The following is a 72089-nucleotide window of genomic DNA, read 5'->3' on the forward strand; positions in this document are numbered from 1 at the left end:
CAAGCCTCAAGTGTCGCGGCTCCAACCCAAACTCTAGCCATTGAGTTTTGATGTGCCTCCATGGAGGTGAATCGGCAGGGACACGCATCATTCCATCATTTGAGTGATGGTTTGCGTGCCACGCGAGAAGCTCCACAGTAGACCTGCTTTTAAACATGTGTTGGATGCAAGGAATTAATGAAAAATGTCTTAATACCTTGCGGAGTAGGTGTGCCCCGCCCACACCTGTCTTGTATCGTGCCTCCCCACACACGGGACATGAGGTAGCATGTGCATGCTCATTGCGGTATAGCATGCAATCGTTGACGCACGCATGGATGCGCTCATACTCAATTCCAAGTGCAGTGACATACAATCTAGCTCGTCGACGATCTGGAGGCATGTGGTGATCAGCTGGCAACGTTTTGCCCATCAAACTACAACAAACATGCGTATTAGTATAATTCCTAGAAGACGACACCATAAAGAGAGAGGGAAAGAGTATATGAAAGCCACATTCCATACTTACAGAAGTAGTGCATCGACACTTGCATTACTCCAACCGAATTTTTCTTGCAAGTTGAGTACTTCCAACGATGCTCGGAGCACCGAGTACCGTGCACCGTTGTAAAGAGGTGTTCGGGCACTCGTCATCAATCTATCCTCCGTTTCGGCAGGCCGTTCAGTGCAGGGCTGACAATCCTCTTCGCACACGTCACGCTCATGAGCTAGTAACTCATCACACATGTCGAATATGTACTCATCCTCTACCTCAAAGTGTGACGAAGACGCCGTAGGAGATGCCGACGCAGAGCCAACGGCAGGATCATCATGCGGTGCACCCAAATGGCCCAATCCCTCTTGCCTCTACCGTTCGGCCTTGCACACCGGTACACCACCACCGAACACAGACCAATGGGGCACATCCTCAAGTGACAGGTGAGCCGCGCCATCATCTCTCCTAGTGCTTTTCCAAGGATGCCAAAGCCCTTCGTTCTCCACGTGCTCCAAAGAAATCCGTCTCAAGTGAGGATTTTCCCTTTTGCACTTGGCGCAAGGACATTAAGGTAGTTTTTCCTTGAGCCAACGATCTCGCTCTGGGCCTCCAGGAGGACCATGATCATCCCAGTCGATGTCCTGCACACGCGAAAGGTTGTTTATTTAGTCATGTTTCCTAAAAAATAAATAATTAGAAAAACACTTAATTTCATTAGAAAAATTACATATAGTTAAAGTGAAAGGGAATAAATGACAATGAGTGTTTAAATTATTTTTTAACTAAAAGAGATTTTAAAAATTCAATTAATAAACATTTAAAAGTACTACAAAATAAAGTATCCATAAAAAATAAAAAATCTTCATAAAAAAACTCAAAAGGCTAAAAAATGAAATAATGTATAGCTAAGGGTAGGGGGGGGGGGGGGGGGGGGGGGGGGGGGGGGGGGGGGGGGGGGGGGGGGTTTGTACCCCCCCCTATACAACTTCGGATTCGCATGTATCCGTTTGAAATGATTGGCCGCGGTAATATGGGCGGTAATAGCCGCGATAATAACTGACGCCTAAAAAAAAGAAAGAAGTCAAGGTATGCCGCGTTTTTGCAGCATATCCCGCGTTCTTGCTCTCGCCATCGCTCACAAGCTTCCCCCTCCCCCCCCACCCCTCATCTCTCTCTCTTCAACAAGCCTCCCCCCCCCCCCCCCCCCCCCCCCCCCCCCCCCCCCCCCCCCCCCCCCCCCCCCCCCCCCCCCCCCCCCCCCCCCCCCCCCCCCCCCCCCCCCTCCACACACACACACACACCTCTCCCTTCCCTTCTCTCCTTCTCCAAGCTTCTCAAGTTTTGTCGAAGAGGGTTTCGTCCAAGTTTTGGCAAGGAGGTATTCCGCCATCTTCTTTGGACGCTCAACCTATTCGAAGCTCAACCGCGCTACAAAGAAGAGGTAAACACAAAAGCACATCCTCCCTCTTCCCCTTTTGTTTTCTACTACACACACACACACACACACACACACACACACACACACACACACACACACACACACAAATATATCCCTAAAAATAGAGAACCCAGTATAACATACCTCGTTCATTAAGAAATGGTTGTTTCGCACGGCTTGTTTGAAATGGTTGTTTTGCTAAGCATGTTTGAAAATGGTTGCTTTGCTCCGCGCGTTTGGAAATGATTGATATGTCACGCACATTTTGGAAATGATTGTTTGGATAGTGTTAGATGAAATAGAGAGAGAGAAAGAGATAAATGGAGAGAGAGAGAGAGAGAGAGAGAGAGAGAGAGAGAGAGAGAGAGAGAGATTTAAAGAGAGGGAGAGAAATGTTAAATAGAGAGAGAGAAATAGATAAAGAGGGAGAGAAATGTTAGATAGAGAGAGAGAAATAGATAAAGAGAGTGAGAGAGAAAGAAGGATAGAGGTAGATAAACAGAGAGAGAATTAATGTGTGTGTGTGTGTGTGTGTGAGAGAGAGAGAGAGAGAGAGAGAGAGAGAGAGAGAGAGGGAAAGAGATAGGGATATGGATAGAGGGAGTCCATGTTAGGGAAAGAGGGAGAGATAGAAAGAGGGAGAGAGATAGGGATAGAGGGAGAGATAGAACGAGGGAGAGAGATAGAGATAGGGATAGGGATAGAGGGAGAGAGTGATAGGGAAAGAGGGAGAGATAGAAAGAGGGAGAGAGGGAGAGATAGAAAGAGGGAGAGAGGGAAAGAGAGAGAGATAGAGTGAGAGTGGGAAAGAGGGAGAGAAAGAGAGAGAAATAGAGGGAAGGAGGGAGAGAAAAAGAGAGGGAGAAAGAGAGGTAGAGAAAGAAATAGAGAGAGATAGAGGGAGAGAGGGAAAGATAGAGTGAGAGAGGGAAAGAGAGAGATAGAGGAAAATAGGGATAGGAAAAGAGAGAGAGTAGATAGAGAGGGAGAGAAAGAGAGGGAGTGAAAGAAAGAGAGATAGAGAAAGAGAGGGAGAGAGGGAAAGAGGGAGAGAAAGAGAGAGATAGAGAGGGAGAAAGAGAGGTAGAGAAAGAAAGAGAGAGAGATAGAGAGAGAGAGGGAAAGAGGGAGAGAAAGAAAGAGATAGAGTGAGAGAGGGAAAGAGGGAGAGAAAGAGAGAGATAGAGGGAAATAGGGAGAGGAAAAGAGAGGGAGAAAGAGAGGTAGAGAAAGAAAGAGAGAGAGATAGAGGGAAATAGGGATGGAGAAAGAGAGAGAGTAGATAGAGAGGGAGAGAAAGAGAGGAATAGAGATAGAGAGAAAGAAAGAGAGATAGAGAAAGAGAGGGAGAGAAAGAGAGAGATAGAGAGGGAGAAAGAGAGGTAGAGAAAGAAAGAGAGAGAGAGATAGAGTGAGAGAGGGAAAGAGGGAGAGATAGAGCGAGAGAGGGAACGAGGGAGAGAAAGAGAGAGATAGAGGGAAAGAGGTAGAGAAAGAGGGAGAGAAAGAAAGAGAGAGATAGAGAGGTAGAGAAAGAAAGAGAGATAGATAGAGGGAGAGATAGAGTGAGAGAGGGAAAGAGGGAGATAGAGGGAAATAGGGATAGGGAAAGAGAGAGAGTAGATAGAGAGGAATAGAGATAGAGAGAAAGAGAGGGAGAGAAAGAGAGAGATAGAGGGAAAGAGGTAGAGAAAGAAAGAGAGATAGAGAAAGAGATGGAGAGAGGGAAAGAGGGAGAGAAAGAGAGAGATAGAGGGAAAGAGGTAGAGAAAGCGGAGGGCAGCCCATCCCTAAGCTTGGAGGGTGTAGGTAGAAGACAATGGGTTTCACTTGTAAAACATGCTGATCTATGTTTTGCAATAACGGAATGAAGCGGCTGCCTCAGTTTGTGAGGCCATTCTAGGACATGGTGGATGTCCCTGGGGTCGCTCTTGTGGACGTACGCGAAGCCCGAAAAAGTGGTGCCCAAGTCCAAAGCCACCATGACCTTAGCCGAGACCTCCATGCCTCGGCAGAAGATGTCGTCCATGTTTGGCTTCTCATCTCTGAGAGTGCTTGCTTTACATGGAGGCGCAGACATGACTTTAGGATGGAGAGAGAGAGACTCAGTGAGAGAAATAGAATTACTTATTGCATTACATTAGAATTGTAATGTTACGATCAATTGCACTTAGATGTTGAATTTAGGTGCAACCAACACAAACGATGGCTACATTTACAACCTTAACATATATATGTGTGTACATAAATATCTGTTTATGCATGTATGTAGGCACTAAGTATGTATGTAGGCACTAAGTACGGGAGCATAGCATCTGAAGGTTAGACGCTTCCTCTTGGGTATAGTCCTTTTTTAATCGTGGCGTTGTGGTCATTGATATTCCACTCGTGCATGAATTACCGCAATGTACCTTTGGTTTTACCACGGTTGAGACTACGATGATATCTAAAGAGATACAATTGACCATTGGCACTACTAGCCTCTACTTAGGTCTACTAGTATGTGTATGTATCTACGTGTTTGTATGCTAATATATATATCCTCTGGGAGAGAATTGTAATGTTACGATCAATTGATCACTTATACGTTGAATTTAGGTGCAGCCAACACAAAATGATGGCTACATTGACAACCTTAACATATATATGTGTGAACATATATATTTGTTTATGCATGTATATAGGCACTAAGTACGGGAGCATAGCATCCGAAGGTTAGATGCTTCCTCTTGGGTATAGTCCTTTTTTAATCGTGGCGTTGCGGTCATTGATCCACTCATGCATGGATTACCGCAACGTACCTTTGGTTTTACCATTGTTGAGACTGCGATGATATCTAAAGAGGTGCAATTGACCTTTGACACTGCTAGCCTCTACTTAGGTCTACTAGTATGTATATGTATCTACGTGTTTGTGTGGTAATATACTTGTGTACGTATATTTAGATGAGTGAGTAGGGTAGAAATGTTAATCTTATATTGCTCTTTGTAATGTAGATGTCAGACGACAGACCAACTGGTGAGGAGCAGCCAACTGGCTCTTCTTTTGGTTGGTTCACATCTCAGGTGGGCTCCCACCTGGGGTGGACATCGCCTCCAGTGGACCCGAGTTTATAGTCGGTGAGAACAAGCAAAGAAATAAATAATGTTTCTACGTAGTTAACTGTAAACCATGAGTGTCATAGGTTTTTTTTTTATTTGCAGGCATGGCCATCCTACACCTACCCTTCTCAGATTCCTACACCGGTCGTAGATCCTGACTTACAGCGGGCTATCTCTTTACGAGAGCAGTATCTCCATTTGACGGAGGATTTGTTTGGCTGCTACACTCCACAACAGCTTGCGACCTACGGCATTTCTCCACAGACTACACCATGGGGGAGTCAAGGAGGGACTCCTTACCTACAGAGCCTCGCACCGACGACACCTCCCACTACTCTCCCTTCCTATCGTCCTTCTCCTATTCCATCGCAGGGTCCTACTCCCCTTGCATCGTAGGGTCCTACTCCCGTGGCATCACATGGTCCTACGCCACTCCATTCCACTTCGTCTTCACCAGAACATCGTCGACGGACTTCCTTTGGCAGCGCGCGTCAACGCTCGTCTCAGGCCAGCGAGCGCCGTGAGAGACGAAGCGGCGGTGGATCTTGTGGTTTCGCATGTTTTGGTAGTGGCGGGGGAACGGAGTCTCCACTTTCAGAGCGTGCCACTCTTGACGCAGAGGACGAGGATACTGACGCACCCGTGTCAGACACGCATGGACGCTACTACATGGTTAAATATGGTAGGGAGGTTGATTTCGGTACAGCACAGGGCAGGGCATTTCGACTCCATCTACAAATTCTTATACATTCAACGTATAAGAATTATTTTATAAAGTTCAGAGACCAACTGTCCTATCATGCACGGTACATTGAGGACGCTTTGCTAGCTAGATTTTCAAATACCCCTGATCAACATTTTTCACAACAATAGTTGGAGGGCTACATAAAGACATTTCTAAAAAACAAGCAGTCCAGTGTGCGGCGCGCAGCAGCCAACTAGGTCAAAGATCCAAATAGGAGTTACCGCGGTGACAACATGGCAGACGCGGAGTGGGAATGGGCAATTCAAGAGAAGAGCGATCAAGCTGCGACGGGCTCATCATATAGACAACAACGCGAGGCCCGTGCAAGACAAACTGCCACGCACTATGGCTCAGGAGGCAAGGGAGCTTGGAAGGATAAATATGTAAGATTATTTGAATTATAACGTCGATCGTTGATTATAAAGATTGTAGTTGATAATTTGGTATTGTTATTGCAAACTTAGAAAAATGTCACTCTCTCTTGACCAACCAAAGAAGATGGTCAAGTATCGGGAGCAACATACATGATTTGATACTTGCCGATGGTTGTTTGAAAACAACCACATCTCTCGCGAGCAATTCGACGCGACGGTTGGACCACTACAAGCGGTAAGTTTAAACAAGTATTTTTGTATCAATTGTTGTTGAGCTGTGGATAATTGTTTAATTTGGTTTGGGTTTATGTAGAGTCAAAGTGATCCAATATACGTGCCTTTGGACGATGACGAAGATTAGATAAAAAAATATTTTGTCAAAACTTTCGTAAAGTCCCAATGTGGCACAATGTATATACACTATTTACTTTTTATTGTAACTTTTTTAAATATTTTTAATTGTCAAGGTAAAGTAAATTCAATTTCAGTTCTTTTGTATTTTTATACTCTTCCAAAAAACAATTGATGGCTTATTGTTTTATGCAGGTCAAAAATAAAGGTGCTCATTTTGGTCACCCAAATTGAGCACCTTTATTTTTGAATTGGCGTTTAGTGATAATATACGCGGTAATAACATCAGCAAAGATCGTGGTAATAGCAGTGGATATATTACCGCGACTATTACCGCGCTTATTGCTAATAAACCACTACCACGTTAATAGCCGCGGTTATTGCTGTCCACGCATATTTTTCTCTCTCCTTTTTCCTTTGTTTTTCCGCGGCAATGTTAGCGGTTATAGACAACTCCTCTTATAGTGGATGTTTGTGTGTGCATGACCTTTCACATTGGCGTACACACAGCATTAGTGCAAAGCACACATGCAGGGCCGCAAGTCATTGATATTAATTGACAACTATATCATTAATCCACTATAATGCAGCCTGCTATCAAAAAGAGCCACAATATTGCATTGTATAATGATGATCACGAGTTGCAATTGCTGCTTCATGATGATGGTGATGAGGAGGGATTACCAACTTGTGTGTTGGTGGATGTTTGTGTGATGATCTTGTGCTCTAAATTCTCGGCTCCCTGGCCTCTTGAACTTAATCCCCGTCTGACTGCTAAAGTGAGTCTATACTTCTCAATCACTTAGAAATTCAAGTACGTCATAGAACTCAGTACACGTGATCGTGTCTGCATGTAAATTAATATGGTGTGCAAGTGTAAGAGATTGCGGGAGCTCGATAGGGAGGGAGTAGTGCTGGCTAGTGCAAGCAAGGGAGCAATGGTGGTGAGGGTGGTGACGTGGTGCCCCAAGCGAAGGCGTTTATAGCAATATAAAACATCTATACTATATATTAAGGAGACTGGTTTTTCAGTGCCACGTGTCTCAATTTCCTTTATCCGGCTAGAGTGAGGGTAGTGCGCACGCAGGGGGGGAGAGAGAGAGAGGCGGCCGAAGGCCGCCGGCCACACTAGTAATACTTAGGGAGACAAATGTAAAGGTATCGAAAACAAGGCATGGACGATGGGGAGGCTCCATCCCCCCCCCCTTTTTTTTCCAGACGCTCGGATGATGATTTGCGTGGTATTGTTTGGGTTGACTCTCCAAATGAAATCACTCATACTTGCAGCTTGACAGCTTGACAGTGCCATTTTTAGCAAGAAGCTCTGTGCTATTTTTAGCAAGTGATGGTTGAGGGCATCTTGACAGCATGTAGCATTAGGCAAGAGCACTAGCTTGCTGCCACAAGGTTGTCTGCATAGTTGAGGATGCGCACCAGCCCATTCTGCCATTGCTCCTTGGAATAGATGCTATTGTGGTGGCCGATGCAGGGCTGGCACCCAGTGAAGTGCGTGATGAAGGCGCGCCGCTACTGTACAGTCAGACCGCTGATTTGCTAGCTTTGGCCACGGCTGACATTAGCTTCTCCTTGCCCACAGCGCCCTCTTTCTCTAGTAGTGCCACCAGATCCTATACCAGCTGGCGATAGGGCTCCTCTGTGGCCTCCAAGCCATCCATGAGCTCTAACCAGTAGCCGTTGAGGAAGAAGTCAAGCTTGACACGTAGCCTGTCGGCCCAGAGCTGGCACTCTCATCGGTGGGGTTGGCACGGTGGCGATATGAGAGTCAGTCGGAGAGGACGTGCTGGAAGGCGTTGCCCATGGGCGCCTTGGGTCCCATGCTTGTTCCAGAAGATCCAAGGACCACTGACAGTTGCGCAGGATGAAGCTTCCCGCGCTCAGCCCAAGCCAGCTACGCTCCTCGAAGAGGAGGCTCTCCCACCCCTGCACCACCAGATTAGAGCGCCCATAGAATATAATATAGTATAATATATATATTTCAAATAAAGTTGCATCGGGCCGATGGCAAGTCCGTGTGCAATGATTTTATGTCGGATCATGCCTGTGATTGCAATTTATAATGGTTTTATGGACAATTTTACAAGCCACTCCAACATTGTTATTGTGTATTCCTCTCAATAAGATCGGCAAGCATGCACCATTTTGTTGCTTCCACGACCCATCTTTCAATGCTTATCATGCAGGTGCTGCAAGATTACTAAACTCTCACCAGCCTGCATGTTATAGGCTACCCGCTCTTTTAGCCTCTTTTTGATAGTATGTGGCATTAGGCAAGATGTTGATATGGAAGCAAGGATTCAAGATAAAATAGTTAGTTAGGGGATGTTGAAGAGTGATGTGCAATGCCTTGGACGACTCATATGCCAAATGTGGTGTACATCAAAAAGCACAAAAATTGGTTGAGGAGGTTCATCTTTGGGATGTAGTCTCTTAACACACATTGATTGCAAGATATGCCCAACAAGGTTATGATCAAGAAACTATGAGCTGCTTTTAACGGATGCAAAGAGAGAGCATCTCTCCAAAAGCACGACTCTCTTGACACACACGCATGGTGGGAGATGCCCGACAAGGGTACGACCTAGATCAAAGCTATGTGCTACTTCCAATGGATGCAACTCTAGGGGTGACATTAAGAAATATGTTGATAAAGGCATATGATACACTAGTTAGAGACTATTGAAAATAAACCTATTGCTTGGCAATGCCTTGTACGACTTGCATGCCAAATGTGGTGTACATAAAAAAGCCCAAAAAGTGATCGAGGAGATTCATCTCTGGGATCACGTTGATGAATGCTAGATTTTCCTCAGCCAATGCATCCGAGAGCAAGACAATCCCATCATCGATCACTTTCGTAATGCCTATACAAGTGCGAAAGCGAATTCGAGGTGTATCTAAATGGAAGCTTCAGAGATGAGCTCATTGTGATCTGTCGTTGGTATATTGTTTTGATGCTTCAAGTCGAGCGTCATTTAGGTTACGACGAACGGGGGCTATATTGGCAGGTTCTATGGGCATTAGTACTACTTGGGCTGGATCCAATGAAGTGAGCTTGATGAGCTTGTCCGAATTAAGTGCCAACGCTAGTGAGGTCAAAGCTTAGCGGCTACAGCGTACGAGAAACTCAAGAGGCATCGGATGTTTTGGTGGGAGCTCGCCCTTGGTAGGGTTTCTTTTTAAGAATATGGCTTAAAAATAATAATAAATGAAATTCTATAAGAGAACACAAAAGCCATGAGAAAGCTAAAGAAGCTACTTCTTTCAGTGCCAACCTTGAGAAAGGTAGACTATGCATGTGAGAGACCTGTCATTGTGACAGTGGACACGAGTCCTACATGGATAGGATGGGAAGTAGGGCAAGATGATGATGAAGGAAAAAGGTATGTGGTGAGATTTGGAGCCAAGATTGTGAGTTCTTGCCAACGTGATTATGCACAAGTAAAAAGGGAACTATGGGGGGTTGTTACAGCATTGGGGTGTGACAAGGAGTACCTTATAGGGGCATCAATGGTTGTGGAAATTGATTGTTTGCCTCTTCTTGGAATGATCACAAACTATTCGACTCTTGATATTGCAATGATGCGATGGATAGCCTACATAAAGTCCTTGAATCCTGAGTTCAAGCATATTGCAAGGAAAGACAATCCAATGGCAGATATGCTATCTAGGGCAAGGTATGAAGATGAAGAGGACATGATTATTGAGGGAGATGATGTAGGCACAAAGTTTTATACTATTGATCATGCAAAGAGTAGTCATGCATGTTTTGTGTCTTCACTTGAGTCCTTTTCAGAGGAACTATATGAGGATGAATGGCTCTTGATAGGTCGCTACTTAAGTACTCTACAGAAGCAGGATGATTGGACTGAGCAAGAATTTAAGAGGATAAGAAGAAAATCATATGGATACTTCTTGAGGGATGGCTACTTATGGAAGCATCCTAAACGAAGAGACGGAACACCATTGCCCGTAGTATGCAATAAGGTTACTCAACAACAAATCATCAAGGAGTTCCATGAAAGTTTATGGACAAGACATCGAGGTGTATGGGCAATATTTCCCAAGGTAAAAGAAAGGTATTGGTGGAAAGGGATGTATAAGGATGTGGCTGAGTTTGTGGAGTCTTGTGTGACATGCCAAATGTATTCAAATGTACGGCGTTGTGATGGACTACATCCTACTTATCCATTAGCCATGCACTACAAATGGGTTGCGGACTTGGTTACAATGCCTCTGGGACTTTGGCAAATGAGGTATTTGGTGCTTTCAAGATAAGATTTTTCTAATTAAGTTGAAGGGCGTGCATTGAGAACAAAGAGTACACAAGCTGTATGTAAATTTCTTCTTGAAGATGTAATCTGTCTCTATGGGTGTGTGGGAAAGATAACTGCAGATAGAGGAGAATTGGATGCTGATGAAGCAAGGGAATTCTTCTCTAGAATGGGCATCAAACTAGATTTAACTTGTGCTTATAACCTAGAGGGAAATGGCAAAAGTGAAAGAGGGCATCCTCCAATAATCAAAGCTTTAGCTAAGGCTTGTGAAGGTAAGCTTGGAGAGTGGCCAAGGTTATTGCCATTTGCATTGCGGGCTGACTGTACAACACATAGTTCAGTCACTCGCTATATGCCTATTGAATTGATGTATGATCAAAAACCTGTGATGCCCATTGAAGATGTAGTTCTTACATGGAATGCATTGCCATGGGAAGATGGAATGAGTAGAGAAGACCTTCTTGTATTGCGCATACGGAAATTGGAAAGAAGGCATGAATACATTGAGCTTGCAAAAGCTTGACTAAAGAATGCAAGGTTGAAAAACAAAGACAAATTTGACAAGATGCATAGGCTCAGACCAAAAGACATTGAAGAAGGTGATTGGGTGTTGGTGTACGATAGTAGCCTTGAAAAACATCACTCTACAATAAGGAAGCTTGCAGAAAGATGGTTTGGTCCTTATGTTGTCAAACATGTGCATGGAAATGCAACTTACACCTTGCGTGAACTGAATGGGACAGAAATGAAAATTCCCATTGCAGGAAAAAGACTTAAATTATTCAAAATAAGAGGGGATGTTGATCCATTTGATGCACAACCAAGTGAAGAGGATGATGAAGCCAACTATATGCAAACTGAGGATGAAAGGAAGAATATGGCGTCTGACCATGAGTTTTAATGCTCTACAAATGTTGTTGTGGCACATACCGAAGGATGTGCAGGTTCAGAGGGGGTGGATGTCGTGCCATCGCACGTACATAGTGTGAAAAAAAAAACATTCGCCTCACTCTTGAACCTTCTTGATGTATACAAATAAAAGCAATCATGTACATATTGTGATATATGTTGAAGCGTCTACTGCGGTCATTATCATGTACATACCTATCCGGGGAGTCGTGGCCCTGGATGTGGAACATTTGCGTGATTTTCCAATTGATAAGATGCTTAATTTGGTTTGACAATGTACATAGTCCAAGTGTTTCATGGTGGCACACTCATCTCTCCTATAAAGAGTGATGAGGGCAAAAACTGCCAAAAATACCAGCTAACAAGCGCCGTTGCAGAATTGCATGGAAAGTGACGCAGAACGGTATATTGATAAAAACTGATGTATATCTATGATTTTTATGCTTATGAAAGTGATCCCACAAATTTAGGGATTTTTCTAAGTTCGTTTGGGATTTTTCGCATCAAAAATGACATTTTTTGGGCCAAAAATGACCTGAAAATGACCTAGTTTGGTCCAAAGTGGAAAAATGGCCCAAAAATTGACACATCAGCTGAAAATGCCATGGGTAAGAGAGAGAGGGATGCTTTTTACAGAAAAAGCCAGCAATTTTTCTCTATTGTGTAATAGCTTCCATGGTTGCCCAATCTATGTGTAGGGCAGCCCCGCCTCTTCAAAATCTTGTATCTGAGCTAGTGAGGGAGTGAATTAGGGTTTCCCCTTATCAAAATGGTGTGTGGGATTAAATTTAGAAGCTCTTAAATCTCTGGAAAATAAAAAAATTATCGTCGTGAAGGTGGAAGCTCGAGCATTCCTTTCAACTGTTTGATGTTACGACTATGTAATTGGGGGCGAGGCTACATGATACCATGAAAGAGGTTTGCGTTTTGATTGAGAATTGTGCTTGTATGAGCATTGAGGTTTCATGGCTGAAACTTTAGTTTTTTTTAATGGTCTTGTAAAGTGAAATTGAATGTTATTTGGTGATCCTCTCATCATAATCTCGACTATGAAAACAAGCAGACTCCAAGCACGATAGGAAAGAGGGTTTGTGACTTTGCTGTCACGAACGCTCTTAGATTTTCTATCGCCCTTAGAAAGAGGGTTTGTGATTCTCCACAAACATTTTTTCACAAAGTGTTTGTGACTCTCATCACGAACTCTCATAGCCAGAGGTTTTGCACCTTCCCAGCTAGACCGCACACATTCCGACAGCGGGGAGACTAAAAGAAAAAGAGAGCGCTGCAGACTAGGAGGCGGTTTAGAGCCATTCAGGAGCACGAAGGCTCATTTGAGGGGGCGCTGTAGAAGCCGAGATGGAGATCTCTGAAAGAGAGTAGGCCAGAGCTCACAAGGGCGAGGGGCAACGGTCGTTGATTCTAGAGAGGTAGATCCGGTTAGCGGGAGCTCACAAGAGAGCCTGACGAGGCACAAGGCTGCCAATTCCAAGGGGGTGGACGGGGCTGCAGACGTCGCAGGAGCTGGAGGCCTCCATTGGACTAGTGGAAGGGACTGAAGGCCTCCAAGTCAATAGAGAACGAATAGAGGGCCACTCACAATCCCTAGAAACAGGATGGAATGATCCATTGGACTCATTGTCACTGCATGCCTACATTACAAATACCAACAAAATGAGGCTATTGTAGAAAAGAAGGGCAGACGTGAGAATGCTGATGAAGGACCATCCAAAAGAGATTCTAGAAGTGGGGAAAGAAGCGACTCAATGCCTTTCCAAACACCCTCGAGACAAGGAGCATCTCCATCTGAAGTACTCATGGAGGAGTCTACAATAGGAAAGAAGAAAGAGCCAACAAAAGATAACAAAAGTCCCAACTTATAAACTACAATCTGATATTGAGGTTGCTATAGATTTAAAGAAATTATTGGTGGACATGATTTTGAATAGCAAGATTGAGTTTACTCTGGGAGAAGTTCTTGGCATTGCAAAGGGTGAATTCCATGAGGAGATCATTGACATCATCAAGAAAGAGAGGAAAAATCTTGTTGAGGTCGTTCGTCCACAAATTGAAGGTGAAACATTGAAGACACAAGGGATGCAGTTGCGAGATAAGGAGGATGATGAAGGTGTGGTAGGATGCTACCAATCCATTGGGAGAGTGAAGAAAGTGCATTTTTCAAATGATGATGAAGAAGTTGACGCCAATCCTAGGAGCCACTATTCACGAAGTCACTGGGCAAGGGCTACTACATAAACTTTGGCCAAGATATGTGATCTTGAAGAGACATTTTTTGCCTTGATTGACCATGGTTCATAAATAAACATAATATCAAAGAGTCTCTACAAAAAGTGCAAATGACCGATGGACACAAATCATGGTTTGATGGTGAAAGGGGCAAACAATTCTTTCGGTGAATTGTATGCAGCATGCCTAGGTGTGAAGGTGAAAATAGGTGATGTGAAAATTGACCAAAACTTCTTTGTAGAGGATACATCTTCATATCATTTCATCTTGGGGTAGCCCTAAATTGTGGGAGTTGGAATGGAAACAAAGTTAGTGGATGATGGTTCAACATATGCTAAAATAAAAAGCAAAGATGGAAAGTGTGCTCTTCAATTTCTTACCGTTTGTGTGAACCATGAAAGAAATAGAGACAATCTTTGAGAGCACAACTTTGCCAAAGGTAAGTAAAGAGTTTCATTGTTGGAACGAGGGCTATGGAGGGTGATGTCTGAGAGGAGCCATGGCGAGCTTGGAGATGGATGCAGCTGCAAAGAACGAGAGAAAGAGCGAGAGAGCGAGAGAGAGAGAGACTCAGATCGACACAAAAAATAACGCTGCTATTAGTATTAAGTCTTGAGATACATATATAGATTTGGACCTTCCATGCAATTGCCATGCAAAACTGAACTGCAAGTACACTTGTAACTGCATGGCTACAAAAGCCAATTCCCACGGGTTATGACGACTTGGGCTTGAAACCCAACAATCCCCCCGTCAAGCCCGAATTAGACAAAACCTCTCATGATACCTCGAGTTTCTGGTATACTCGTCAACCGTGAGTTTTAGGTTCTCACAACCAAGGATTTTTGGTTTATCCATAACCTGGTGCTAGGTCAGTAACCCCCCCTTGAACAGATAGGGTGTATGTCAAATATGAAGCTACCAAAAATATTGGAGTTTTTGGTTCACTGCCAAACCTTGGGTTTAAGGTGTACCCAATAACCTCATGAGAAGCGGACAAAATGGTACTTGAGAAAAAATGATAAATTGGGAGGTCTTACCACTCATGGGTGGCAGTGTCTATATCCTGTACAAATTATTTTTGCCATGACAATTTTTGACAACAGACAAAAGCATAACAAACCTATGACAACAAAAAGAAATGACAGAGCATGACTTTCGACCAGAACAACTTGATTGAAGAACCTTTGAAGAATATTGCCAGTAGAAAGCCCAAAAACCAATTGAAAGTGACCAGTTCGAACTTGCTTCTTTTGTGAATCCTTTTCTGTGTGACTGCTTCCTTTCCCTTTGTGCCGATTCTTAGTCATTTTTGGGATGATGATGATGTTGAGGATGCCGCCGGCGATTTTGACTACTTGTATGCGATGTGCGAGTACATGGTGGATCATAAACATCTGCAGCACAAGTAACATGCTTCTCGGGCCGGTGTCCAAGGCCATACTTTTCAAAACCACCTCGTAATGCTGATCTTACCTTAGCAAGATCATGATGACAACCTTTAGTTGAAACAGCAAGCTCTGGCAACTCAAGAGGCAAAGGGCCTTTGTTTCCTTCTGCATGTAACGACGAGGAGATCTTTGAAAAATTTTGAGCTTCAAAACTAAAAGATGCATTTGCCGATCTACTACTGAGCATCGAGGGCATGAATAAGCTCTTAATTAAATCCAAAAGGGGTCAAATAAGGTGAAAATTTAAATAAAACCAAACTTCTGTAATCAGTAGGAGCGCAGAGGCAGAGCAACGCATGAGGCCAGGTGAGGTCGATCCTATGGAACTGTAGGTACCAATTGGTTCTCGCTTATGGCCGCCTTCGTCAGGTGATGCCCTCTTATGGTTGAGATCTGTCACCCTATTGGGTGCTTCTTTTAGGGGCTTGCCACCTGCAAAACTTCCACCTGTGGTTACGGCTGGAGTTATCCGCTGGAACGGGCTGCCGACTGCTGCAACTGCTGCTGTCGAGCTTATGCTGCCAAAAATTCCCACAAGGCTCTGTCTTGCCTGTCGTAAGAAAAGTGCCTGCTGATTCAGCACATGATTCACTGAAAGTCTCCCTAGAACAAAACCTGCTACTCTGATACCAGTTGTTGGAACGAGGGCTATGGAGGGTGACGTCTGAGAGGAGCCATGGCGAGCTTGGAGATGGATGCAGCTGCAAAGAACGAGAGAAAGAGAGAGAGAGAGAGCGAGAGAGAGAGACTCAGATTGACACAAAAAATAACGCTGCTATTAGTATTAAGCCTTGAGATACATATATAGATTTGGACCTTCCATGCAATTGCCATGCAAAACTAAACTGCAAGTACACTTGTAACTGCATGGCTACAAAAGCCAATTCCCACGGGTTATGATGACTTGGGCTTGAAACCCAACATTCATGACCACAAAGAGATGATGGGTGTTGGGAGAGTACCATTGTGAAGCGGGACTGGAATGGTACAAAACAAGGAGGGTTCTCGTGTTATCCACAAATAGGAAACGTTTTTTCTACAAATTCATAGCAGGTAACAAAACATGGATCAATATGTTTTACAAAATTTGAGGTCTTAAGAGATATGAGAGGAAATATGTACAAAATGTGTAAAACGAATTGACAAAGAATGGTTTCCTTGAGCACAAGAAAAATGTTTTTGATGTGTTTGAACAAGTTTCTTTTGTGGATACTATGAATGAGCTTACTAAAATAATGGTATCTAGTTTGCGTTGTGGGAGTGAGATTGTAGAATTATGCTCTATGGAGATGTATCAAGAGATAGAAGCTTTTGAAGAAGAAAAATGCCTAAAGACAGTGACTAGACCCGAGGTGCATGTGGAGACTAAATACAAAATTGTTGTAAAAAAGGTGAAACCAGTAGCTTCACCTTTACCATCCAAAAATAGGGAAAAGATTTAACACACTTCTATGTAGCCAAGTTTGAGAATTCTAAAAAGATTTGGCACACTTTCACAAAGGAGTCATTTCATGAGTTGTTGATTGGCTATGAGGAATAACTAATGCAAGAGGAGATAAAGTGCTTCAAAGAAAAAATTTCAAGGCATGGTAAGGATTTTTAATTTTAGCCACATAAGATATGATGTGTTGATCCTTCTATTGTAGCTCCTATGGTAATTTTTACATACCTCATGTACCTTGGAATCTGCGGCCTATTCGAGTTCCAAAGGGGCTCATTTGCCAAAGATAGTAGACCTATTGAATGAAAAGATCAGAATGTGGATTTTGGAGCCATCTTGTGTTCCATACTAAAAAATGTGGTTCACAGTTCCAAAGAAGAATGGTGATCTATGCTTCATTCAAGATATTAAACCAATGAACAAGGTGACAATTAGAAATGTAGGTACAAGTCCGATTGTGGATGATTTTATAGAACCGTTTGCAGGGAGGGCCATCTACTCAATGGGGGAACTCTACTCAAGGTATGATCAATTTCAGCTTGCAATTGAAAGCAGCAACTTGACAACAATGAGGACACCTTTAGGTTTGGTAAGATTGTGTAATTTGTCGCAAAGAGCAAGCAACTCGGTTGAAAATATGATGAATGGGATGAATAAGGTCTTACGTGACTTTATTCCTCAAATCACAATGACTTTCATTGATGAATTGCCTATCAAATGATGTGAAGAAGGTGACAAAGATGAAGCTTTGGATGCCAGGGGGTGCCTCAGGTTGTGGCAAATCATATAAATGATTGTGATAAAATTTTGTCTAGGTTGGAGGAAGTGAATCTTACTTTGTCAAGGAAAAAGTCTATGTTCGGTTTTAATGAAGTGCTCATTGTAGGGCACATGTGCGGGCCATATGGTAGGACACCATGTCCAACAAAGGTAGATGCCATCCAAAGAATAAGAGAAACATGCACTAGCATCATTGAGGTTAGAAGGTTTTTGGAAGCATATTCTTGTATGTTATTTGGATTCCACATTATGCACATGTAGATGATCCTCTTTATCAACTGCTGTGGGACGGGTGTCTAACCTCACTCCTATCTTATTGCAGATGTAGCGAGAGCCACAAATAAATTGTCAATCCATGGGACGAAGCTAACTCGACTAGTGCATAGAGGCTACAAGAGGTTGTCAATCTCTTGGAAAACAACAAACAACTCGCATCTAACTCAGGCTACACTCAAATGACAGAAATCACCAAGAGCCAATTGCTCATCGGCAAACAAATCACATCTATTACAACATCAAATGACATCCAAACGTAATGAAACTTCTAGGACATGTTAATAAGACCTAAGCAACATGCTTATGGTTTCAAATCCCACTTTAGGTCAAGTGCAAAAATGGCGATTATTAGCATCAGTGGAATTTTGACCTAGTCATTTTTGACCCAAAATGCATATAAATGCTTAGCAATGATCTCCCAATACCCTGCCTATGCTTAGTTTTTGATTTTGAAGTGTAAATTCCTACTTATGATGAAATTAGGCTACGGGTCGGCGACACCAAAAGCTACGAAATATCGTGAAATGCTTACGTCAATGTGTAGAGCTCTTACCTGCGGTTGCAACGCAACAGACGCAATTGCAATGTGACAACTATAGAGGGAGTAGGAAGCCCAAGAAGGAGAGAAATGAGCACTGTTAGCTTATGCTGTGTATTTCATTATCCAAAACTAATAATAACTTACAGAAATTGGCTTTTATACCTTAGCCAAGGTTTTTGGTGGTCAAAACTAATAATTATTTGGGAGCTCTAACTAAAGATAGGTTGATACAATTTGGAAGCTTGTAGCCCTGACTCATCAATTACAGAGTTTATTCAGAAAATAGGAGTTACAATATTCCCGATTCATCAAAATAATAAATGTTTTTACAATGAGAGCTCTGAAAAATGGTATCCAAGTTAGCTTGCTGCTAACATTCCCCCCCTCCTCGCCTGTGTCGTCCCTTGACACAGATTTATGGATTGAAATAATCTTTGGGTTGACGACTGGCGAAGCGGTCTTTAAGTGCATGTAAAGCTTTCTCATATCTGATCTTTTTTCTTTGTTTGGAACCTGTAAAAATTGCATGGTGACTCTGTTCTTGAGCTCGATGGCTGAGTAGCCTACGAATCTGGAAGTTAGGTTGCTAATCACTGGCCCAAAAATCTTCGTTTGCCAAGTGAAAAACCCTGTATAGAACGCTTCCTCAAACGCCAACATATTGTGAGATGGCAAGAACATGCAGCTGGCGTAGAAGCCATAAAGGACTTCTTCGGAAGGTTGGCTGCTGAGGTCGTAGCAAAGACCTTTATTTTCCTCAAAAACCAACATCCACGGTGCTTTTGCTTGCTGTGGCTCATGAAAAGCTTCAATGCATGTGAGTAGCATTCGGAAAATTTTGTAGAGCATAGCACATGAGAGATCAGGGAGACTTTTGAAGAATGCCATGCCGCTTGTTAGGGTTTTCACCATGTATTCCTCTGTTGGTGTTCCCTTTTTTGGAGCTGGCAATCTTGGATAATTCAGCCATGTAGGCCGCTTCTTTGACATTGCTTCATGTGCTTGCCATGTCCTTACTCAGGGTACATGACAAAAAGTCGGGTCTTTCTGAAGTGCTGCAAGTGCTCTTGCGAACAGAATCAAGTATCTGGGATTCTTGTTCAACCAACTCTTTCTCCACTTGGGGTAGACTTTCTCTGCACTTTCTGCTTGAATGTCTTTATATAGTCGTTCCTTGACCTGTAGCAGCTCTACCTTGATCACAGGATATGGCAGTGATTGTTGATGCCATTGTGCATTGATTTGGTTGGGAGTGAGTTGAGTAACATTGATTGAATGGAGAACTCTCAACTCCCAATCCATTACCGCTTTCCATTGTTCATCTGTTTCTTGAGCAACTTTCTCCTTAAGTGCATCTTCTTCAGCTTTTGACAGCTGGACCATTGGCACTTGATCGGCTTCTGTTATTGGTACTTGAAAGTCTTCTTCTTGTTCTAGCCCTTCTGCCGGCTGTTGATAGCCATTTTTTGGCTCTTTGTAATTTCCATAGTGAGCTACCTCACCCTATCAAAATCACTTAAACACTATGGTTATCCTCACCCTTTCACTGTACACATGCATGTGTGAGTTAGGGAATTTTTCCCATATCTCCTTAAAACCCTTAGCTAACTAGTCACTGGGCTAGTTGAGCCCAAAAAATAAATAAAAACAAAATCCAAGTGTATTATGGCCCATTGGTGTGTACATATTTCATTGTATATAGTGCCTAAAAATAGGGTATTTTCATAATTATTTTGGTATTTATTGAAATATTTCTACCTAGGTGTGCGTTATTTTCCTAAGTATGCTATGTACATTTACTCACCATTACCATAATCTTCCTTGCCTATGTATTCTATAAAAAATCATTCCATGCAAGATTCTCTTATTCTCTATGTGAATCCACTCCAAAGAAAAACTACAAAAAAATAATTTCCACCATCAATAATCACCTTTCACTAAATTTTTATTTTCTACAGGGGCCCTCCTCATTTGATTCTCTATATTTTCATATATTTATTTTTTATATATATAGCCCACACTCTCTTAGATTCCATGACTTGTTTATATATACTATCCTGTTTTTTTCCATCATATCCATATATTATATTTATGCATAATCCACAACCACGCATATTTTCAAACCCCTAAAAATAAATTAGGTCATGATCTAATGCAAGGAGGGGCTCACCTTTGGAGCCATGCGCAAATTCAACAAGAAGAGGGCCACTGAAGACTTTTTCTGTGAAGAAAAATAGACTTTTTGGTGGGATTGTTTATATTCATCTCCACTCCGAATTTGAAGCAGTAGTTACAAGACACCAAGAGCTGAATAATCACCTCAAAACCTTTTATAATTTTTGGAGATATCACCGGTGATGTATGATTTTTTGATTGGACCCCGGTCTACCCACTTTTCTCACAAAGTAAACCATAGTATTCTCTCACCTCCTTTCCTACTTCCACACCTCCCCTCTTACTTCCATAGCTCTCATATGAGCTCTCCATGTACATACACCATCTCTATGCCTCTCTCTATTACTTCCAAAGTAAAATTCCATCTTACCCCTTCTCTATATACATAAAACTTACCATGCAAAACATGCTTATCCTCTACAAATTGAGAGATCTCATCAATCAAATTTCCATTTTCATCGCGATAATCAACCTTGGCCGTGGTGGCATAAAGAAGAGAAGAATAAGAAGAGGATCGATAGTCATTTGGAGAACCTACACAAGTAAGTCCAAAACTTCTTCAAGCTTCACCATCACAAGGATTTCCTCACTTCATTCAACCATCTTACTTCAACCATCCACCTCATTCTACCCATTGTAAATATATCATTAACTTTCTAGTGATTACTAACACTAACCACTAACATACTAACACAAAATAGCCATTACCTAACCATGAAAGACACCTCACCTCAAGACATGTGCATAATAGTAATCTCTCTCTCTCTCTCTCTCTCTGTCTCTCTTTCTCCTTCCTTAAAACTCTACTTTCACCTTATCTGCTGCCAACAATAAATCTCTCTTTTGATCCCACATCCATGACTCAAGCAGACAAAGAAGGCCCGCGATGTTTTGATATTCAAAGAATAATCCTACTCCTGATTTGTTAGCTTGTAAATTAGGATTTTCAATAATCTTAATGAGCGATCTCCAACCTATAAATAGGCCCCTCTCCTTCTTGTAAAATGACCTGCAATATCTTACATAGCACCCCAACACTCTATACGTGAGGAGAGACTTAGGCGTAGCAACCACTTTGTGAGCTTCACTTTTGGTGTGAGAGAAGCTTTCAAGCTACACATTGCAAGTGAGAGAGCGTGAGTTCAAAATCTCAAAACCACTATTGTATGTGTTACTCCATCATCAATAAATTGAGGTTTGGTGCATCAAAGGCGTGACTCAACATTCAAATCTTCGTCCTTCCACTTGCGCTATACGGTTTAGTGAATTCAAGGTGACTTGTGTATTTTGAGTTTCTATCATTTGATTTTGTTTTAGAAAGTGTTTTAGTGTGTTTTCATTGCCAATTTTGTGTCCATTGTAAGAGGGTATTGTGGTGAGAGGTCTCCCACACCCTAAGACAATGTGTGTGTGTGTGTGTGTTGGCAATGTTTAGCATTCACTAAGCATTGAATTAGTTTTATACAAGCTCTATGATAGCATCATAACGAACCATCTCCATTTTTAAGTCACAAATAAGGTATTATGCAAGATTCATTCATCTCTCTCTTACCTTTTCTATAGCTCTCTTTGGTCCATTTTGTGTGTGTCTTGATGTGAGGTTGCTTTTGTGTGGTTTGTTGCACATCTTCTTGGTTGTGACAAAATCTCTCTTGCATCCTAGTTCGCATACCGTAACTTGGTGGCCCTCCTATCTTGTTTGGGTTTGGTTGTGGATTTGTTGTTGTGTTGTGCTTGTGGTTGCCCCAGGCCCAATTGAGCAGCACGGGAGCCTTGAGGGGTGTTTAGAGGTCGCCTCTCTTGTTGCACACCCCGGACTGCCTCAATTTTGGTGCCCCCACTGAGGAGGGCTTGCGTATGTTGTTGTGAATACTCATCCTTTAGAGTAATCAAGTAGCGTGCATGAATCAAGAGAATTTGTATGACTCGTTTGTTCCCATTGCAAGGAAAAAGGTGCATATCATTGTAAGCACAAAATTATAATTTCAACAAATAATTTGTAGAATTTTGGATCCTCTTAGTTTGGCCGAGATAAACGCTTCAGTAAATCCTTTTATTTTTCCTCTCATTAGGTACGAACTTAGTTTGGACGTCTATATTTTTGTTTTGTTTGAAGCATTAGGTCATGCATAGACCATGGATAATCGCCGAGGAATAGAGGATTTTCCCTTCCATTTCACTCCACACAGAATAAACATTGCAATTAGTAGAAAGATCCATTTTCAACAACATATGGTGTTCATGTTTGGTGCCCAAAGAGTAGGATAAATTCTTGCATCACCAAACCCTGTCATCCAGCCTCTTGTTGATTATCATAGATCATTTGATGTGCATATTTTTATTTTGTTGTAGAGCAGATTCCAATTTAGAAAACATTATTGTTTAAATATTTTTAAGAAAGAAAAAAGTGCATCACTTTGAAATCAATTCAATGAAAAGCCAACGCCAAATGTCTGGATATCCTCTTTGCTTTGGAGAGCCTGGAGAGGATGCATAATTATTTTTAGCGAATTTCAAGATATCTTGCCGTATCAAGAGGATAGTAGCTGATCAAGAATGTGTAGAAATGTTTGAGGCGGTCCTTAGGAAAGATGCTAGGACTTGGTTTGACTCTTTGTCTGAGGAAGTTGAGGGGGATTACATAGAATTTTTGAACCGTTTCAAGAGATAATTCTTTGATCCCCCAAACACTCAAAAACTATGGCAAGACATTGATTCTCATAAGAAAAAAGATGAAATTCTCAGCAAGCAACTGCAAGATGCTAAAGAATATCTTCTAACTGCAAAATCAGAGTTTGAAGCTGCGAGGGTTGTCCAAGCAAGCAATGCTAGGGTCACCCCAATTGTGCTTGCTATGAGACAAAAGCTTCACGACGCTGAAAATGAATTATAGAGGTTACTACAGAGCGACAGCGTGGATGCAAAGAGGAAAATAGAGTGTAAAGTAAAAATAGAGACATTGGAAGGTTTGGCATTTCCTAACAGTGAGGACACTCTTGCTGCTGACTCAATTTGTCAGCGTGTAAGTGCGTGACTTTTATGCTTCCACCGTATGATTGGAATATGTGCACAACAAACCTATGTACTTACCATGCTCCTCTTTTTTGTGGTGTGCAGATTAATGTGGAGGTTATGGAAGAAAAAGTGAATGCATGTGAAGGTCAACTGCAGCTCCTAATGCACATGAGCAAGATGCTACAAGGCTCCTCCATTCCCACTGCCCTGTGTAATATGGCTATGGGCACTTTTACAGAAAGTATAGAAGGGGTATGCGATGGGACGATGATCAACCCGTGCAGTGGCTGCAGTTTTCCACTTGAAGTAAAGGGAACCAATGCCACGGTCAAGATGCCCTGTGGGCATAGCTACCACTTTCTCTGCTTTGCAGCTGCATGCTCCTTGTCGACAAAATGTAGAGCTATGACCTGCCAACAAAGGATACCACAAGAATGGTGTTGGAAACCCACAGGGCAAAGACATCCAATCACACCAACATCTGGTAAGATTGTACAGGGTGTGCTAATTAGCATACCCAGTGTGTTAATTAGAATATTGAGTGTGTTAACTGGATATGCTAATTAGCATATCTTGTATGATGATTAGCATATTGGATATGCTAATTAGCATAGTAGATATGCTAATTAGCATACTGGGTAGGCTAATTAGCATATTGGATAAACTAATTAGCATACCCAGTGAGAATATTGAGTGTGTTAACTGGATATGCTAATTAGCATATCTTGTATGCTAATTAGCATACCCTATGCTCAGTGTACATATTAGAGTAAGTTTGGCATATTAGCATATCTAGTAAGTTAACTACCATATCCAAATGCTAACTAGCAAACTGTATATGTTGATTAGCATACTGGGTATGCTGATTAGCGTACTGGGTATGCTGATTAGCATACTGGATATGCTTATTAGCATATTGGATATGCTAATTAGCATACTGGATATGCTAAATAGCATACTAGATATGCTAAATAGCATACTAGGTATGCTAATTAGCATACTAGGAATGCTAATTAGCATACTGGGTATGCTGATTCACGTACTGATTAGCATACTAGATATGCTTATTAGCATATTGGATATGCTAATTAGCATACTAGGTATGCTAATGAGCATACTGGGTATGCTAATTAGCATAATGGGACTGCTAGTAGCTAGCATACAAGGACTGTCTTTTAGCGTACAGGGGGTGCTTATTAGCATACCCACATTGTTAATTAGAATACTGAGTGTGTTGATTGGATATGCTAATTACCATATCTTGTATGCTAATTAGCATACTTGTGCTCAATGTACAGACTAGAGTAAGTTTGTCATAATGGCAAATCTAGTAAGTAAGCTACCATCTCCAGATGCAAACTAGCATATTGGATATGCTAGTTAGCATACTCAGCAATTCGAATTAGCATACTGGGCTTGTCACATAATGGATTCCAATGTATGCCAGGCCGCACACATAGTCACAGCATATCAAACATTTTCTAGCATACATGACATGCTTATATGAGTCTTAATCCACGTTTTTTGTTGCAGGCCTATGGCAGTCCCTCTGTGATGTGGGCAGTGTGCATGACACGAAGGGCAAGGGAAAGGCTATAATGGAGGACCTTTCGATCGAGGAGAGTGATGAGCTGGATACAGGTGAGAACCCTTCAACAGAGAAGGGTATTGAGCTAGATGCAAGGAGTGAAGGGGTGGATGAGGGCTCCCAGCAGATGCCAAATGAAAGCATGAAAACAACGGAGGAAGGCGGTGATGTGAGCAGGAACTCAGAAAATGAAAAAGAAGATGAATTTTTTTGTCATGGCTCCTCGTGTGCCAGTGATGCCTGTTGCAACTGACAAAGCAGAAGCTTCTCAACAGACAGTGGCTAGTGGCTCAGGGGAAACTTTGAAGAATGACAACATAGAAGATGAGCAAGAAGTTGGTGACAACAGCCCTCTCGAGGGTTTTTTGCATAAAGCTCAGCTGAAAAGAAAAGTTGGCCATGAAGAGGAACCCGAAGACATTGCAAGCACAGCCTGTGGTTTGGACAAGGCTGAAAGCTCCAAAGGTGAAAAGAGAGCCACCCGCTCAAGAGCTTGCAAAAAATTGTGTTATGACTTATTGCTCCCTACCCGGTTGTGCTCTTCACTGTATATGCTAGACCATTTTGAAACCCAAATGCGTATTGTAACTGACATGCATTTTGTTTCCAATGAAAATGTATTTTTGTGCAATATAAATCTGAGCAGCAGTTCATTGTAATAGTTCATTATATTTTTGCCGTTTTTTTAAAAAACTTGTTCATTTTGTATCGCGGTTTCCCTGCAGAGGAAGAGAAACAGGCATTAATCGTCATGCCTGATGCAACTGCGGCCATGCAATGGCAAAAATTACGGAGATGGAAAGTCCACAAAGCCAGGCAGTTAAGGAGACAGAAAATGGAGATTGAAAAACGCCTTGAACGATATTCACAGCTTGCCCGTAGTATTATTGAGCGCCTAAATTATGTGCACCCAAGTGGGCCGGTTATTTTTACTGAATGGTATCCTCTACCATACCTAATATGGGTGCCTAAGCGTTTATGTGATGAAAAAAGGGCTCCGATGCTGGACCTGAACGATCTTTTGGTGGCAGTGGTAGAGCCTCTCTTTGGTGAAAAGCCCCCGGCATATGCAGATGAAATGCTAAAATATGATGTACTTGATAAGCAGGTGTTCTGTCGCAAGGACAACCATTTTTTTTGGACTGGTTCTTGCAGTTCTTTAATGTGTTTATATGGAGCACAAGCCTCCATAGTAAATTCATGAGTATTTGCCGTACTGTTTTTAAAGAGCAGGTGCCAAAGATTACTGGGTTTTTTGCTCAAGCGCACTGTACAAAGCAATCCTGGAAGATCCAGAGAAAACCTGTGTTTATGAAAGACTTATCCTTGTTCTGGAAACACACTCTGGGGTACAATGCCCTAAACACACTTATAATCGATAATAGCTTCTACAAAGTGTTTTAGAACCCACCACAAACTTGGCTTGTTACTCCCAGTCTAGAGCACCAGAGTGCTGAGCAGAGGGAAAAGTTCCTTATAGAAACTTTGAAGTCCTGGCTTTTTCTTTGGCTGCAAACAGATGATCGGAAAGCATATGTTGCTGATAATGTGTTTGAGACAGGCTCATACGAGTTTTCTGATGCAGTCGTCAAACGTTTGCTTGACATTCAAAAGATGGATATAGAGGCTAAAAGACTGGAATAAATTCATTGCAAACAGCGAGAAGCTGACCCAGAAGCAGAAAGAGAGAAAGAAAAGCTGGAGAGGGAAAGAAGAGAAAGTGAGCAGCATAGTGCCAACTTAGAAGCAGAGGAGGAGGCAGAGAGAAAGGAGGAAGCAAAGAGAAAGGAGGAAGCAGAGAGAAAAGAAAAGAGGCAACAAGAAGAAGACAAACAGCGAGAAGGACAGCCCGGTCACTACAAGCGCCCTTCGAGGAGGCCTTAAGGGTTTTGGGGGCAGTGAGTGTCATTGTAAAATTGAACCCTATGTAAATAATTTGATGCTGGCAATTAATATAAACAGTTTGATAGTTAGCATGCTGACACAAAACCAACTTTATAATAAAACTGCATACCCTTACAACAAAGTGGTATATAGAAAATCTAGTGGATACAACTTAAAAGCTGAAGGGCATGCTATTACAGATTGCTTCATAGCTTTCTGGAGTGATTGTGTACACCTGACTTCTCCTTGGGACATGCTCCATGGGTATTTTGATACATCGCACCAGATGTGAAAGTAGGTGGATGATAGGCTGCTTGTGGTCTAGCTTGAAGGTGTATGCATCAAATTGCTTGTAATACAGTCCTTGCACAACATATGAGCCCGTGTCAATTACATTGCTCCATTCATCAATGTACCCCTTCTCCACCTTCTCCTTTTTTGCAACACATCTGTTTGCTCAAGTAATGGCTGCAAAAATCTGATAATCCCAAGCCTCCACGTGAGCTTTATTGATGTAACGATTCCACCTTCCATTCATGCATGCATCACAGAAGCATGCCAACTTTCTCTGTCAAAACTTCATCTGTTTGCTCAAGTAATGGCTGCAAAATCTGATAATCCCAAGCCTCCACGTGAGCTTTATTGATGCAACGATTCCACCTTCCATTCATGCATGCATCACAGAAGCATGCCAACTTTCTTGTTGCAAGGGCAGTTGGATCCTGCGGGTTGTGACCACCAATAGCATGCAAAGAGCGAGTTTTTGCCACAATGGCACAATTCCACTTAACTTCCCTGTTAACATCTCCCTCTTTAACCTCCCAGAACACACGAGCACATTCCCTTTCTTTTGAAGGATATGATGCAGGTGCTCCCTGCGATAGGTTGGCTTGGCAATAAGCAACCACATCTGCTGCACACTGCAATATAGCTCTATTAGGTTTTAGTTGTTCATGGGTCAAGGTTCTTTTCACAACTGCTCTTGCACCATCATGCTCGCCCTTGCCATGCCCTGATCCAAAGAAGAACCAGCTCATCCCAATCCCTGGGAGTCCACCATATCTTGCAACAAAATAGAAAGGCCTGGATCCCTTGAATTGCGAGGCCGCACCATCTGACCACACCCAGTGTTGTTTACAAGTGACACCCTCTTGTTGTAACCAGTCACGGTGTAGCATGAAGCAATGTTGCACAAACAGTGTGTCATGCACCCTATCATTTGATATGAAGAAGTGGATTGTTTTGACTACCTCCTCTGCCTTGCGGTATTACGTTATGTGTACAAAAATAGTTACTTGACTAGAGTGCCAATGCATTGACTGAATCTCATTTTGCTCCTTGAAGGCATAATTTTTAGCAAAGTCAACAACTGAGACAATGACATCATCCGGAAAGCGAAGTATACAATCCTTAAATTGTTGTCCTTGCCATCGTGCCACATAGTTATGAGTGATGAAGAGCTTCAACTTGGTCTGCAACAGTCGAAGAAACTCCCAGCACTGCATTTCTTTATGCAAAAGATCTTGTCTTTTCTTACTGTTTCCATGCCTGTCTTTTGCTTCTACATACGCAAATACTTTCACATTAATACTCTTACCTGGCTTTGTTGTTTCTAAGCAACATAATTCTAACTTCTTTACTCCACATATCTTACAGTCTCCCATCAGGCATTCCCTTCTATGGAAAATTGCATCTACTGGCTTTGGACAGAGAACGGACTCCCACATCTGTGTGACACCTTTGAACGTGTGATGTGAAGCTAGGCAGCCGCTGCTAATGTTCTTGCCTGTAGCACAGATATTGCATACCCAATTGCAACATGTATCATGCAACCCAAAAGCACGAGAGCGCATGTGGTTCAGTGCATCTTTCAAAAAGGTCATATGCACATGGTATTCGCAACAGCATGTGTACCATCCTTCAGCCTCCTGCAAAAGAATGGCTTTAACATCTCAAACATCCTCATGCCAATCTTGCAATCTGGATGTTTTTGTTTGAATCTTTGAAAGAGCTCAACCTGCAATATCCATATTTGATCAGTATGTTTACTAGGAGAAATAATCCAAACAGGACTATACGCATTGCTACTTAATACATCCACCATAGAAACAAATTGGTGTGTTAAACAACACATTGTATGGTCCTAACATGCATGTAATTGGGTATGGTCCTAACATGCATGTAACTGGGTGTAACATTGTATACTAAGCATGCTAGTTAGCATGCTGAGTATGCTAACTAGCATAGCTGAGTATGCTAACTAGAATACTAGGTGTGCTAACAAGCACAATCAGTGTGTAGTGTAGCATACGAGGCATACTCATCAGCATGCTAGTTAGCATGCTGAGTATGCTAACTAGCATACTGAGTTAGCATACTAGTTGTGCTAACTAGCATACTCATCAGCATACTAGTTAGCATACTCATCAGCATGCTAGTTACCATGCTGAGTATGCTAACCAGCATACTAGCTGTGCTAACAAGCACAATCAGTGTGTAGTTTAGCATACGAGGCATACTCATCAGCATGCTAGTTAGCATGCTGAGTATACTCATCAACATGCTAGTTAGCATGCTGAGTATGCTAGTTAGCATAGCTGAATATGCTAACTGGCATACTAGCTGTGCTAACAAGCATAATAAATGTGTAATTTAGCATATGAGTCATTGTTAACCACATGAATGTGTGCTAAGAAGAATAGAAGGTATGCTAACTAGCATACATATTGTGTTAACCAGCACACTTATTATGTTGAACAACATAGACAACACACTACGAATGTTAACTAGCATAAATCAACTTACCCGTTATGCTACTTAGCATTCTCAGCTGTGCTCTAGCATACTCATGAACATGCTAGTTAGCATGTTGAGTATGCTAACTAGCATGCTGAGTATGCTAGTTAGCATAGCTGAATATGCTAACTGGAATACTAGCATAAACTAGCTTACCCGTTATGCTACTTAGCATTCTTAGCTATGCTAACTAGCATACTCAGCATGCTAGTTAGCTAGCTGAGTATGCTTACTAACATGCTATATTGCTAGTTAGCACAGCTGAGTATGCTAACTAGCATACTAGCTGTGCTAACAAGCAAAATCAGGGTGTAGTTTAACATATAAGTCATGGTTAACCACACAAAGTGTGCTAAGAAGAATAGAAGGTATGCTAACTAGCATACATATTGTGTTAACCAACACACTTGTTATGTTGAATAGCATAGCCAACACACTAGCATAAAAGGTGTTAAAGTAGCATACATATTGTGCTAACTAGCGTAGTCCTCAAGATCACTAGGCATGCTAACTAGCAGAAGATTTATGCTGAACACCATACCCACCATACAGGAATGCTAACTAGCATATACCATAAACCAGCTTACCCATTATGCTAGTTAGCATACTACGAAAGGTAGGTAGCATCCTCATTATGTCAAAGAACATTCTGAGCATGCTAGTTAGCATAATAGGTATGCTAACTAGCATAAAGGGTGTTATAGTAGCTTACATATTGTGCTAGACATCATACTTATCATGCTAAACAACATACCCAACATACTAGGAGTGAGACTATGCTAACTAGCACATATGCTAGGTGGCATACATAGCATAACATATTGTGATAACTAGCATGCTATGTATGCTAGGTAGATTACTAGCATGCTATAATGCATAAGTTATGGTGCAAGTATGTCATTGATCACCTGAGACTATCCAGGAGGTGCACAGGGTGTTTTATGTAGATTTTCCTTCCCACTCTCTTTCGACAAACATCCTTCTTGTTGGGTGAAACAGGAGTCTCCTCTGTCCAAAATGTGTAGACCAATTCTTTAATTTCATCTGTGATAGGGCTATGACGATGTTGCTTGTGACATCTAGCCAATGAAAATAGTCGAGCATTGACACTAGACTTCACCTGCCGTGATTTTGCTTTGAACAAGCTGCGATGGTCGACTTTTAGGACCATGGAGAATTTGGAAATAGGCATGTTTTCCTTTGAATTGATCATCATCTGCAATGCTACATTCTTCAAAAACAGCTCCTCGTTAGAAGTTGGCTGCTTGACGATAGCTAGTGTGTTGCGGACATTGGAGACAATTGCACTCTGCACAGTAGCCTCCTCCTCTAAAGACAGATCACAGATTGCCCGAACAAGCGGATGTTGAGCAACAAGATTCCAAATTTTACACTTTGCTTCTTTGTTGAGACCTTCACAATCTCAAAGGAGATTTTCCTTTTCTCCTCATCGTCGATGGAATGATATCCTCGTTTAGTTGTCATCTGTCGATGCTCCCGATGTTTACGCTTTCTTTCTGTCTCATATTTCCTGATAATAGAAAGAGCTGGATGCTGGTAGTTGTGATTCATTTTGTGTAATGGCTCCCTTCTGCCTCCATTTCTAGTGGCAATAATGTTGTCTGCTGGTTTTCCATATCTGCAAGTCTGCTAAGCTTTGACAACTCAACTTCGAGGCAAGAAGCAATGCGAGAGAGAGAGAGAGAGAGAGAGAGAGAGAGAGAGAGAGAGAGAGAGAGAGAGAGAGAGAGAGAGAGAGAGAGAGAGAGAGAGAGAGAGAGAGAGAGAGAGAGAGAGAGAGGGAGGGAGGGAGGGAGTAGGAACAGGGCAAACTGTAAACTGGTCTAAGAGTGAGACAGAGAGGGAGTCTGCGCCGCACAGAGAGAGAGAGAGAGAGAGAGAGAGAGAGAGAGAGAGAGAGAGAGAGAGAGAGAGAGAGAGAGAGAGAGAGAGAGAGAGAGAGAGAGAGAGAGAGAGAGAGAGAGAGAGAGGGAGGGAGGGAGGGAGTAGGAACAAGGCAAACTATAAACTGGTCTGAGAGTGAGACAGAGAGGGAGTCTGCGCCGCACACACACACACACACACACACAAGAGAGAGAGAGAGAGAGAGAGAGAGAGAGAGAGAGAGAGAGAGAGAGAGAGAGAGAGAGAGAGAGAGAGAGAGAGAGAACAGAGGCCACACCCCATGTCGTCTTCATAACTGAAAACAGAGGCCACACCCCATATGGGAGGAAACAAATAATATATCTTATGGTTATTAAAATTTCAAACTTCACTTGCTCTTTGGTTTTGAATAGATGCTAACAAGCACCTCTTACTAGCATTGTCCGGGACACCAAAAAGCATGACAAGTTAACATGCTTATACCCTGGAATGATGCCGTAGGGTAACGTAGGGATCCTCTACCCACTAGGAAAAGGACTAATAAATAGTCGAGGACAACTATGATTTCAAGAGAGAGGTAATGTCATTATAACTAATATCTAATTCTCCTAAATGATTTTCTCATGTTAAACTGATCATTTAATATGGGAAAGTACCAGGGGAAAAAGCTAGAATATTGGTTAAGCTGGTAGACCGGACACAATAGGGATCTAAAGGAGGGAAAATAGGGATCCAAAGGCGGGGCCATCTGCAAAATAGCAATGTGCAACAATGGGCTTAAAAGACCCTAAGGTTCAGCCCATTAAAACTTTCAAAATGCTAAGGTTCCAAAATTCAAAGGTTGTGTCCAAAGGTCAAACACTAGGGAAATTGGATGCTTTGTGTGTGTCCCAAAAAGTCTTCATGCATCCCTACATAGGAGGGGGCCAGCCCTAGAAGTAGGTGATGAGAGAGAAACACACACACACACACACACACACACACACACACACACACACACACACACACACACACACACACACACACACACACACACACTCACAAGATTCCTTTACACAAGGGGAAATCCAAAGCGGTGGTAGAACCCCACCTTGAAACCAAAGATTCTTTAGACGGAATTCCATTCGTAGAAGAAGCCTGGCCAGGACACTTATGGGAAAAAGTTAGAGAGATTAATGATAGGAGCCTAACTCTGGAGTCAGTGCCTATTGAAGAGGTTTGGTTAGACAACGTACCTCCTGATATGGACATGGATGTATAATCCTTGTATGGGGATTGTGGATCTAAATCTTCAAGAATGTCTAAACCATTGACCTTGAAAACATTACCCTCTTACTTGGGAGATAACGATGATGAATCCATAGTGTGTAAAACCACTCAGGTAAAGAGAGCAGAACAAACCCTAGAGGTAGATAACATCCATTCAATCATGTCTACACCCATCCAATGCACTCTTACTTTAGGAGAACTGTTAAAAATCAGACCATATTTATGGAATGATCTACAAAAAACTCCAGAGAAGGTGGGGATAACAGGGCTAATCACGAAAAGTTTGAGAAAATTGAAACAGGATTTGGATAACAAAGAGATTCAATCTGTTGCGATGAACAAAGCCGGAGAATACTACGAAAGGGAAGAAGGAAACACAACCCTTCCAATGAAATATAATGACATAGAAACCATGGAAATACTAGATAGTGGGGCAGGCATAGCCATAGCCACGAAAGCAATATGGGAATCTTGGACACAACCAGCCATAAGACAAACTCGAATGAAATTGCCATTGGCTGATGGACACATTGAAAGACCCTTAGGACTGCTTGAAAAAGTGATAGTTGATTCCTGTGGGATTGAATAGCAACACACTTTTGCCATATTAGACTTTGGAAAGAAACTCAATTACAAAATCATATTGGGAAGACCTTTCATGCGACAAGTACAACTCATCCAAGATTGGGGAAACAATTATCTGTACTTGAAGTAAGTGGGATCAATAACAAGGGTTAATCTAAAAGATCACACTTATAGAGATGTCATGAAAACGCCCATACAAGAATTTGATTCAGTCTCTTTGACTAAAACTAAGCTTCCATCTTGGTTGAACAAAGATACTCCTATTTGGATGTGTGGAGCCTCAGAAAACGAGAGCTTAAAACGAGAAGAATGTATCTTAGAAAGGGATTGCATAGATGATGCCTATGTACTTGAACCCTTTCTAGAGCATTTGTTTGAGCCATTTGAGTGGACTCAAATTTTAGCAACAATGGATGTATGTGTAAAAACGTCTATGCCTACTCAATTTTGCAATGATGACGGCTATGACGTAATTCCCATAAAAATTATTTGAACCCTTCACATTGAAGACAAAATTCAAGAATCCAAAGACTTGATGAAAGCTCAACAAGTATTTTCAGACCTCTACTATGATACAACAGATGAGTTAGAAGAACATTCTGCTACCTTAGATGATTCGGGGTCAGGAAAAGAACATGTGAGAGCTAAATTTCTCGTGAAAGGAGGTGGGGAACAGGCTTAGCTACTTCCATGTCTGGAGAAGGATAGTTTTTCCATTTGTTTTTCATGTTTTGGCATGCTTTAAGTCCTACTTGGTAAGCTTCCAAGGCTGCATTAATTGGCTCAAAATTATTTTCTACCAAAACCGATCCTCCAGATTTTACGGTGGTTTCCTTGATTTCGCTTCCAGTTTCTTTCACTTTTTCCAGGAATAGTTTCTTTGCTTTCTCCTCGATTCCATCCCTTTGTTTTTGTTTTCTCATCTCATACCTTTTGTTTCTGCTTCTCTTGGTCTTTTGAGAGGAAAATTTTGTATTCTCCGAGTCATCAGAGGAGTTATGTTTCTTTTTCTTAACCTGTGCTCTGGTGATTTCCTTGATTGGAACAATCGGTTCACTCTCAAATGAGCTACTAGGTATCCCTTGGACTACGTTCACTATTGTTTTTCCCTTGTTCAAAGGATTTTTAGGACAATCTTCAGGGAAGTGTCCTCCCTTTTTGCAACATTGTATGCAATAAGCTTCAACTGGCTTGAGGTTCTTGTCAAGCTGTGGGCATTCATTTTTCCAATGATCATCTGCTTAATCATGGTTCTTGGCTTGATCATGGGTCTTAGCATAGGAGGTCTAACACCTTGATTAGCTACATAGTACATCGGTACAAGCTTTGGTGTAGTATAAGTCACAGGTTCTTCCATTGGCGGTGGATGTGATTTATACCAGTCTCTTTCTACCATTACTGTAGATGGACTACGCTCAGCATAGGGTGTAACATGCACTAGTGCTTGTTCATCTATGACTCCCTCTAGATGCATGTACTTTACAGGCACTCCATTATATCCTGGATATGGAGGTTGTTGACCCAACACGGGTTGAGGTATTTTCATACCCATTGGTGGTCTTTGAGCTGGACCATATTAGACTGATATCTGTACATGGGTTGTCCTTGTGGTCTCATCGGCACGTATTGAACATTCCCATCATACTTTGGTCGGTAATAGCACTCATTGGTCTCATGGTTGATCCATTTACCCTCGATTGCACATCATTTTTGTGGCCTAATTGGTTGTCCATATTGAGGTATCCCTTGCCCTGGTCCCCTCATAGGTGCTTTTTGCATGTATTCATCATGTCATCTATCCTTTTGAGCATGTATTCTATGGATGGAAGCAGTGTTATAGTAGCCGTTCCCACTTGTGTTGGTTTGGTGGATACTGTTTTCTTGCTGTGGTTATCCTTAGAGACATCTTCTTTGTTGAAAATATCACAATTGTCTCCTAAGTCAATAGCATATGACACACACTCTTCTAGGGTCGTATGATTCCTGCTGTATAATATAGCATGAAGTTCTTTGTTTAGGAGTCCCTCTAGAAATAATGATACTAGTCTTTCTTCTGCAGGTATCTCTAACTCTGGGCATCTTGCAATATATTGCTCTAGTTGCACAATCCCTAACAGACTCACCTTGTTTCTATTCGAAGCTATAGATTTGAGCTACCATATTGTGTTTGATCCCCATTTTGGAGCATGCAGCTACAAATCCTTGAGCTAATGTATTTAAGTCCATGATTGACATTGGTGGAATGTTTTGGAACCATATCAATGCTTTTCCTTCTAATGTCATTCCAAACCCCTCGAATTGAGTATGGAAATCAAATATGCGTTCTACTCTTAGCACTTGTTTAAAGCTTGCTAAGTGGTCAGATGGATCCCCAGATCTACTGCATTTTCTGACCCACTTCTGAAAATCAGTTGGTCTGACACGTCTATTTGGTTCAACTCCCGGTCTCCTGGCAGTTGGTCCTGTTCCGAGTCCTTCAAACCAGATTGTTGGAAATAGTGACTCATGTAGCCCTGGACTGGCTTTAGTGTCACCCAGTTTTCTTTGTGATGAGGTGGTTTCTGGTTTCTTAACATTACTCTCAAAAGATCTCTTGTGGAGTTCATCTCTTGGAATAGTTTCAGGTCCTTGGTCCAATATCCAATTCCTAATGGAGTACCCTTGGTATTTGGTTTGTTCCACCTTCTCAGGAGTCATCATAACAAAGTTATTGTTATAACAATCCCTAAACGGGTAGGTCGATAGATCTGCTGAACCCTTATCTTTGATTTTGAAGATGTTAGCTGTCCTGACTTGGCATGAAAAGTCCATAGAAGATCTTTGATGTTTCTATCCTCCCAAAAATAGACTCGGATCCTAGGATTATCCGTACTAAGACGTTTCAAAGGCTTCAAGTCAACTTGATCGTATCCCTCGAATTCTAAAGTTGGTGGTCCTTCTTTTGCTGCCATATTCGGAATTATGGTATTTACGTCTAACCCCCATTTGTCTATCACGTGAGGGTTTTTGACTTGTAAATACCGAGCTCCGTTTCTATCCAGGTACATTTTTCCTTTTTTGTTTTGTTTTGATCAAGTTAGCTATTCTTTCACAAAGACTGTACTTTTTTTGCTAACTATCGTGATCGGTCTATGTGTATCACTTCAAATCAAGTTAAGTGAGTCAACAGTTGAGACTTTTAGATTCCACTTTTGCAAAAGGCCACAAGACTAATCTTTGCAACCTGGAAAGTGAGTGAACATGTACCAATTTGGATCCGATTGAACCCAAAATTGCTTGGTGGCCTTGTATTATGTTGGTCTAACACTGTACGAGCTCAAAAGTCAAAACTGGTGTCTCTATGTAGCAGTAGTAAATAATCGCGATTATTTACTTTTCTCAGTTTTTTGCACTTTTTGGCTTTATTTGCCAAGTATACAACCTGTTAAGGTCCCTTGACAAGTTTCACTAAGTTTGGATAAAATTTGTTTGAGTTTCGTGCCCATAGACTCGGTTTTCAAGAATCCGGCTTAAGTCCCACTTTTGTGATCCAAATTTCACCAAAATTGATTTATGTGGTCTACTTGATATGCTTGATCTTGTGGTACACTCAAATGTGCAAGATTATCAATTCTTGTAGCAGATGTAAAATTTTGTGATTATTTACTCTTGCTATTTTTTACAATTTTTTGTCCCAATCTTGACACAGATTTGTTAAGCATCTCAATTTAAGCTCCTTTTAGCCAAGTTTCATGAAGTCTGGACAATTTTTGTTCAAAGGGTCATCAGTTTTGGATCTGCAGACTGACTTTGCAAATTTGATCACAATTTTCAATCCAATGATCCAAATCTTACCAAATTTGATTTGTGGGCTTATTATAACATGCTAAAGCTAGTGGTATACTGACTTGGTCAAAAAAGTTGAAAAATAGGACAAATGTAAATAATCATGATTATTTACTTTTGGTAAATTTTTGCATCTTTTTGGTCAACTGAGCATGTACACATGTTTATCACATCAATATAAGCCTATAGGTTAAGTTTCCTTGAGTTTGAACAAAATTTCCTCAATTTACACTCGAGTTCTCAAAAGTCAGTACCGAATTTAGTTTTTACCCAATTTTTGGTCAGTTTGGTGATCCAAATCCCATGTGCCTTTACAAAAGTTGTTTGTACACATGCATAGAGTCTGTGGTATCAACCTTGGTCACTTTTGAGCCAAAAATAAATAATCACGATTATTTACTTTAGGTCCAAAATGAACACTTTTTTGAACTTTTTCACTGGACAATCTTTTCATGAGCTATTTAAAGCCTCTGAGTCAAGTCAAAACTTAATTTGGCCTAAAATGTCATAAAAAAGTAAATAATTTGAGTTTTTGCAAACTCTTGAAATTTTTACCTCAATGTGTCCTTGAGCTTACCCACTGGTTGATACAACTTTAAAAGCATATTCTCCAGTCGGATTGAGTGGTTGGCAGTCTTTTGGTGCTATCTCTAGCCGTAGACCTAAATTTTTGCAGCTTCACATAACAACTCACAACTGATCCTTCCGGAGAGAGCAATGCTTTGAAATCCACCTCAGATTCTACTTACCCTACTCCTAGATTCTACTGCAATGGGATTGTGGAAGGTGTTTACAAACACTCGTTTTCTTGTTTTTTATGGTTTTTTGAGCCTTGATCTTAAGACTTGTCTTGTTCATCAATCATTCTCATAATTCTAATCTAATTCTACAATCCTACAATCCCAAAGGTACTCAACAAGTATGATTACTTCCAAGCTACCTCTACACAGCAAAAGACGACAATCTTAAGCTATGCGGTTTTAAGAAAGTTTTTACTCTAGGAGATCCTAGAGGAAGTTAAAGGATAACTTCACAAGACACTCGTGTTTTTTCCTAGTTTAGGTCTCTTCGATCCACGGCAGCGGCGCCATATGTGGGATGGGTGTCTAACGTCACTGCTATCTTATTGCAGATGTAGAAAGAACCATGAATAAATTGTCAATCCATGGGACGAAGCTGACTTGACTAGTGCATAGAGGCTACAAGAGGTTGTCAATATCTTGGAAAACAACAAACAACTCGTATCTAACTTAGGCTACACTCAAATGATAGAAATCACCAAGAGCCAATCGCACATCAGCAAACAAATCACATCCATTACAGCATGAAATGACATCCAAACGTAAGGAAACTTCTAGGACATGTTAATAATACCTAAGCACACATGCTTACAGTCTCAAATCCCACCTTAGGTCAAGTGCAAAAATCACGATTATCAACAGCTGCAATAGAATTTTGACCTAGTCATTTTTGACCCAGAATGCATCTAAATGCTTAGCAATGATGCCCCAATACCCTGCCTATGCTTAGTTTTTTATTTTAAAGGGCTTATGATGAAATTAGGCTGCGGGTCGGCGACGTCAAAAGCTACGAAATATCGTGAAATGCTTACGTCAATGCGTAGAGCTCTTACCTGCGGTTGCAACACAACAGATGCAATTGCAATGTGACAACTGTAGAGGGAGTAGGAAGCACGAGAAGGAGAGAAGTGAGCATTGTTCGCTCACGCTGTGTATTTCATTATCCAAAACTAATAACAACTTACAAAAATTGGCTTTTATACCTTAGCCAAGGTTTTTGGTGGTCAAAACTAATAATTTTTTGGGAGCTCTAACTAAAGACAGTTTGATACAATCTGGAAGCTTGTAGCCCTGACTCATCAATTACAAAGTTTATTTGGAAAATAGGAATTACAATATTTCCGATTCATCAAAATAATGAATGTTTTTACAATGAGAGCTGTGAAAATTGGTATCCAAGTTAGCTTGCTGCTAACAACTGCTTAGAAAGAATCAAAAGTTTAAATGAACAGATGCACATGTAAAAGCCATGAAAAAGATAAAGGAGTTGCTCCAGTCGGCACCAACTTTGAGAAAGGTGGACTATGAGTGTAAAAGACCAGTAATTGTGACAATAGAAACTAGTCCTACAGAAATTGGATGGGCAATAGGGCAAGATGATGATGAAGGACACATGTATGTGGTGAGATTTGGAGCAAAGGTTCTAAGAGTCCACCAAAGAAACTATCCACATATAAAGAGAGAGTTATGGGGTATGGTTATGGCCTTGAAAAATGGAAAAGAGCACCTAATTGGTGTATGTGTGGTTATAAAACAAATTGTCTACCACTTCTTGGGATAATTACAAGCCGATCAATGCCAGACATTGCTATGTTGTAGTGGATTTCTACATTAAGTCCTCAAGAACCCATTTTAAGCACATTGTAGGTAAAGACAATACAATGGTGGATATTCTATCAAGGGCAATGTATGAAGACGAGTAACACATGATTGATGAGGGAGATGTTGTGGCACAGAGTTATATTCTATCTCTCATGTCAAAGGTAACAATGTCTGCATGTCTAATCCACTCAAATTTTTCTTGAAAGAGCTTTATGAAGATGATTGGCTTCTTATTGTAAGCTACTTGAGGACTCTAACAAAACAAGATGATTGGTCTGAACAAGAATTCAAGAAGATACACAAGAAATCATATGGGTACTTTCTGAGGGATGTTTACTTGTGGAAACATCTCAAACAAAAGGGCGTTACACCACAAAGGGTTATATGTAGAAAAGACACTCAAGTAAAGCTCATGCAAGAGTTTCATTACAGTCTATGGGCTAGACACAGGGGTGTGTGGGCAACCTTCTCCAAGTTAAAAGGAAAATATTGATGGAAGGGTATGTATAAAGTTGTATCTCAATTTGTAGAGTCATGTGTATCTTGTCAAAGTGTATTCAAATGTCCGACATCATGATGGGTTTCACCCTACATATCCACTAGCCATGCACTATAAATGGGTTGTGGATCTAGTTACAATGCCTTTAGGAATTTGACAAATGAGATACTTAGTTCTTGCACGGACCTAACTAACTCATTGTTGAGCATTAAAAGAAAAAACCACAGAAGCTATTCTTGATGAGGTGATTTTCCATTATGGTTGTGTGGGAAAGATCACTGCAGATAGAGGTGAACTGGATGACGAGGAAGCAAGGGAGTTATTTTTTTATTAGGAATCAAGATTTCCCTTACTGAAACTTTCAACCATGAAGTCAATGGAAAGAGTGAAAGAGGACATCCTCCTATCATCAAATCTTTGGCCAAGTCTTGAGAAGGAAGAGCTGATGCGTAGCCAAATTTTTTTCCATATGTTTTGTGGACTGATCGTACAACACACAGCTCAGTAATTGGCTACATGCCTATAAAGCTGATGTATGGTCAAAATCTAGTGATGCCAATTGAAGATACAATTCCCACTTGGAATGTACTACCTTCGCAAGAGGGGCTTAGCATGGAAGATCTCTTTGCATTGCATATAAGGTAACTAGAGAGAATACCTGGAGACATTGAGGCTGCAAAGAGCGACTAAGAAATTCAAGGTTGAAGAATAAGGACTACTTTGATAAGCGACATTGGATCAAGAGAAAAGCAATTGACAATGGTGACTAGTGTGTGATAGTAGCCTTGATAACTAGCACACAATCATGGGTAAGTTCTCAAAAATATGGTTTGGATCATATGTTGTAAAGCATGTGCATGAAAATTCTACTTACAGCTTGTTTAAACTAAATGGTATAGAAGTAAAGGATCCCATTGTAGGGAAAAGGATCAAAGTGTTTAAGAGAAGAGAAGACATTGATCCTGAAGATGTTGAGAACGAGAAAGGGCAAAACACAGGTGAATATCAAAGTGAAGATAAAACATTAAATTCTATCAATGAAGATGAAATCATGGAAGATCTACAAGGGAATTGAATCAAATGTGGCACATACCAGAGGATGTGCAAGTTTATAGAGGGTGGATGTCGTGTTGTGGCACGTACATAGTGGGAATGAATGCTAGGGGATTTATTTTGTGACTTTTTAGATATACAAATATATTTTCCATAATGTACATATGCATATCTAAGTATAATAATAAGTTTTCTATCTCATCCTATTATTTATCTCAAGGGTCACATATTCTTACTTTATTGTTACTAAAGTATTATGGGAAAAGCATCAATAGATGCATCGGAAAAAAAGAATTAGTTCTTTCTTTCTACTATCCCATTATCATCTCACACTCTAACTAGATCCTATAGCTAGTTTAATTTCCAATATATATATATATATATATTCTATGTATTTTCTATATTTTTCTTATATTTCTTTGTAATAGCTACTAGGAAAGAATCAAATCCTAGTGGGACACTAGCTTGAGTAATTTTCAAAGATGCACCTATTTTAAGGCGTTACTGAAAGGATTCTTACAAAAAACTGTCAAGGAGCAGTGTCATGCTTTCATATTTCATGAGGTGTCCATTGGAATCAAATGAAAGTCTATGCTAAGGGGACCATAAGAAGACTTTTGGCTTCCAGAAAGATAAGGCTATTTTGATGATTTTTTTACACATAGTTTCAATCCAAATTGGAAAAAGTATATAAAATGGGGGTCGTAGCTTATGAGCTGAATTTTTTGCCCCCTTTTTTTTGAGCCACGATTGAGGAGATATGCTCAAAATGGTGGACCCAAGTTTGTCCACAACATGTAGGAACATCCCATTTCAAACTTTGCCAGTTCTTGTTTACACTGGCTCTTCTTTTTCTTGTGTAACCCTTGGGGGTTCCCTTCACCTATAGAAGGGGACCTCTTCTTCTTTCAAAAGCATTCATTTTAGAGTGAGAGGATTAATGCGTAATTGTACGTAGCCATAAACATAAGACTAAACCTACACTTGCTCCTTGAGAAAGACTAGCCAATCTTGTAAGCAATCTTTGGAATATCAATATAATCAAAGAAAGAATTGAACTTGGTGCATCAATCGAGGCTTTAAGTATTTCCTCTTCTTATCTCTCCATCAAAATGGTGAATAACTCACGAAGGGTTTGTCAAGTAAGATGTGTTTTACTTTGAGATTTTGTTGATTTCTTGTTGTTTTCTTTTTCATCTCTAATCCAACCTATATATCTAACTTTATCTTTTCTCTAACCAAATCAATCTATCTCTCCCTTACATTCTTTGATAATCTATCTCTCCAACTATCTTCCTCAATAATCACCTATCGTTCTCTGCATAAGCCTATACCTCTATCTCTAGTTACCCACCATAACAAGATCCTTTTCTATATTCTTTTATTATCTTAAATGAATAACCCACACAACAAAAACTTTCACCCTTTCCATAATGTACATTCTCTTAGGGTTAATGTGTATTGACGTCAAAAAATTCACTTCCAACAAAGAATTGTATTTCTTTTTGGACCAGAAAGCCTACAAGAAGGTCTTCTCTCTCCACTCCTAGATAATTAAAACTCATTCGATCTGCACATATTTATTTTTCTCTAGAGGGTGAGTCTTGATTGATTATGAACCATGAAGACTTATATACACAGGTCATCTTAATCGCTAGGCAAAATATATACATCTTTGTGAGTACGAATTTACAGTTTCAAAGAAAATTTTGGGGTTTGTTTGGAAGACAAAGATTATCCGCTATAAATGAATTGATAAATCCTTTCATCCTAATCTTGATTAGATATGATCAAAGGTTGGAGTCTTATTCTGAGATTTCTATGTGTACATGAGAGGGTAAGAGAGTCTTCTATGTCTACAATTTAAGTATTCACCACCAAACACCACACTGCATGGAGTGAATTGTTTGGTACCTCCTCATAAGATCTCACAACCAGAGGTCCGGTACCTTCTTGGCAAGCACACCAAATTCTTGACAATGCCCAGTGGCTCGTAGGAATTCTTTGAGCTTCTTCCCCATCATCAACAAGTTTCACTTGTCTTACCTTCCAAGAAGATTGATAGAATCCTACCATAGATTCATCACCTTATTTAGCTTGCACTTGTACTCCTTGTGTCTTCACAGTATTTCCTTGAACTTGTGGACAAATAGCCTCTCGATGTGTTTGCCTTTTTCTCTTGATGATGTTGATAGTTTGTCCAAAGTAAACTTAACTTTGCTATTCAAAATACTCTCCTCTAGTACTTTGTTCAAGTCTATATCAAGCTCAATGTTAGATTGTAGTTTCTAAGCTGGTCCTTTTGGCTTACCTTTTGCTGGATTCTTCTTCTTCCTTGTTGTAAACTCCTCCGTGGTCACTTTTGGTGAAGGTGCCTCTTGTGTTGGTCTCACTCATGAAGCCCGTCATGAAGGCACTACATCATTCCTTCCTCCACTTCTTGTAGCTCTTTTTGAAGGCCCTTTATCACCATTTTCATGCCTCTGCTTTTCCTCTACAATGGCTTCATGGTTTTGGCATTTTGTAAATGTAGACATGCGCGGACATTGAGTCCACTGGATCACTACACCCTATTTCTAGATGCATTAAGTCAATTGCTTCATGTATAATCTCTTTTGTAATATTTCTTGTTTTAGATAATTCCATGGCATTTGGCCAAAGTCTACCATGGTGATCACTCACCTCTTCATCACTAAGATGCTACATTTTCCACTCCATTTGTAGCTACCTCAATTGAAGAGGTGGCATGGTTAGTTTCCATATCTTCAAGTAAGGTTTTCATTCCCCCCTTAAGTTAGTTTCCAAGGGGATATTTATCTCTCTTAAGTATATTTTAGCTCCTTAAGTTAGTTCCAAAGGGGAGACCTATCTCTCTTAAGTATATTTTACCATCCTTAAAACATACATTTTTTGTCAAAGCATCACTAAAACTATCACAATCCCTTCTTACATGGTCAATAGTATCACACCATATAAATCTATGGAGAAACCCTTCTTTGGATTGTTGTCTTTGCCTAGGAAGTGGCCCAAATGGTTGGACTTTTGTTCAAGCTTTGGAAGTTTTACATTTAAGTAACACATTCCCTTCACAAGCTCATCTAGCATGGAATCATCAAAATTTGGAGCTACAAAAGCAGGCTTTACCATTTTTGTTAGAAGTTGAGGAGGAAGGAATTGTAGTGTTCACTTCCATCTTGTCCCTTCTTCTTTGTCACTTGGCAAGCAGTGAGACAACACCTTCCACCTCATTCTAGTTGGTCTTTAGTCCGTTCCTAACATCTTTATCTTCAAGAAGCACCTCCAATTCTCTTTAACTGCAACTTGTAAGAAAGATTTGTCTTCTCCACATCACGTGTGGCCTTTTCTATCCCCGTGAGTTGTGTATAGCATTGCTCAAATTTCTTAAGTAGCACTGTTATTAAAAGACCCTGATTTGTATTGGCTACCCATTATAAGAATGCCGATTTGATAACTCTCTCAGAGTCCTTCACGAAATATTCCTCCGGATAACCTAGAGTTGGTAGAGAGAATGAGATTCTAAAAATGAGAGAGATTTGTGAGAGTGTTTGTATGTGAAGATATGGCTAATCAACTTGTGCATTAGCATAGATTTCCAAGAAGGTTGTTTGCTGCCACTTGGTGGAGTGTCATTGCTTGAATGCCTTCAATAGAAACAACTGGGACACAAGAGAGATTGAGATAGGGATAAAGATAGAAGTAGAAGCAGAGATAGAGATAAGGATGAGTAAACAAGTGGATAATAGCTAGGTATGGAATACATTTATAGATAGAGATAGAGATATACATCGAACTAGATATGAAAAACAAAACAACAAAAAACAAAAAAAATCACAAATCAAAACACACCATATTTAACAAAACCTTTGGGATTTATTTGATGGAGAGAGAAGGAGAGGGAAGACTGAAAGCCTTGATTGATGCACCAAATTCTAGTCCTTCTTTGATTAGAGTTGATCTTACAATGGATGCTTACAAGGGCTAGTCTTCCTCAAGGGGCGTTAATCTTCTCACCCTCTCTTGAATGGTTTTTAAGGAAGAAGAGACCCTCTCTTGAATGGTTTTCAAGGAAGAAGACATCCCTTTTTATAGGTGAACAGAACCCCCAAAGGTTACACAAGAAAGAGAGGAGCTGGTGTGAAAAGGAGCTAGCAAAGTTTGAAATGGTCTACTCGTGCATGGTGTGGGTGGATCCACCATTTTGAGCATATATCTTGAATCGTTGCTCGAAATGAAGAGAAAAATAGGTGAAACAAATATCATTTAAGCATCCTTCTAATAATGGATTAGAATAGGTGCATCTTTGAAAATTATGCAAGCTAGTGTCCCACTAAGATTTGATACCTTCCTAGTAGACATCAACAAGGAATATAAAAAAATTATGGAAAATACATAGAAAATATGTACATTGGAAATCACACTAGCTAGAGTGTGAGATGATAATGGGGTAGTAGAAGAAAAGAACGAATGATTTTTTTCCCATACTAAAGAGGCACAACTAATAACATTTTTTTTCATAATGCTTTTTAACAATAATGTAAAAATATGCTACCCTTGTGACAAATACTAGGATGAGATACAAAGCTTATCCTTATACTCATAAATGATTATGTACATTAGGATAAATATACGTATGGATATGAAAAGCCACAAAATAAATCTCCTAACATTTTTTCCCACTATGTATGTGCCACAGCACGACATCGCTTAAAATTATCAACCAAATTGACGCAAGATGTGTCTTCAATGGGCACCACAAAGCTAGTTAGCATGTAGCATACATATTGATCAAAGATCTTCCATCCACAATGTCACATGCATTTCCACCAAAGCAATGTAAAACACCACATTGAAAACGACATACTTTTGCCCAAAAAACTAAAAGAACTTTTTGTTTTTGTTCTTTCTAAGGTGATGGGGTGCGTCACGACATCCACCTACTCTGAACCTTCACATCCTTTGTTACGTGCCAATAGTCTTCAAAAATTGCAAGTATATGCTCATCAAACCCTACCCCACTGTAAGCATGTTATCAATAACCTCCCAAACTTTGATTTAAAGCAAACATAAACCTCTAGGGTCAAAGAGAAAACTCATAAATTTCTCTTCAATGAAGCACAACCATCCAGTACCCATAAATTCATTTCATCATAAAGCATTTACATAAATTACCATAACCTATAAGCAACATGAACACCACTACTATCATACGGTATATAGATCAAGTGCCACAAACCGTGCACATAACCCCTCCCTCCTACATCAAACGGCATCAAGTACTTAAAGAACATGTTGATCACATCTCTGTAACATTCCATGTATCCACATGCATTAAGATTCCCATCCAGATCAAACATCAAATGGAACCCATCACTCTTTGTTAGGGGATCATAAAACAAAATAAAATAGGTAGACATCTACATTCCTGGCATAAATGGTACTAAATCGATATCACCCTCTCTGGCACAAGATGTGTACACACGTAACAAGAAATCATATATGTCTATAGCATCCATATCACTGTTTAGTACCTACAAATCTATATACATGTCACCTCTAGAAATCTTGAAACCCTCTAGAGCTTCATGAAGTGTTTACACAAGCTCTCCATCATCTACTTCTTCTCATTGCTTTAAGCTATCTGAGGAAGCCAAACCCCAAATTCCCTCCTCATGTGCAACAAAACCCCACTTAAAGCATCATCCAAAGGAGCAACAAAGATGTAAATCTTTCTTAATTGGCAAAAAACCCTACAAAGTTCCTATATCTTGGTCCAACAAAGCCTAAAAATTCCTTGTACATTGATCAAAAGAAGTATCAGCACCTGTAACATGCATAGGGATCATCGGTTTTGTAAGAAACTCCTTATCCTTTTCACCCTCCATCAAACATCATTTGATTGTATCACCACAAGATCTAGCATGCATCTCAAACATAGAAGTAATCTCCCTGGTAAGATCATGTTCATACACTACAAGAGGTTCTTCATATTAGCGACGCTAGCAGTGCAACGCTCAAATGTGAAAATTGACGGAGTCGCTATGCTCGTCGCTATACTACCTGTCATGTAGCGACTCTTATAGCAATGTGTATAGCGATGGGCATAGCGACACTGACATGAGTAAAAAATAAGCTGAGAGCACCAAAAACTTAGATCTCAGATCTGAGTTTTGGTGCTCTCAATTTACAGGTATACCCGCACCGCTCTCTCTCTCTCTCTCTCTCTCTCTCTCTCTCTCTCCCCCCCCCCCCCCCCCCCCCCACACACACACACACACACACATGAGGAGAGAAGGAGAGCCAGATATGCTCCTTCCCTCTCATGTTCCCTTCCCCTCTTTCTCTCTCTCCCCCTCACATACACACACATTGTGTATGTGTGTGTGTGTGTGTGTGTGTGTGTGTGAGAGAGAGAGAGAGAGAGAGAGAGAGATAGATTCCATTATTGTCCTTGGAGGTTAGATATGACTTATGGGACCAAGAAAACGTGTACAATAGAGGCTCCTCCATCTAAGAGGGTACAATGTCCGCAATGATACATAAGGATGTGGGGGGGGCTAGGGGGGTGATACAACAAAACTGCAACAAATGTTTCTTATGGGGGTAGGAAGTGGCTAAGAGGGAGGAGAGGGATTTTGGGTGGGCTTCTGTGTTCGAAACTCCTCGATGATAGCTCGACCACCACGATAGACGGTGTACTTACCTATGGCTCGTGCATCTCGTACCTTCTGCAACTCTTGCTTCTTTATCTTGAGTTGGGCGAGGGTTAGAGTCTCGCTAATCCATATGGTTGTTCCCTTGAGAAGGGGGGGGGAGAGAGAGAGAGAGAGAGAGAGAGAGAGAGAGAGAGAGAGAGAGAGAGAGAGAGAGAGAGAGAGAGAGATAAGGGTAGAAAACAAAGAGAGAGATAGAGATAGATTAAAAAATAGAGAAAATAAGAAATGAAATGTTATATTAAACGTCTACAAAATCTCAAAATGATTTATGAGACCAATTGGATAAACTCCTTGTGGATCGAATTGTCCAAGAAAATAGTGCATTGGGCGATTGGTGAAGAGCTTCGTCAATGTCCGTCTTTGTAAATAGACAGACTATGACATATCTAGATAAAGAGAGAGAGGGAAAGAAATACAGAGAGAGAGAGAGAGAGAGAGAGAGAGAGAGAGAGAGAGAGAGAGAGAGAGAGAGAGAGAGAGAGAGAGAGAGAGAGAGAGAGAGAGAGAGAGAGAGAGAGAGAGAGAGAGAGAGAGAGAGAGTTGACATAGGTTTAGGATTTAGTTTTTATATTTAAGTTAGAGTTTAGGTTTAGATGCAATATTAGAGCTTTGGGGTTAGGTTTAGGGTTTAACTCAAGATTTAAGGTTTGGAGCTGAAGAAGAGGCCCAACCATCTCTCTCTATTTTGTAGAGCTTAGAGGTGTTTGAAGCTAATTAGCTTTGGAATGTTCAAAGGGTAGGCAGCAACACTAGCGGCTGAAAACCCTCCATTTGTTGAGCTTGAGTGATGGAAGAGGAAAGTGGATAACTCAGGACTTTCACAACATGTCAAGTTGGCTTGTGTGTGTGTGTGTGAGAGAGAGAGAGAGAGAGAGAGAGAGAGAGAGAGAGAGAGAGAGAGAGAGAGAGAGAGAGAGAGAGAGAGAGAGAGACAAAGAGAGAGAGAGAGAGGGGGGGGGGAGCACTCGTGGTGTTGAGTAGAATCTAGAGCAGCTGTGAATTGCTATAGCTAAACAAGAGGCAAAGGGGTTTTGCGCACTACATGCATTGTCATGTATAAGTGGGTGTGTAGATTTCTTGTAACCACAAATATAGACATTGACCAATAAAGACGAGATTATAACCCGGTGGTTTTGATATCCGTGCACCTCTAGACCGAGGTGTGCGGAGATCAAACATGGCTAGATAATTTGAGGTAGTTTACAATGTGATCTATAGTTTCTTGATTGTGAGGGAGATTAAGAGAGAGAGAGAGATAAGAGACGGAGGATGCCAATAGAAGATTAAATTTATGTTTAGGTTATAATGTTTTTACATTTATTATGAGTAGCGACGACGATGTGGGACCTTCCAACTGAAACGCCTATCTCTCAACAAGGATCGTATGTCCTTCTAATCAATGCAAACATGTTGTGTGATGAACAAGACCCGTTTCTTTGAAGCACGTTTGTGAATTTGGTGAGTTTGATCCATCTATTATAGATCGAGTCGTTGCCAATTACAACTCGTAAGACTCTGACGTTGGCCAACAGACATCAATCTTGCAACCCAATAGACGTGTTCATAGACGCTTCAGTCAAGCAGCATACGTGAGGCCACAAGATGTAGCCTCTGCTAGCTCGGAGGGTGATCATGCACACTACATTCCCAATGAGGCTATGTTTGAGCCCAAGATCGATGAAATGATTGAGACGATCATAGATTCAAAAAGGCTTATCTATGATGACATGAAAAGTGAAGCCAATATGCCATTGTATGATGGAGCATTTGTGTATAGATTGAAGGCACTCCTGGTTCTTCTCAATATGCATGCAAAATTTGGATGGAGTGACACTAGCATCATAGCACTTTTTAGGTGATCTATTTCAATGTGTTTACTTAAATAAAAAACTAAATGTATAATGATCCGAGAGATTATTTACACAAGTGTACCGCATTTTTTTTTGCTATGTAGATTTCTTAAAGAGCACATACTGCCAGCTGATAATGTGATGCCATATTCCAGAAAGGAAGAAAAAAAGATCTTGGGGATGGATTACAATTCTATTCACGCTTGTCCTAACGACTGTATTCTTTTCAGAGGGGAATACATAGACATGGAGAAGTGTCCGAAATGTGATTCCGAGAGATATCAAGTAGGACAAAAAATCCCGCAAAAGGTTTTGCGATAATTTCCTCTATTTCCTCGCATCAAACATTTCTTCAAATGTAAGTCCATGGACGCCCTAGCATCATGGCATGAGGAGAATAGATCTTGGGATGGTGTGCTACGAATTCTTGCAGATTGCACGGCTTGAAAGCATACAGACGACACATGGCCAGATTTTTCCAGGGAAGCTCAAGTTTGCACATTGCCTTGGCTATGGATGGCATAAATCCATTTGGTCAGAGGTTCACATCTTACAGTGTATGGCCAGTTGACATTGTCAACTACAACATTCCCCCATGGTTGACTACCAAGAAGGGGCAACTGTTTCTAAGTTTGATTGTGCTGGGGCCGTATAAAGTGAAGAATATGGATGTGTATCTTCATCCACTATTGGAAGAGTTACAACAATTTTTGATTGGCATAGAAGTGGTGGATATGAGCCGACACATAGGTCGACGCAGTGCTTTGATCAGAGGCATTCTAATATGGACCATGCATGACTATCTCGGACTAACAGAATGCTCAGGTGATATATACTCAAACAAGTTTAACTTTCGGTGTTGTGTATACATGCAGGGCTTCAAAAAAGCGGATACAGAGCATGTGTCACATGTGGACCTAGACTTAATGCACGTTGGGCATCCTCACTAAAGAAGCAAAAATACAAAGGTTATCAAGCACATCTTCCAGAGAATCAAGAGTTACGTGATGGTTTTCTGGGAAGAGAGTCACCGAGGATGTTTGCTCGAGCATGGTTAGAGCAAAAGGAGATGTGTGATGACGGTTTGCCCCCAGGGATGAAAAGACTCTCTCTATGGTACGAGTTACCATATTGGCCTAGACTCATGATCAATCACTTGCTCGATCCAATGCACATATTCAAGAATGTGGGCAACTTGCTGCGTGACCATCTCATCGGCAAGAAAGATACTTTGGGGTCCAGAATTGACCTTAGAAATGTGGATCGTATGGAGCAATATTGACCGCAGACAGTAGCGATGGATCAATAAAACTCCCTAAAGCGCCATGGAGTTTGACAGGAGTCCAAGAACGCAAAGTAAAAGAGATCATTTGATCCATGCAGACGCCCACTAGTGTAATGCACATGCTCCGAACATGTTTCACTAAAGAAGGGAAGCTTACTGGTTTGAAGTCACACGACTGGCATAAAATGTATCAGGTATGTTTGAAGTGGAATATATCAGAGTGGGAATTGTGTAACATATCCATGTGTGGACTTTAGTATCATTGCTAGACATGTTTTGCAGTTTATTTTACCGATGGCCAAATAGGGATGCTTGTCTCCTGACGTCCATACCACAATCTACAAACATGCAAAGTTGGTGCAATGGATCTCAGAAAAGGAGATCCATGTAGATTCCATACCATCCGCCAAACTAAACGCTGTGGAGGTTGTATGCATGTTCACGGTTTAATGCAGGTATGGATGATGATCGATTTCTTTCTTCTCTATCACCCGAGCAAAGGAGGTCATACGTGGAGCGTCATCACTCTGGAGCACCATCGCGTTGTTCCACTCCTTCAACGTCTCCTTCTGTTTTAGAGCGATGAGCGCGCTTCGAGAGTTCGGTGTGTACTAGATGATCTACACACTCTTCTAGGCATCGACGCTCTAGTGGTGGCCACGGCGGTTGCTGTGGAGATTCCACCGCTGATGCTTCGACACCGTCTCGTAGTTGACTAATATCATTACCTTCCCCTTCTTTTTCTGACCCCACACTAGCCATGGCATTTCCATCTACTCCAGGTTTTGCTCGACTATTGGCCATTCTTGGCTACACACCACTCGCTACTCCTCCGGGAGTCACCCCAGTCGACACTCCTCGCTTTGGGGCCCAGACTCCAGTGGAGACACGTGTCATCCGTAGCCCCATCAAGATGCCACTCAAGACCCCTGCCAAGACACCCAGGTTCACGCGTCACAGGCAAGAGGGCTTGCCGTACTCGATCAAAATCAGTGGCGGCATCATCATGGATGATGACAGCAAGAAGGTGATCTCGTGCATGCGCGGCCTCTTCTCTTATGTGTTTCAACACTACATACTAAACATCTGGAGTGAAGTGTCGAATGAACAAATCTGGGTGCCCAAATGGTTGCTACACACTGCCAACAACCCAAAGGTAAAGCCATCACATCCACCTTCTCAATAGAAACCTCCGCTACTAAAGATGAGATGGATATGGAAACGAAAGAAGAAATATACAGCTAAGAGCAAAAGACCAAATGCCCAAAGCGAACAAGTCAAACTATGAGTACGGAAGACCCCACCGCAACTCAAACCAACCTCAATGAGGTATAAGTTGGATCCCGAAAGTTAAACCACCCACCACAATTGAGACCATTGTTTTCAATCATCACACAACGGACAATGCATATCGCACCATAAAAGAACAAGCTCAATTGCTATAGGACTTACTCTTCAAGAGAGTTCAATCACAGCATACCTCGCCATCGAAAACCCTTGAGTGCAGTACTCAAGACCCACCTCTTGCACAACATAGTGTGTTTAATTACATTGACATCAATAGCATTATAGGGCCAATCCAGGTCATGCATAGACACAACTTTATAACCTATGCACTTCACAACCAGGGTACTTAGTCTTCCCAAAGGATTGAAGCAAGAAGGGGGAGAGACAATCTTAACATGGACAGAAGCATATAAACCTGGAAGAGAGAAGGGTAATGTTTTGAAGAATTCTGTGTTAATGTATGATCTTTTTTGAACAAATTAGGTGAATGCCCTAATAACAAGATGAATAGGAAATGCAATAGGATAACCCCTAGGTGTGTGTATAGATTTTTCAACAGTCATAAAATAGTACGGTTTTTACTCATATTGTGTGTTTTCTGGCCAAGATTATTTTGAAAATGGAGCAATCCACAAAAATACGGCCAAATAATAAAATTAGAAGTGTTTTAGTATTTTTGAGCGTAGAATGGAATTTTTTGAGCAGTTTGGTTAATTTTCCTTTAATTTTTACTAATAAAAGCCAAATAAATAAACAATAATAAGTAGTAATATCAAAATTAGATTTTGACTTCAAACGCCAATCTCAAAGCTCAATGGAAAGGCTAGGAAAATTTTGGGGCAATTTCGATCAAAAAACTTGGCGGCCACTCCGACTCGCTAATTGTTTGGCAGACAAAGCAATGGTCTCCACAGAAAGAGTCACATTTTTCAGGGAATCTACATTTTTATGGAAATCTCATCCTTTTGTAAAAGAGCTTCTCTAAGCTGAGAACTTGTAAAGAAAATTTTGATTATTTTTTCGAGAGCATTTGTATAGTGGAGATCCAGTTAGAAGTTCAAGACTTTTTGGCCAGACAATCCATTTGTAAAGACCTAAACTATAAAGGTTAGTTTTGTAAGTTTGAACATGATCCTCTTTTATCACAAATTTTGAAGAAGACAACGTACGTTTGAGAGCTTCCTCTTGCTCCAACTTGTAATCTTTGCTACTGTGGCTACGGTAATCCAAATTCAGATTCGTTTATTGCATTGTGTTCCTCTTACTTTGCTCTTCCATTCAAGATTCGGTGTAGGTCTTCAACTATGCGTTTGGGACCTTAAATCGCTATTTTGAGTGTTTAAATGCGTATTTTAAGTTGTTTTGACCCTAGGAGAGGCTTCAGGGACCCTAAAACGACCCGTTGGGATCATCTGTTCACTTGTTGACTTTGGGACGAACGATCGCGATCCATATACTTCTCCAGAATGATGTGACAGTGATAGGATAGATTCTCCAGAATGATGTGATAGTGATAGGATAGATTCTAAATAGTCCCTTGTCGCTTCCCTTCAAGTTTCGTGTGAATCCAATATGATTTTCATGGTAAACGGGCGTGATGACTGTAGAGCTGTGTAGAAGGACATAGGAAGATTACTTGGCTTTAGTGTGTATGATTTTCTTGCAGAGTTAGTAGTTGCATCTCATCGAGTTCACTTCATTAGGAATGACACCCTAGTGAGTTTCCATGCCTCATCCTGGTCGCTTTCCTTATATTGATATTTTATGTTGATGCGTGAGAGCTATGCTATGGACGTCCGTCGCGGCGACCCGCAAACATTGGCGCTGCTGTCGAGGAATGCACCTTACGTGATGAGTGACCGAGTGCGCAGTTAGATTCCTTAAAAGAAGAGCAATCCACAAATCCATTTTACACCTCAGTTAGGCTACTAGACAGGGGTTTAGAGCTTAGTGGAGTCTAGAGTCAGTGGACCGGCTAGATCCTCTCTTAGGAGATTTAGGGAGCTGTGAGTGAGAGCGTTCAAAGCATTTTTTCTCTTCAATTTCTCTAATTCGATTGAGTACTGAAATCTCACCCGATATCCGTCTTGTTTGTTTTGTTTGATTCATTTCTTTATGTTCTTTCATTTCTATACTTAGGAGTAGGATAAGTAATTTGCATTCCAGTCAGAATTGGGGCAAAAGTTAGAGCCGAGAAACCAGGAAACCATAACTTTGGCAAAAAGGCCATAAGACTCTAAAATTTAGAAAAAAAAGTGCAAAATCTTGGCTTTTAGTGACCCAAATGCTAAGTGAATCGGGAAATAGCCTTAGAACACCTTTGCCAACAAGCACACCAAAATTGGTCTGATTTGGCCTTTGTACTACAATCGTGATTGGTGTACCAAGTGTCAGATTTTGACCAAATTTCATATGTGGGATCCTCAGGTGTATATAAACATAAAAGTATACAGGACCAAGAGCCAGAAACCTCAAAATACCTGTCAAACCATCTGAGTATTGATCCAAGTCGAAAATTGATATACTGACATAGAAATTGATTTTCATCAGGATCATATACATCAAATTGGGTATAGACTATACAGAGGGAGATCCTGTACACAGGACAACCCCAAATAGCTTTTATATCCCAAAACAAACACCAAAATCAAGTCAAACTGACAGATTTGGGAAAACAGACACTTCAAACCAAGAACTGGTAAAAGCTTGACTTTTTGGGGTTTGAATACAAAAGTATTTGGTGGGAAGCCTTAAAATAGCCTAGTGAACAAGCTGGTGAAGTTTCATCAAATTTGGGCACTGTACTACGATCGCGATCGGTGTACCTCTGTGCCAGAATTGACTCATTTTTTACCTATTCATAGACCTAGACTATTTAAGATATCAGGAGTTGTCAAAACCCAAATTGGACATACTGTCAATAATCTGCAAGCAAAATTGTGTTGAAGTCATTGTGAAGTTGTTGAATCTGCTGACAGTTGGAATGATACACTGATCTCATAGCCATCAAGTGGATTCATTTGCAGAGACCGATCAAGTAACAATCCATGCAGTCGTGAGAGTTGGAAGATCACTCCATCTCCAGGTAAGAGGTTTGGATTCAATCGGTAAATTCCACTTTCTTCATGTTTTTGAGATTGGGAAAACAAATCAATAACCAAAACCGAAATTTAGAGGATCAAGCAAGTGTTTTATCAACGGAGGAGAGTGTAAACCAAGGTGTAGTACGACCATTAGAGCCGATCCTTGAAGGAAGTATTTCCGATACTTCTTCAGAGAGATCTTACGCGTATTTCACGGAACACTTGGGACCTTTAAACCTAAACGAAAGAGAAAACATGGCAGCAGGACCATCAAACCCTTCAGCCACAATGAAGCTATTGTTCATCAAGTATCAGTATGACAACAAGCAAGGTGCCAAGATCTACAAAGATGGTATGGACCGCTATTGTGTGAAAATAGAAGATAGACCAAGTGAGTTCAAGGACTTAGTGCTTGTGAGCTATAGCAGAGATAGGTACCTAGATGACAAAGGTATCATGTACTTGGTAGTCCTGAATCCTAACATTGTGGACAAGTGGGATTGATGGGCACGAAAGCCAAAGTAGATGAGGAACCTGAGGAGAATTCACTAACAATGAGCTTCCCTGATTGGAGGTTAAGGCGAGAAAACAAAACTTTGAGAGTCAACGCAGACAACATCTACGTGGGGTTATACAAGTATAATAATGGAGAGCAAGATCTCTATTATAGATGCCAGGAACCCTACATTGGAGAAATGACAGAGTGGAAAAGACTTTATGTCTTCACCTACACAGAGGGATCAGAAATGAAAATCGTCGCATACGACAAATATGGAAGATGATACACAACAATTGATAAAAACGAGTTGGAAGGATATACGTACTTTGGGGGACCACTCCACCAGTATTATGTCACTCCAAGCGCACAGAGACTAGCACCCACAAATGTCATACCAGACCCGATGGCAACAGGTGGAGAGAGGACTCATGTAGCTGATTATTTCAGTCAACCTCAATATTCTATGCCAAACCCCATGGGAACATTACATCCCAGAGAGTCGATGGCTACAAATCGAGGTAGTGCGGTTCCTATCTCTACACATACCGTAGTAGGTCCGACATTTGCAGCCACACCATCACAATTGTCTCCTAGTAGTAGATTCGTGGCAGGGGAGCCAACGAGAGCAACCCACGACATCCATGATGTACGAGAACGATTAAGTCAAGACACGGGAGCATTGAGATTGGTCATAGACCATAGATGGATGAGGCCATCCCAGGTAGAAAAGTGCATGCCAAAGAAGTATAGCGGATCAGGGGATCCATATGCCCATGTGTCACTCTTCAAGCAAGTCTTAAGAGCAGAGCAGATCACTGATTTCCATACTCAATATGAGGGATTCAGGCTGACATTGGAAGGGACGGCCTTAACATGGTTTCAACCTTTGAACCCTGAAACTTGTCCGAATATTAAACATGTATTGCGGGAGTTCGCGGAAGAATTCTCAAAACGGGGTATAAGGCATAATAATGTATCACAGATATATGATTTAAAAAAAAAGGAGAACGAAAAAGTGAAGGAAGCATCCTTGAGATTCAAGCAATACATTGAGAGGTGCCCAAGGAGAGAATTACCATAGGACGAGAGATTGTATGTGCTCTTCATCGAAGGACTTAGAAACGAAACCTTGAAAAAGGACCTTCACTTGAAAGCATGTAGCACATTTGAATAGGTTACAAGGGAAGCCTTATATCTTGTGGATAACTGCAAAGAATATGGGAAAGTGTCAGAGGATACTGATTCAGTAACCAGTGGCTCGTCATCTATTAAGAGTTAGCCCTCTACCAAGAAAGATGCTCAGGCTTCTTTGATGCCGACAGCAGCTGACCAAATGATAGAGGAAGTAACGAAGAGAATGCAGCAACATATGAGATCAAATCCGGTGATGAGACAGTCTCAGACGAGGAAATGTGACATATGTTGGGGGGATCACCCGACGCCGTGGTGCACACAACAGCCGAAAGCACCAGTAGAGCGAATGGATGAGTACTGAAATGGTGCGCCATAGAGAAAAAATGGACAAACCATGGCACGGATGAGTGTTTTTACAACAAAAACTATGTGAGTGAAAGGCCGTATGGACCTCCAGCAGGACCACCCCAGCCACCTCCTCCAAGATATCAAGTTGGGCCAAATGTGAATATGGTAGCAGGAGCAGACAGACCTCAACCTGTGTTGGGTCAACAACCTCCTTTACCACAAGAAAATAGGGCCATGATTAGGTATGCTCAACCTTACGAAGCATCACCAGGAACAAATAATACACCTCAAATTTCTTATTACGAGGAACCAAATGAGCCTTACGTAAGTGAACTTAAACCACAGATGTACGCAGACGAAGCCTATCCACCGTGGGGAAATAACGAGGGTATGGCACCACCAACATATGTAGCACAACCTTCGAGGGATCAATATTTGGTGGATAAAAGAACGCTAATGTTCATTGCGAACCAGAACTACAAACCAAGAGGATATCCTAATAGGACGGGACAACCTATGGGACCACCTCCTCAAAATCAACCACCAATTGGACCGTGCTATAACTGTGGGAGTACAGATCATTGTGAGCATAGTTTTTCTTTCAAAGGCGAAAGAGTGAAAATTTTTGGGTTTTGTGATGGGTATGGTGTGAATCACATACTGCCAGATTGCCCAAGGAATCCAGACAACAAGGAAAAGAAACTATGAATATTATGAGGGTGTTACCAAGTGCAAGCAGTGGATCAGAAACCAAACCCATGATCCAAATCAATGCGATAACCAAAGCCCAAGCTAAGGACTTAGAGAAAAACAAGCCATTGGAAGAAAAGGTTGAGTTGCCAATACCAATAGAAAATGAGAGTTTATCTGTGAGAACACAGCGGAAATCCTAGAAGGTGAAACGAGACAGAATGAAAGCAAGAAGGATAAAAACCCAAATTGCCATGCAAAATGAATTACATGAAACGAAAGAGCAACTGAAACAAGAGAGAGATACTAAAACTGCTGAGGAGAACAACAAGCCAAGGAAAGCATCCTCCGGGGGATCAGTCTTGGTCGAGAAAGTGCTAGAGCCTTTAGATGCTCTATTACAAGTGTATGAAGCAAGGCTAAAAACAAACCAAACCTTAGAGCAGAGATGGTTGACTTATCCTCAACCAGAAGTGGAAACGAAGTGTTTGGAAATGTGTAAACACCTTATTGAAAGAGCCCAGTCATTGATGAACCTAATGCGATTAGAACCCCAAAACAAGAAGTGTTGATTCAGAAAGAGCAAGAAAAACTGAAGATCGATGAATCAGAACAAGTAAACGGACCCAGGCCTAAAACTATATTGTCATTGGATCACCGAGTGGTGCTGAACACCACTAATGATGCTAAGTCAATGACGATAATGCCAATTCCAGAAGTGGAAGAACCATGGCCACAACACTTATGGGAAACCATTAGAAATAGAAAGAACGGAAGCGCAACGTTACAGTCTGCACCAATTCCCAAGGTTAACATGGACAACGAATTTTATCAGGAGATATACAATCGCTGTATGGAGATGTAGGAACGAAGGTTTTGATGGAAAGCAAAGCTCAATCCCTGAAAACCCAGCCTTCATTTATAGGTGAACACGAGGCACAATCGGAGATAAGATTAGTTCCATCCCAGATGAGAGCTATTCCACAAGTGATTGACTCAAAAAGTCTTCAAGAGATGCTGTTGATACCTGTAACATGCTGAGGCGGTCCGGGGCGGGCAACAAGAGAGGCGACCTCTAAACACCCCTCAAGGCTCCCGTGCTGCTCAATTGGGGCTGGGGCAACCACAAGCACAACACAACAACAAACCCACAGCCAAACCCAAACAAGATAAGGGCACCACCTGGTTATGGTATGCGAACTAGGACGCAAGAGAGATTTTGGCACAACCAAGAAGATGCACCACACAACACACACAAGCAACCTCACACCAAGACACACATGAAATGGGCCAGAGAGAGCTAGAGCAAAGGGAAGAGGGAGAGGAAAGGATCTTGCGTAATACCTTATTTGTGACTTGCAAATGGAGATGGTTCGTTATGTTGCTATTGAAGAGCTTGTACAAAACTCGCTCAATGCTTAGTGAATGCTAAACATTGCCAAAACACACACACACACACTGTCTTAGGGTGTGGGAGACCCCTCACCACAATACCCTCTTACAAAAAGTCTTCAAGAGATGTTGTCGATACCTGTAACATGCTGAGGCGGTCCGGGGCGGGCAACAAGAGAGGCGACCTCTAAACACCCCTCAAGGCTCCCGTGCTGCTCAATTGGGGCTGGGGCAACCACAAGCACAACACAACAACAAACCCACAGCCAAACCCAAACAAGATAAGGGCACCACCTATTTATGGTATGCGAACTAGGACGCAAGAGAGATTTTGGCACAACCAAAAAGATGCACCACACAACACACACAAGCAACCTCACACCAAGACACACATGAAATGGACCAGAGAGAGCTAGAGCAAAGGGAAGAGGGAGAGGAAAGGATCTTGCGTAATACCTTATTTGTGACTTGCAAATGGAGATGGTTCGTTATGTTGCTATTGAAGAGCTTGTACAAAACTCGCTCAATGCTTAGTGAATGCTAAACATTGCCAAAACACACACACACACACACTGTCTTAGGGTGTGGGAGACCCCTCACCACAATACCCTCTTACAATGGACACAAAATTGGCAATGAAAAACACACTAAAACACTTTCTAAAATCAAGATCAACCGGTAGAAACTCAAAATACACAAGTCACCTTGAATTCACCAAACCGTATTGCACAAATGGAAGGACGAAGATTAGAATGTCGAATCACGCCTTTGATGCACCAAACCTCAATTTATTGATGATGAAGGAGCATATACAATAGTGGTTTTGAGATTTGTGAAACTCACGCTCTCTCAGTTGCAATGTGTAGCTTGAAAGCTTCTCTCACACCAAGAGTGAAGCTCACAAGTGGTTGCTACACCTAAGTCTCTCCTCACGCATAGAGTGTTGGGGTGCTATGTGAGATGTTGGAGGTTATTTTACAAGAAGGAGAGGGGCCTATTTATAGGTTGGAGACCCCTCATTAAAATTATTATAAATCCTAATTTACAAGCTAACAAATCAGGATTATGATTTTTTTGAATATCAAAACATTGCGGGCCTTCTTTGTCTGCTTGAGTCATGGGTGTGGGCTCAAAAGAGAGCATTATTGATGGTAGATAAGGTGAAAGTAAGTTTTAAGTAAGGAGAGAGACAGAGAGAGAGAGAGTTACTTTGTGCATGTCTTGAGGTGAGGTGTCTTTTATGGTTAGGTCAATGCTATTTTGTGTTAGTATGTTAATGGTTAGTAATCACTAGAAAGTTAATGATATATTTACAATGGGTAGAATGGGGTGGATGGTTGAAGTAAGATGGTTGAATGAAGTGAGAAAATCCTTGTGATGGTGAAGCTTGAAGACGTTTTGGACTTACTTGTGGAGGTTCTCAAAATGACTATCGATCTTCTTCTTCGTCTTCCCTTCTTTATGCCACCGCTGCCAAGGTTGATTATCGTGATGAAAATGGTAATTCCGTTGATGAGATCTCTTGATTTGCAGAGGTTAAACATGGTACACATGCTGAATTTATGTATATATATAAGGAGTAATATGGAATTGTACTTTGGAGATAATAGAGAGAGGCATAGAGATGGTGTATGTACATGGAGAGCTCATATGAGAGCTATGGAAGTAAGTGGGGAGGTTAATGGTGAAGAAGGTGAGAGAAACCATTGAAGGTGTAGGTTTGAGTGAGGGATTGAGAGGAATGTGTGTGTGTGTGTGTGTGTGTGTGTGTAGAAGTGTGGAAAGAGGTGAGAGAAGACTAAGGGCTACTTGTGAGAAAAGTGGGCAGACTGGGGTCCACTCAAAAAATCATATCTCACTGCTGGTAGCTCCAAAAATCATGAAAAAATTTGAGGTGATTATTTAGAGTTCGGGCTACATTTTCTCTTTTGACCACCGCTCCAAATTCGGAGTGGAAATGGGTGTCAAAAATTTTACAAAAAAGCCTGTTTTTTATTCCTGCAAAAGTCTTTTAGTGGCCCCCTCCTTTGTTGAATTTGTACAATGCATCCAAGAGTGAGCCCCTCCTTTGTCATATCATAATACAAAGCATCCAAGTTTCCCTTGACACATGCATGGAGGAGGATTATTGGTGAATAAAGAAATATATACATGGTGGGACTAGTGTATGGACTATTCATGGACTTTAGCTCAATGAGCACATGGTGTTAGAATAATGAGTAAAAATAATAATAAAAATATGGAGAAATTATGGATATGGAAAGATGTTGGAATCATATGATATGGTCCCTCTTTGTATTATTTTGGGTGAAAGAGGAAAAGGTATGCAAGTAAATAATATAATAAACGTGACCAATGAGTAGAAATCAATTTTTTGTTTTTACGAGGGTGAGGGTGAAAATGTGGGGGTGATTTGTATAAAAGAAAAATATGAGGTTAGAGTATGTACACATTGGCAAAATATACTTATGGGGTAAGAGGATGAAAGAAGGTGTACATAGGTTTAATAAAACACACACCTAAGTATAAATATTTAAATAAAATACCAGAATAATTATAAAAATCCCTATATTTAGGCCATATATATAATGCAATATTTACACACAAATGGGCCATAATATATTTTATTTTTTTGATTTTATTTATTTTTTTGACTCAACTAGCACAATGACTCAACTAGCACAATCCCTGCTCACATTTTCATCGCGAAGTTTAGGGATGTTGATGGTGACATGGTAAAGACGACCATCATGCCACGAGAAATATGGAATCTCTACCGAAGGCCGGAGGTCACCGAAGCCGTGCAGGCTATTCATTTGGAGCAGTTTTTCAGATTGCAGCCATGGGGAACAGACTACATGAGGGCCCACGAGCTCATGAGCTTGATATAGTATGATGGGCAAGCGATGCTCACCGACAAGGATGGTTCAAAGGTGAAAGTAAAGATCACAAAAGACATCATCAATGAAGCTTTGCACTTCCTTCCATGGCAACACAACTTGCTGGCAAAGACCAAGTCACTGGACAAAGAGAAGGCGTTTATCAAAGCAAAAGGAAACAAGTACAAGTACAGTGACATGATATACGGTGAGCTGGAGTTACCAATGAGATTGATCTCTCAACATTTCAGGGTACAAAAGCCTCCTTGCTACACCGAGCCGATCTTGCACATTGCAGTGTTCATGGCTCTAGCAACAGTTGAAAACAGAACCATCCGATGCGATTATGGTTCTTACATCTTGGAAAGCTTGGTCGAAGAAAATTTGAAGGGCTTAGCAAAAAACAAAAGCTACATGAGCGCAGGGCCAATGCTAACAGGAATAGCATACCAAGCTTTGGGAATGATTGAAGACCTGCCGCGGCGGGGCCAGTTCTCAAGCGGCCTTGATTCAGAAGGAAAGATGATTGCTCACTCAGTAAGGACAACCACTAGTGCAACATCATCGCGCTCGGACAAGGCATCCAACAAAAGCTCAAGTGATGAAGAAAAGACGGATATTGAAGAAGAGGGAAACCCTCAAGGGTCAAAAGACAAAGGACCATCTGAATTTGAAGAAAGCGAGGAGGAAGACACCACCACACCGCTCGGGACAAGAGGAAGGGAAAGAAGTACAGTGCCGAGGTCCGAACTTCAAAAAGTATATGCAGAGGCCCAAGAAAGAATTGACAAAGTTGCAGGCTGACAGAAAGGCAAGGGCTGCTGCAACACAACTAGCAGAAAAACGAAGGTTCAAGAAGGAAAAGACAAGCAAGAATAGAAGAGGCAGCTCGAATACGGGCTGAAAAACAAAGGATAGCCACGGAACAAAAGGCTACAGAAATGGAGGTTTCTTCTCAGTCCATTGAAGGAACAAAGGAGAAAGAAGTGGCTAAAGACATGAACCAAGCAGAGCAACTAAAGAAAGCTCAAAGAGAGAAGAATGTGGAAGCACGACAGGCGGCGGAATTGACTCACCAAAGAATAATAAAGATTCTAAAGAAAAGAAAAGCGGACACTCCTGTTTCACAGCCAAGGGAAGATGCACCAAAAAAGAGGCACATACAAGAAGTGGAGAAAGTTATAGAAGATGTACAAATGGATCCTACTCCTCCCTCACCAAAATCACCACCTCCTCCTCCATCATTTGCACACAAAGAGTCTGTGCCCCCTCCTGAAGCAATAGGGTACCAAGAAGCCTGTTAGGCCAAAGCTGATTTTGACTACAGAAAAGCCTTGCAAGATCTGGAAAAGTAGTTCCGATGCCAGCACATGGTGCTAGAAGAAAAGGAAATGCTGGTACAGGAGGATCAACACATGCAAAAATCTGGGCAAGAGGAATTAGAGAGCCTGCGGACACAACTGGAGCTCACAACGAAGGAAAGAGACACTGAGCGACAGCAGACTCAGTCCCTGATCAGAGACCTGGTGGATGTCGGGACTGAGTTGACAACCTAGGAAACAGAATGCCAAGATTTGATAGCAAGGGTAAAGAAAGCGATGGAGTAGCTTGATTACGAAGTGCAAGGTTCTAGAGGGTTAGTAGTTCATACCTCACTGTCAAAAGTACTCTAACAACCTTGCTGGTGAACCAGGAACCTGCTGGAGCATTGGTCTCCACATCAGACAATGCTGCAGCAGTGAACACCCTAGCGACACTGAAAGAGGAGCTAGAGCAGTTGCTCTTCTTGGGGATGATGGCCTAGACGGCGGCCAATGAGCAAAAAGTAAAAGAGCTGGAGCAACAATTGGCAGAAGCGAGAGCCAAATTAGAGACGCAGAAGCAAATCAGCAAGACATTGCTGAAAGACAAAGAAGCACCGATTTCTCAACAACAAATCAGAACAGACGAAGCCCATGTGCAACCGCAACTGCTGCCGAGTCAAGACATGCCTGACTTGCCTGAAACTTCACATGAAGGAGAACAAGGATAGGGATCAGCTGAGGCAAGCCTAGATATTAGAGATGAGCTCACCCAAAGCATTAAGGAGATGCCGGAAGGTCCAGCCAAAGAATACATGCTCTATGAAGTAAAGATAATGGAGTCAACGGCACTGGCATTCTTACAGCCAGAAGAGCAAGTACAAGGGTTTGGCCATGACTACCTACCTTTTCCTTTGATATGCCACAAAGCCAATTTATGGAAGGAAAAGATGCGACCAACCCTACCAAGAAACAAAGAAGGAAATTACGAAGGTGTAGCACTAACAGTAGAATAAGCTCAGGTTCTCATCGAAGATCACCCGAAATGGAGGTAGAAGTGGCTGGAAGAGGCCGCAGGATCTAACACATTACCACAATGCTCCTCAACACATCCAAATAGATCTTACCTTCTGTCCAGTCCCTCGAAGAAGGCTATGGAAGGACTTTGCAACATGGAGAGGCTCAAAGAGACAGAGACTGAACTACCCAGTCCTGACGGCGCAAAACCCTCCTTCGGTAGCCTACGTAGTAAACACTCTCAATTCGATAATCACTTTGCTGCGGGATGTCCCCGACGTAGCCTGTCAGATGCTGGTAAAGATAGCCCGGATGATCGTCACTTGCATCTAGGTGTTCAAAGACACTAAAGGCGACAATCATCCGTGGAATCTATTCTTAGAAGGGCATAGAGGAATTTGCTGGAATTTGCAAGATTCACCACCATGACATATCATGATGGCAATGTACTCCAGAATTATGTACCTGCCGTCACATTACTTGCAGACATTCGAGGAGGCCTTCGTCACAAGTTTTTTCAAAATCGACTCAAGAATCTTTCATCCTATGACAAAGGACCTCAAGGCACGGTACATAGCATACCAGCACACAGTAAGTGAAAACCCTTTCAGACAGCAACAAGAAGACCTGGAGGTTGTACTCCGCACATGAAGCTTTTCAACAAAACTTGCCTCCTTGGTACCCCATCAACGACCAAAGCTCTGAACATGCATGAGGATGTGCAACGATAAGGAAGGGGGGAGTGTCTGGCGGACGAAGCAATGGTCTCCAGATAAAGAGTCACATTTTTCAGGGAATTTATATTTTTATGGAAATCTCATCCTTTTGTAAAAGAGCTTCTCTAAGCCGAGAACTTGTAAAGAAAATTTTGATTATTTTTCCGAGAGCATTCGTATAGTGGAGATCCAGTTAGAAGTTTAGGACTTTTTGGCTGGACAAGCCATTTGTAAAGACCTAAACTATAAAGGTCAGTTTTGTAAGTTTGAACATGATCCTCTTTGATCACAAGTTTTGAAGAAGACAGCGTACGTTTGAGAGCTTCCTCTTGCTCCAACTTGTAATCTTCGCTATTGTGGCTACGGTAATCCAAATTCAGATTCGTTTATTGCATTGTGTTCCTCTTACTTTGCTCTTCCATTCAAGTGTAAGTATTCAAGATTCGGTGTAGGTGTTCAACTACGCGTTTGAGACCTTAAATCGCTATTTTGAGTGTTTAAATGCGTATTTTAAGTTGTTTTGACCCTAGGAGAGGCTTCAAGGACCCTAAAACGACTCGTTGGGATCATCTGTTCACTGTTTTGCTGACTTTGGGACGAACCATCACGATCCATGTACTTCTCCAAAATGTTGTGACAGCAATAGGATAGATTCTAAATAGTCCCCTATCGCTTCCCTTCAAGTTTCGTGCTAATCCGATATGGTTTGCATGGTAAACGGGCGTGATGACTGTAGAGCTGTGTAGAAGGACATAATCAGATTACTTGGCTTTAGTGCGTATGATTTGATTGCAGAGTTAGTAGTTGCATCTCATCAAGTTCCCTTCATTAGGAATGACACCCTAGTGAGTTTCCATGCCTCATCCTAGTTGCTTCCCTTGGATTGATATTTTATGTTGATGCGTGAGAGCTATGCTATGGACGTCCGTCGCGGCGACCCGCAAACACTAATCATCTGGAACAAATTGCAACAACAAGGTCCATGGATGTCAATTTTTAGAAATTTGGGATCCGAGAGTACTCTGTGGGGGCCAAATGAGCTCATTGGGTAGGTATTGGTGGATGGGGGGTGTCAAAAAAGTCCAAGTATGTACAGTCCCTTGGGCCATTTTTGCTCTCATTTGCATTCTAGCCTTTAGAGGGAGAGTTCCTAGTTGTGGATTTTGGCGACCTACACCCTCTCCTACGCATTGTCTGTCAGCTCTTACTCACTTCAGCCATGAGGGATAAGTTCCTAGCTTTGTATCTTGATTATCACATTGCCAACTACAAGAGCTGTAGGTGGCACGATAACATAGGACAATCTGGGAACTTTCAGGATAAAAAACACTAACACCATCCACACAGACATCCAAATTGCACCAAACCTGAACCATGGGCTCACCACTAGTAGGGAAACACATTGCTAAGCTCAAATACGCAAAATATGTCAGATAAGCTGACCTAGCATCTTCGGCGCGCTGAAGATGGAAGGACCAGATCTAGAGTATATTTCACATATGTGTTGGGACCATCATGTTAGGAAACCATGGAGAGTTAGGGGTGCATTGGAGGAACAATCATCAATATAGAGAAAAATGACCATATCCTTACCGCAAAGTGATATTTTTCTCCACAATGCAAAATATTGATCCATTTGACCTCAAACTCAAAGGGGGGACTCTATACAATACATTGAACCTTTACCAACCTTCAGTGAGCGTACAAATATTGGTTAATGACTCCAAGTCAAGATCGGCTCCAAAGAGGACTATCAACCTCATCGGGGACAACACCAAGAAACACAACCAAGGGCTTCAACCTTCATAATTAACCTAGTAGAAGCTATATGGGGCAAGATTAGGGCTTAAATTGGAATAAATTGTAAATTTTATCAAAGGCGCACGGATCTGCTAGGTTAGAAGCATTGTTTGCACACATTTTCACATTTCCATGATCCCCCTACCCATCACAAAGCCTACATCACACTGGTCCACTTCTTTCATGCATAACTACTTCAAATGCACTTGACTACATCAAAGAGACTCAAGACTAACTTTTAGCCTGTCAAACCAAAACGAACTTTATTGGACATCAAGAATGAGCACTCCATAGCCAATCAAGGTGCCAAGAGCACAAAATGGCCCCAAATTAGTCTTTTTTATCTTAGGCATGCCTAAGCTAGAAATGATAAACGGGGGACCTATCGTGCAATTTGAGGACATAGATATGTTTATAGAAGTCAAATAAAGCAGCTTGACAAGTTTCATCAAGTTTGGCACAACATAACTCTATCAATCATCAAAAGCAAGAAGCGATAAAGTGGACACAAATTTTCTCACAAGTGTCCAAAAGCTATCAAACTTTTTGCATCTCACCAAAAACTCATACACTTCCTATGCATTCTGTCTGACACCAATTTGCATGCACCTAAACCCATCTGTATCTTAGGTGCTCCTAAGATAAATTTTGCCAGGATTGCACTTTTTAAAGCTCTTTTTTGCCTTATTAGCTTTTCTACTTTGCTGGGACTTGCTAGAATTGGTCTGACCAATAAATTGGATGATGCTCTGCAAGGTTCACTCTCATCTACTTTAGGAGCTCCAAAGAAGAATACTATGAAGAAGAAAAAAATTCGATCTTCCACCATATCAGTTAGAGGAAGACTCCTTGAAAGAAGCAAATGTCACATGGCTTGCAAAAGAACAACTAGAAAGTCACCATGTCATTGTTTACCATAGATCATTCAAAAAAGAACACATATCCAAAGTAGAAGTTCAAATGTTGCCAAAGGAAGCTCAAGACCTTGTCAAAGAAGATGCACTTAGGCCACTTTGGGAAAAAATTGGCCTCAAGGACTACATAGAGCTGGAGCCCTACGGTGTGGATTACAAGAGGGTTTATGAGCTCTTATACAACATCACAAAAGAAGGAGGGGCAACCATCTCAGATTTGAATGGCTCCCCGATAGAGGTAAACATCACAAAAGATCACGTTGCAGACGGTCTAAAGATGCAAAAAGGCAAAAAACCCATGATAGACTGATAGTTGCCCACAACTAGCATCTTCACCAATAGGTCAACCTCGTTCTCTGATCTAAAGCAAAGAGAGATAGAGCGAGCACTTCGGCTCTATCATCAGCACTTTCATTTCACTACTAAAAGAAGTCCTAGGTACACAGTTCCAAAACATGTCATGGCTTTCACTTTCACAAAAGCCTCAAAGAAAGAAGGAGTGACATAAGTGAACCATGCCCAATGTATTTACACAACTATCACTCATGTGATAAAGCCAGAGAACATCACTTTTTTGGGAGCTCCAAAAGTGCTCACACGAATTTCTTACCATGCTATAGGCTAGGCAGAGCATCTACTACCTGCCTCAGAGTAGAACTTATGGCTACTCCACAACACTGTTGATGAAGAAGAAGTACAGACAAGAGCTCCACCAGTAATGACAATACTAAGGACAAGATTATTCAATGTCCCCAACCAAGAAACTACTACTGCAAGCAAAGTCTGTGGAAAGAGACAAAGAGAAAGAAGAAATGGTGGAGGAGGACACTCCTCTCAAAAGGAAGAAGAGAGAAAAAGGAAAAGCTAAAGTAGATGATGCAAACCCTACAAAGCGGACAAGATTGATAGTAGCAACAAAGATACAGCCCAAAAAGCGGCAAGAGTGGAAAGAGAGACGGTGGCTTTTGAGCTTGAGAGAGGACTTTGAGGAGAAATGGAAATCATCTCCTAAGAGGGTCAAAATTCAAACCAAAAACCCCATGTATGATATGAAGGAAGATCCTAGGGCCGACTTAGAACATCTCTTTCACCAAGAAGAATGTCAATGAGAGCAGACCGACGTACAAGAAGAAGAGAATACACCACCTAGAAAGGACTCGCCAAGAGAACACGCAAACACTGATGAAGGGGTTCCACATTTCACTCCTCCAAGAGGGAAACCACAATCAGAGGAGACTATTCCCACTGCTAGCAATGTAGAAACAGAATTTGAACCACCCAGAGAAGCTGCCAGTGAGTAAGTGGATGAACCAACCATCCCAATAGAGACTCCAAGCACACACAAAAACCAACCATCTAAGCCAATCACAACGGAGGCTCATGACACATCAACGGATCAACCTGAAGCAAGCAACACAAGAAGACTAGAGATTCTGGAAGACATAGATGAATACGCCCAATATGCACATGATGTGGTGGACATGACGAGAGATGAGATATATGCTCGCCACCAATAGCTCCACAATTTGTATCAACGAATGTGGCACTCAAATGAACGGCTCGACATGGCCAAAAATTGTAATGAATCATACAAAGAATCCATGGAATTCAAAGACAAAGAACTGGTTGAATTAATTACAAAGTCCTCAACGGACTTGGAAGCTCGCCAAACAAGGAATCAATAGCAAGAACATCAACTCAAAGAGGCCACCTTTGCTTTACAAGAGTCATCTTCCACAATAATCTAGCTACAAATTCAGCTAAATATGACAACTACTTAGTTGGCACATTTAGGAGCCTGATGTCAAGAGAAAAATACATTGCTAAATCAACTCAAGGACAACCCTACATTTGCCACGCCACAAGGCACATATGCAGCCTATAAAGCGGTGGAACAAAAGGTTAAATACCTTGACATGGAGCTAAAGCTAGAGCAAATGCAGCAAAGAGAACTCTCCATCAAATTTATGCATTGGGAGGAAAGATATCAAAAAGAGATTCACCAACTGAAATCAGAATTGAGCAAAGTAGAGGATGCCAGCATTGCAACGACACCAAAAAAAGAAGCAATAGATTCCACAATGCAAGATAAAGACACCCTGTATTTGTGGACTTTGAAGTAGAGACCACCAAAGCGGTCAATCTCCCAAAGATTTATACTTCTCATGATGAAGTGAGACCCTCAGCTCAACCAAAAATCTTAACTGCTGAGGAAGAAGCGGCATTAAAGAAGCAAGTGGAAGAGGAGACCAAAAAATTCTACAAAGAAGCCATGCAGTGAGAAGAGCGGCTATTGCACTCCATCAATGTCAACCTACTCACACCATCCGATATCAATGAGTCATGTCATCAACAAGCTCTCTCCTTCCCCATCATCAAGTTTGAAGTAACTCAAGGACTTCCAAGCCAACCCAACATTGATACATCCAAAATGGCAGGAGATATGACTAAACCGACACCCCAGGTATCTTATTTTCTATGTAAAATGCACTATTGCATCTCAAACAAGATCCTATGCAATGCCCGCTACCGAGAGTTAGAATTTGGCAACAACATTCTATCATCCAACAAAAGAGGCCCATTTGGCTCAACCACCCCAGGTTTTCACCACCCAGAATAACCCACCCACATAAATATATATGGTGGAAACATTATCCTTAACCATTCAATTGTTTTGAGGGATTCTAGAGTTAGTATGCATCATGTTGGTAAAGATTGCTCAAATTCTCCTAACCTTCTTGCAAACTTCTTACCACGCAGAGCAAACAAATGAAGCATGGATGTCATTCCTTGAAGGCACCGAGGGCTAGTGCTATGATTTATCTGGCCAACCTTTAGAAGAAGTCCTCCATGCATTCTATGCGAGGGTGATGTGTCTACCATCCTACTATATGCAAACATTTGAAGAAGCATTCTATATGGGCTTCTTCACTTATAGATCCAAGATCTTTGGCAAGCAAGATTTATCATCTACTCCGCAACTGAGCAAGAAACAAAATCACCATGTAATTTAGGTCAACTGATGACAAGAACTACACCTCAAGTATCAACAAGGTCTCGAGTAGCATGCTGCAACAAGGAAGCTCAACCACTACTTAGCACCCTAAGTAGTTGTGTCGCGGATGTCACATGCAAAGAGGGGGGAAATGCTAGTTTTTTAGCTGGCAAGAGCTAGAGAAAGAGCATCAAAAGGGATGACACTCATTTTTTAAGCCAATCGATTGTATTAGACCCCTTTGTATTACTGAAAAGTCTCACAAATTCCAAAGCCATTGTAATTTTATTGATTTGCCAACGAGTCTAAAGGGGTCAAGGCCTCCAAGTTTGTAATCGTATGCCATTTTTAAGCTTTGTATTCAGCCTAAGTAGCTAGGAATCCATTCTTTGAACCCTAGCTAAGGCATACCAACGTGTTTGCAAGTGAAAGCTCTTCCATTTAGCGTAAGTTTCTTCCGATGAAAGTGTGGTTTTAGTTGCATTGTCTATGAGATGTTTTTGCTTACTATGCACAATCCACTCACCAAAACTAGTTTTGACCTTACAAATAGGTAGAGCATGCAAAAAGGAAGCCATAGAGTGCTTCGGGTGCCCAACCCGACTGACCTAAAAAAGGACCTTTTTCTTATACATGATTTTGTCCAAGTGTTAAAAATGGCATTTAAGTACATGAGAGTGTTAAGGATACTCTGATCATGCTAAGCATTAAGTATCGTTGCATTCAAAGACTTGTAGCTATACCAATTCATCGGATGAATCTTGCGGTA

Source organism: Adiantum capillus-veneris, chromosome 3 (assembly GCF_014529385.1).
Source record: "Adiantum capillus-veneris isolate H3 chromosome 3, ASM1452938v2, whole genome shotgun sequence".
Taxonomy (NCBI): Eukaryota; Viridiplantae; Streptophyta; class Polypodiopsida; order Polypodiales; family Pteridaceae; genus Adiantum; species Adiantum capillus-veneris.